At 39.5% G+C, this 66,450-nt stretch overlaps 1 pseudogene; it reads right to left on the minus strand.

Moving 5' to 3' along the window:
- Window positions 1–41,175: 41,175 nt before the first annotated feature.
- Window positions 41,176–42,274, minus strand: LOC110195600 (E3 ubiquitin-protein ligase KCMF1 pseudogene; annotated as a pseudogene).
- Between the last annotated feature and the right edge of the window lie 24,176 nt (window positions 42,275–66,450).

The following is a 66,450-nucleotide window of genomic DNA, read 5'->3' on the forward strand; positions in this document are numbered from 1 at the left end:
TCTCATCAGAATTGTAAAAGCCAGCTTTTGGAATGCTTGGCATTGCATACATTCTAATCTAAATGACTACTTATCTTCTGTAGTGTGGGAGCATTTTGCTCTGAATTCATTCATGCATTCTGTTGGGGAGCAGGCTGACCTTCCTGAGTAGTTCTCTGGATCACAAAGAAAATGAAAATCTTCCTGGGGATACATTTGACAGATACCCATTCACCCCCCTTCCTAACTAATTGTTAATGGTGACCATCAAGTTGCCATCAGTCAATCAAGAAGAATTTATTATTAAGGATTACTCAAACCTAATCAATCAATAAGCATTATTAAGCACCTACTGTATGGCAGGAATTATTCTAGGTGCTTGGAATGCAAAGACAAAAGTCAAACAGTTTCTGCTTTCCGAGAGTTTACATTCTAGTAGGGAAGACAATATATTCGTATATAAGTATGTACAGAATCCATACAAAATGAGTACAAGGTCATGGGGGAGGGAAGGCACCAGCAGCTCGGTGGATCAGTAAAGGTGCTTGAGTTTTGTCTTTAGGGAAGCTCAAGATTCTGAAAGAGGAGGCAGTTCAGGCATGAGAAGACAGCCAGCCAGGACAAAAGCTTGGAGCCCCGAGGTGAAGTCTAATGTGTGGGGAACAGCAAGGAGCCCGGTGTGGCTGGGCCCAAGCATGTGTGGAGGAGAGTAATGGATAAGACTGTCGCTTAGATTTGTTTCACTGCATTACCCGCTGAGATCGTTGACAACTCATGTGTACTGTGTAGGAGATATCAAAAACACTGTCCTCTGTGGAATCTGGTCCTGTTGATGTATGTATGCCAGGGGCACTGTAATGTGACATTACTGAGATTTTATTCCCTTTGAGTTCTTGTGTTCTGTCCCTTTCTTATTACCATACTTTCATAAAAAGATGTTTTCTAGGGTAAGCCTTTTGCTTAGTCATTTCATGGGACTCAAGTTCAGGCATGTTGAAGGTCATTGGTCATTTACTGATACACAACACCCATTCTGGCTGGGAGGATAGCTAATAATAATGATAGTTAATATCTATAAAACACATTCTATGTGCCAGGCACTGTGCTAAGTGCTTTATAATTATGATCTCACTTGAGCCTCACAACAACCCTTAGCGGGCAGGTGCTATTATTATTCCCATATTACAGATGAGGAAACTGAGGCAAACAGAGGTTAAGTGCCTTGCCCAGTGTCACAAAGCTACTACGTGTCTGAAATCCTGTAATTGAGGTGTTGAATGCTCCACGAAGCAATGGAATATTGACCTGCCTTGGAACCAGGGCAGACTTTGTATTTAAAATGACTGCTTTGGGACAGAACTGGTAGCGATAAGTAAAATTGACAAAGAGGAAAATTTAGGCTTAATGCAAGGAAAATTTTTCTAATCACCAGGCTGGAGCTGTTCAAAAAAGAAACAGCGTGTGTTGAGACGGTGTGGTTTCCTTTTAATTGGCGATCTGGAGCAGGGAATCAGGATGGTCACTTTTTGGTTATGTTGTAGTGGGCATTCTTCATGTGGTGTGGGTTGAACTGTGACCTCTCATGTCCCTTCCATCTCTGAAATTCTGCTATTCTGTGACATATTGAATAATTTAACATGACAAACATTTATTAAGCACCTATTGCATGCGGAGAGCTATACTGTGGAAGACAATGCTTAAATAAGTTGTGGGTCCCAGCTGCCATGGAGCTTATAATTTAGTTAGGGATCAAAGGGAAAAACCACACCAGCATACATAATATTACATCCATGTATTTAAAAAGTTACAAAACAAAGCCCTATGGGAAGTCTGAGGGATCCCTACCAAAGGGTGTAATCAGAGGGGTATTCATGCAGGAGGCGTCATTAGGGTTGAGCAAGAATTCAAAGAGAAGGACAGGGAGCATTTTGGGCAAAAGTCCGGTGAAAGAGAATGCTGGGAGTGTCTAGACAGTGAAGGATTGTTCAGGTTTGTTGGTATTTACAGCCCATGATTGAATGACCGCAGGCTGTGGCGGGCCTTGAATGCAAGGTGGAAAACTTTGAAGTTTATCAGGACACCATAAAGCTTTTTGAACAGCACAGTAATATGACCATATCTAGGTGCATAGGCTGGCAGAGGGATGAAGGGTGGATTGCATGGGACTGATTGGAAGCAGAGAGACCTATAAGGAGGCTTTTGTAACAGTCTGGGCAGCTGGTAATGAGAGCCCCTGAGGGTTCTGGCAAAAGAAGGGAAGAGAGAAGTATAACATCAGTGGGCCAGCTGCTTAGGTTTGCTGCAGAGAACAGCTCTGCATTTCTCTGAAAACAATGCAATGTTGTGTGCTAGCAGTACCTTTGAGGCGGAGGGGCTCACTTGTCTGCAGTCACACTACCTCACCTAGAGCTCAGCCAATGCAGGGCCATTGAAAGCCCACTTCTCACCAGCGCCACCCGTCCTTGTGTAGAGATTTCCATTTTATGCTTAAAACACCCAAGCTGTTTCTTATATTGCATGAGAAAACAAGTAGACTCTGGAATTTTGTTTTGTTTTGTTTTTTCTCCAAAAAAAGGAGCCACTCCACCACCCCCCAGCCAGTGAGGAAACAGTTGCTATTTCCATAGGTCCTCCACCAAGCATTACTGGTTTCTTGAAACGAGGATTAGAGAATTCTAAATGACAGCTGGAAGACACCCTAAGGGTCACCTAGTCCAAGCACCCTCTCTTGTAGATATGGAAGCAGATGCCCAGGGAGGCCAGGTGATTTGCTTTAAGGTAACACAGGTAGTTAGAAGGAGAGCCAGGATCTGAACTCATGCTCTGATGTTTAGCACTCTTATTATTACACTATCCTGCCCGATTATTCTCACAAAAAGAAATATAAGGATTTTCTCAAGCCCACAACCCCCGTAGCTAGGTGGTGTAGATCCTTGAGCCTGGAGTCAGGAAGACCTGAGTTCAATTGCAGCCTCAGACACTTAACAGCTGTGTGACCCTGGGCAAGTCACTTAACCCTATTTGCCTCAGTTTCCTCATCTGTAAAATGAGCTGAGAAGGAAATGGCAAATCACTCCAGTATCTGCCAAGAAAACCCCATTTGGGATCACGAAGAATTGGATACCACCAAACAGCAAGAGCGAACAAACCCCGCTTCTGCCATGTTGGGAGAGCAGGGTAGAGGTTTTGTCAATCTCAGCAGTTAGGCAGGGTTAGACTGACAAGCAATTCAATGGCTTTGAGTTCCATCCATGCCACCCTGGGCTGTTGGACATTATTTTCTTTTTAATTCACTTTTTGGATTCCTTAGAAAAGCTTTACTCACACAGAACTTTACTGAATTTTTTTTAAAAAAGGAACATTTACTAGGATCTTCTATGCAGCTGTTAAAATGATTTTCCTAAATTGTTGATTCAATTATTTTATTTGTTTTTGCTGTTCAGTCGTTTCAGTCATGTCCAACTCTTTGTCTTGGCAAAGATACCGGAGTGGTTTGCCATTTCCTTCTCCAGCTCATTTTACAGATGAGGAAACTGAGGCAAACAGGGTTAAGTGACTTGCCCAGGGTCACATAGCTTGGGAGTATCTGAGGCATGATGATGTCGCCTCACTAATAAGTAAACTACAGTGGCTTTCTTTTACTTCTGGGATCAAATATAGAGTCCTTCATTTGGCATTTAGAATATTTCACAACCTGTGTCCTTCCCTTTCCTGTCTTCTTACACTTTACTCCCCCCCCCCTTCTACTATACTACGCAACTATATTGGCCTCCTCATTGCTCCTTTCCAAAGACTACATCTTTCATCTCTGTACTTTTACATTGTCCTCTTTATTCCTGAAGTCCAGACCTTGTCACCTCCATGTCTTAGAATCTCTGCTTTCCTACAGCACAGCTCAAAGGCTACCTTCTGCAAGAGGTCTTTTCCCATCCTCCCAGCTGTTGGCACCTTCCCCCTAAGGTTTCCTTCCATTTAGTCTAGCTGTATCTTGTACAGACCTATTATGTTTGCTGTCTCCCTGATTAGAATGTAAGCTTCTTGAGGGCAGGAATTTTTTTTTCTTTTTCTTTGAATACTCAGTGCTTAGCATAGTGCCTGGCATATAGTAAGTACTTAATACATGTTTCTCAATCAATTGATTGATTGATTCTTTGGGATTTAGGTTTAGGTTTAGCCAGGGAGAGAGGGAAAGAAGAAGGAAAAAACTCTCTGGGACAACAGGTCTGGGTATGGAAGTATTCCAGGCCTTCCAGTGGGATTTCTTTATAGACCTGCACCATCTGTCCCAATATTGCAGTTTGGAGGACTTTTTTAGATGAGAGATTGGGGGATTGCTTCCCAAAGGCACCCATTGACTGAATAAAAATTGACCAACTTACTGCAGCAATTTCCAATATAATTTCTTTTTATCTAATATTAATAACAATAGCTAGTATTTATATAGAACTTTAAGGTTTGGAAAGCACTTTACATATATTATTTCATTTAATTCTTACAACAGCTCTGTAAGGCAGGGGCTATTATTACAGATAAACTGAAGCTCAGAAAAGGTTAAATGACTTGTCTAGGGTCACACAGCTAGTAAGTGAGGCAGGATGTGAACTCAGGTTTTCCTGATTTTGAGTCCAGAGTTCTATCCACTGTACCACCTAGCCACCTTTTAGAAATTATTAAGGTAATCTGAATAGATAACTAACAGAAACTTCATTCAAAAAAGTTGTAATAGTCACCAGAACTCAAAACAACTTTTAAGTATTTGTGGCAATATTAAATTCCAACCACACTAAGAATTAAAAACAAAAGAGTTCTTACTAAGTGGAACGCTCTCCAAATAATCTGGTCACATCGTGTGCCTGGTTAAGCATTTTTTAATTGTTGTTTTAAAAATACAAGGATTGAGGACAGCTAGGTGGCACAGTGGATAGAGCACCAGCCCTGAAGTCAGGAGGACCTGAGTCCAAATCCGGCCTCAGACCACACACTTGACACTTACTAGCTGTGTGACCCTGGGCAAGTCACTTAACCCCAAATGCCTAAAAAAAAAAAAGAGCAAAAGAGAATCATTTGGGGTAACTAGGTGGTGCAGTGCATAGAGCTCCAACCTTGGTGTCAGATGGACCGTAGTTCAAATCTGGCCTCTGACACTTGACACTTAACTAGCTGTTTGACCCTGGGCAAGTCACTTAACCCCGAATATCTCACCAAAAAGAAAAAGAAAAAAAGAACCTTCTTGGCAGCTAGGTGGCACAGTGAATAGAGCTCTGGCCTTGGAGTCAGGAGGACCTTAGTTCAAATCCAGCCTCAGACACTTAATACTTACTAGCTGTGTGGCCCTGGGCAAGTCACTCAACCCTGATTGCCTAAGCAAAAAACAAAACAAAACAATAACAATAAAAAAAATACAAGGATTGAGAAAATAAGCAAAACCACTCATGATACTGTTCTATATTCACTCATTTTTACAAGAAGAGTTGGTCTTCTTTAGGACATATGGCACTAGACCAGAATGTTTCAGCCATAATAGTTGAGGTCCTTGTGCTGCTGTCATATGTGATCCAGCATCCAGATGAGTCTCTGTTAGGTTGTAAAGTTAATCCATTGAAAAGAGTTCCTCTCAGGGGGTCTCAGAAGCCGCAGAGCTATTAGAAGCATCACCTCTAGACATGCCTGCGGGTGATCTATCTGCCAGTGGCCCTGGCTCAAGACTCACCCAAAGCACAAAGTCATGAATGATAGCAGTGATTCTTCTCCAGTGACCGCAGCTGCTGAAGCACAGTCACCGCTACTTCTATGCCTATTTGTATGTGGAAACAGCTTCACAAAGAGACGGTCCTTTGCTAGTTAAAGGGATGATGATATTGTGTATGTGTGTCAGGGGGTGCTTTGGGAAAGTGTTAACTTTTGTTTTCTTTGAGTTCCTCAAGTGTTTTTCTCCTTTGACACTCTCCTGCTTGTAGCTGGAATGGCTCCTAGGCTGGAGGGTTTGCCCGCGGTAATCTTGCCGCAATAAAGTTCAGGCATGTTGAAGGCCTGCATGTTCTTTTCCTAGTTACTGATACCCAACACAACAGCTCCCAGGGATTGGGAGCATACCAGGCTGAGAGCCACTCTGCCAGATGCCTTCACATTGCCCTCCCTTATCTCTGCCAGGAGCAGCAATCCTCTGGATCCTGAATTCCCATGATTCTGGTTCTAAACGTCTGTGATTGTTTGTTATTTTGACTGATTGTGTTCTAGTATTTTGTAGTCAGAGAGGCAGCAAGAGGATAAATGCTAGAGAACTAGTCTTGGAATCTAGAAGACCCAAGTTCAAGCCTTCTCTTTGATATATACTAGCTATAGGACCCAAGGATAAGTCACTTAACCTCTCAGTGCTCTAGACAGTGGTCTAACTTGCCAAGCCAGTGTTGACCTGCATTAATAGAGGAAGTTTCTTCACAATGAAGCTTCATAGGCCAATAGAACCAAAAGTTCTATTAAAAATTATATTATTGGGCTGTTAGATGCTTCTTGGAGAATGTGAGGTACTCTCACACTTATGCAGGGGGCACTGATCCGTCCTAGGAGTGAGCCATCCTGACTGGTGGGTGAGTGGAAATTCACCTCAGTATGCTCTATCTCACTGGCCTTGGACCATATCCTAGCCAGCTAGCCAGTAGGAAACCAGGGCCTGTCCAGTGCTGGCATCTTGTTGTCTACCCTACCACTATGAATCAAACACGTAGTAAGTACGTACTATGTTCCAGCCACCACGCGTGTACTAGTGTCTCCCTTGTATTTTTGTCCCCATAGTGCTTGGTGCACAGTAAGAGCTTGACAAATTCTTGTTCATTCATTCATTCATTCATTCATTCATTCATTCATTTATTGGAAGCATAGCCAAAAAGAGGAGTGGGAGTAATGGGAGTAAAGAGGGACTGAGGTTAGGGCATGTCCAATGACAGAGTCACTAAAGCCCATGTTAGTTCCATTTCCAAACAACAAGGCTGATCCTCTGAGTCTGAACCACCAGGGATGAATGAAGATAGGTAGTAAGGAGGAACTTTGCCCTACCTGTAGATTAATCCTTTCTGTGGACTTTTTTTTTGGGGGGGGCTAGGCAATGGGGCTAAGTGACTTGCCCAGGGTCACACAACTAGTAAGTGTTAAGTGTCTGAGGTCAGATTTGGACTCAGGTGCTCCTGACTCCAGGGCTGGTGCTCTGTCCACTGAGCCACCTGGCTGCCCCTGTGGACTTTCTGAATCTTCCCTTCAATCCAAGGAAATGGGCCATGGTGGCCTATAATGATCAAACACATGCAATTAACAATTGGATTATCGAATACATGCTATTAGCTTATAAAAAGTAAATGTATGTCTCTGCGAATTTGCTTGCTTCACAACCTTAGGGGAGCAAAAACAGAGTAACCATATAGCCCACAAATTTTCTATTTCCTATAATTCAACTTAATTAGTAATTAATAAAATTAGTACCCCAGTATCCAGATAAATCAGATCTTTTAGTAGAATTCTTGCCCTTTCCATGTGTGAGTTGACATAGTGTCCTTGCCCTATGACCTCACCTCTGCAATTTGAAGTTGAAGGACAGGTTCATTACTTGACTAATTCAGGCAAAAATCCACTTAGAGCCACAAAATGTCAAATGAACCTGCCTATCCTTCCCCAGAATAAGTCAGACCATGTGGCACAGAGAATTTAATGAAAAGAACTTCAAGCATCATGCCAATTGCTGCTTCCCTTCCTCTGGTTCCACCACTGGAAAGGGACAAGTAGCTGTTCACTAATGTTCACCGGGAAATTCTGAAGGAAATGCAGCAGAGCATTTTGAATTGAGAAGCGTGTGTCCTGCTTCAATATGTCACAATTGAGTATCAGGGGTATAAGTGGGAGCTAGAGCAATCACATGATTGAAAGCTAGAAGGACTATTAGGGATCATCCAGTCGATCCCTCTCATTTTAGATCTGAGTAGAAGACAAATGACTTGCCAAGGTCACACATGTGCGCACGCACACATGTAGCAGAGCAAGGTTTTGAAAACCAATTAGGGAGGTGAGATGGTATGTTGGAAAGAACGTGGCGGGCAGGCAAAGCAGCTTCATCGGAGCATCAGGGCACCCTGAGGAAGAGAGAGGAAGCCATACATGCCAGGCAAGTCAAACCACTGTCACTATCTTGACCACCATCTCCGCTCCCATCTTGATGGAGCCAGCCTAGCACCTTTAACCCAAGAGCCTCTGGGATAGCCAGGCTTCCAACCCAGTGCCCTCAACTGTCATCCTGGGAAGTGACCACTGCCCCTCCAGCCACAGCTACAGAAGACCCAGAAAAAGAAGGTCTTGCTGCTCAAGTCCTGGGCAAGATGAAATAATTCAACATCAAAAGCTGATGTGATTTTATGGTGGAAATGCCCTAAAAAAAGAGGTGTTACCATCTGCTTTGCATCATGGGACCTTTCTGTCTGACTTGCAGCTGAAACTTTCCATATGCGTTATTCCCCTCATCGGAGTGTGAGCCCCTTGAGAGCAGGCATTGATTGTCTCACTATTTGTAACCCCGTTCTCAGCACATAGAAGGAACTTAACAAATTGCTTTTCCCGTTCATTCATTCAACACTGGCTTTCGAATCAGGCAACTTGAATTCAAACTCCATTGTTTATACTTAATGCACAAGTAACTTAACTTCTCTGGGCCTCAGTTTCCTCATCTGTAATTTAAGGGAGTTTGACAGGATGGTCTTTAAGATCCTTCCCAACTCTGTATCTATGATCTCATGACCACCTGGTTCTAAGTCCAGTAATTTTCTGCTGTACTTGGGTGAACTATCCTCGGTGGACCCCAAGAAGAGAAACACGGGGACTAGGTTAGAGGTGCAGTAGGAAGCACCAAAGCTCTCTGCTCCATTCCACTGATTGGCCAGTGATAGAATCCAGAGGTAGGCTCAGATCTGTTCATATTCCAGCTAAGCTGGACTATGAATTTCCTTCGCCCTGGGCCTGGCATAGACCAAAAACTCCCTGAACTGCTGCTCAAAGCTTACCCTGGATTAAAATGCCCACTGCTGAATGGAGGATGTCTAGTATTGCTGTGGAGCTACCTAAAACCCAGAGACTTCTTTAGGCAAAATGCTTATGGCAAATATATATGTCTTCTGAGCAAATTAGGTTGATAATTATCTTAATCTTTCATTTTGCTTTGGTTCTAAGACAGGGATTCTTAACCTTTTTTTGTGTTGTGGATCTGTGCCTTTGACCATCTCTTCTCAGAATAATGTTTTTAAATGCATAAAATAAAATACACAAGATTATAAATTATATTGAAACACAGCTTCAAAATATTTTTTTAAAAAGTTAATAGACCCCAGATTAAGAATCTTTGGGCTAGAACAGAGGTACCCAAAGTGGGTGATACCATCCCCTGGAGGATGCTGGAATTATCCAGACGGGCCAGGCAGTAGCCTCAGGTGCAATTGGTGGACATTGAGTAAAAATAAGGGGGCAGTAGAAGCATAAGGAAAGAAGAGAAGATAAGAACATTTTAAAAAACCATTCGTACATGTTTCATCTGTTGTGAAACAAAGTTAAAGTTGTAGTGATTACATTATTTTCCAAACAAACATAGAAAATACAGTGGTCAAGTCTGCTGACAGGTCTTAACAAGCAAGTGTTGGCAGGCACGCATGTCATGCATTATTGGGAAGTCCAGCATATATTGGGATGTTGACTTGTTGACACTATACGGTTACATCACACAAAAAAATTTCAATGCCAGAAAGAAACCACAAATTTACAATAAATTATTAAATTTAAGATGCATCATTTTTTTAAAAAATTCAAAATTTTTAAAAATGATGCCAATTTTTAAAAAAACTGTTAAAGGGTTAAAGAAAGTAGATTTCCAGGGGACCACTGAACAATTTTTTTTAAAGGGGTGATAGGCCAAATAAGTTTGGGAACCTCTAGACTAGAAGATCTTCCCCATTATCCAAATAAAGGATCTCTATGATAAGGCTGGAACTCATTAAGTAGATTAGGGAGAATAAGAAGAAACCATATTAGCCAGAGGAAAGACAGCCCTGTCAGCCTGTCAGTGACAGACAGGATTTAGAGCTGGAAAGGAACTTAATCTGAGTCCAAACCCCTCACTTTACACAAGAGAAAACTGAGGCCATGAGAGGCAAAGTGATTCACCCGAGGTTCAAACTCACTATTATCCCTGACTCCAAATCTTACACATTTTCTACTTAAGCACACTGCAGCTCTGTCCCTGGGTCACAAGCATTTTTCTTCCTTTTACCTAACTACAGTGGAACAAGAGGAAGGGTTCACCAAGATTAACAAGTACAAAAGGATCAATTTCATAAACCTTGGATACCTTCAACTAAGGGTATTATTTTTAATGGCAACTGATTTTATGGAACCAATAAAATAATTGGAATTCAAAGGACTGATCACATCTTCCCTTCTTGCCAGTTCTAGGCTCCAGTTAATGTAATACAAGTAAACATGAAAGTGCCCCTAAGTCCAGCAATACCTTGACAAAAGTTCAAGATTACAGAACCGTGGAGGCTTTTAATTAACTGGATTCCTTTACTGGGAAAGTCTCATGACCTAATTGTCTCCTGTGACTGGTCTGAAGAATTTCTCCTTTTTGGCTAAACAGCAAAAACACAGATTATTTTTCTATCTCCTTTTGACGTTACCTCTCCCTTATCGGAAACTGGGGTGTTTGAGAATGAGTGCTAGGCTAGCTTGGGTTTTTAAAGAAGCAGCCCAGAGACTTTTGGTCACCAGCTGGACTAGAAGGAGGAAAATATTTATGACCCTAACCACCAAATGATGTATTAAATGGGCCTTATGGTGATAGATCAGCAGAGGCTAAGGACATCCGTAATACTTAATTCTCCTCATTCTCTCTGAAGGCAGCAAGGGTTGGTTGGGAGGTTATATCTTTTGTCTATATAATTCTTAAAAACCTGTATTGTTCCTGCACCACTTTTCAAAAGTGGCAGGGGGAAGGAGAGGAGAGAGAAGGGTCCATGGGTTTGGAACATTGCATATAATGTTGGATTTTGTTCAGTGTATTGATTTTGCTCATCTTTTTCCCCTATCTCTTCCTTTTTTGCTAAAAAAAAAAAAGAAATGGGGTTAGCCAGGTAGTGCAGTAGATAGAGCTTTGGCCTTGGAGTCAGGAGGACCTGAGTTCAAATTCGGCCTCAGACACAACACACACTAGTTGTGTGAACCGGGGCAAGTCACTTAACCCCGATTGCCTCACCAAAAAAAAAAAAAGCAAAAAAAATTAAGAGATAACTTTTTGAGAGGGAGAAAGGGAAAAATAGAAAAATACAGGGGAAATTTAGGTTATAAAATAACAAAAATATCAAATATATATATATGTATACACACGTATGTATGTATACATTGTCTCTAACTTGAAGAGAAAAGCATTTGTGTTACAAATCCTGATCTATCCCCTTATTTCATGTCCTAAACTATGGCCAGACCAAGGTTATGTGCATGTGTGCTTGTTTTTTGCTTTGAATGCTTTGATCTACAAGTTCTGGGTATATGTTTGTATGTTGATTTTTAATGATGGTTTTAGTATTTGCCCATAATTCTTGACTTGCATTATCCTACATCTCAAATCTTCTTAAATCAGTGTAGGACTGAGGGGGGCTATCTGGCATCTGCTAATGTTTCAGGCCATCTACTTGGTCTACTTTAGTCTGGGTATAGTTTAGGACATGAAATAAAGGGCATTTGTGCTACAATTACCCAATTCTGGTCCATAGTTCTCTTCAAAATGGGTGGAACATTCCCAGACAGATACTTCAGACTCTCCAAGAAGCTAAGAGCTAAATAATGTAATTTTAATAGAACTTTTAATTCTATTGGCACAGGAAGCTTCATTGTGAGGAAACTTCCTCTATTAATGCAAGTCAACACTGGCTTGGCAAATTAGACCATTGTCTAGGGCACTGAGAGGTTAAGTGACTTACCATTGGGTCCTATAGCTAGTATATATCAAAGAGAAGCTTGAACTGGTCTTCTTAATTCCAAGACTAGTTTTCTAGCATTTACCCTATTGCTGCCTCTCTGGCTAAAAATATTAGAACATGATCAGTCAAAATTACAAACAATCATAGACATTTAGAACCAGAAGTCATCTCAGATACTGGTAGGTCATCTGGTCCAATGACCTAATTTTGTAGCTAAGTATTCACAGTCTAAGAGAGGCAATAAGACACTTAAAATGGCACAGCAAGTTAATAGCAGCTGGCCTGTGAGTAGGACTCTGGTCATCTGACTTCTGGTCCAGTACTTTTTCCATTATGCCATGAGGGCTCTTTTTGTGCTCATGTTGTCATGATCACCATGGCCAGCTATTTTGGCCAAGTAAGCATGCTTGACTCCAATAGTCAAAAGCCTTCCCTAAGGCCAAGTGCTTATTTAAAGTGGATTCTAAATATGGTGAGATTCTAAGTCAGAGCTACTCAATGAATTTATCTGCTAGAAATTAAGCACTATTGATGAAATTTCAGTGAAATGGGAAAAGACTTATTAACATGTTCTTCTCTACCTCTAAGTCCATAATGAACATATGATGCTATGGTCTTGCCCAGGGGTGAGGAACTTGCAGCCTTGAGGCTACATAAGTGTGGCCCTTTTACTGAATCCAAACCTCACAGATTCAGTCACTGCTACTGTTCATCCTTCCTTTTTCAAAGAGAACCATGAGATCAGGGAGGTGATGCCATTATATGCTAGTGAATTGCATTTAGGTGAGGCAGGGCTGTGCAGTCACCAGCCTCACTTTCTCTGGAGGCATCTGGGTCCAGGGGCCAGATATGGATCAGGGCAACTAGCCATGGCTCAAGATGCAGTGGAGGACCTTGGCCTTTTCAAGCTGAGGTCTTTAACAGGTATCAGTTTTAGTGAGGCAACGCCCATTCAGTGATTAAGGCTTAATAAAAAATGAGGCAAAGAATGTCCTCTTTTAAAAAAAAATAGGTCTGGGAGGGGAAGACCCTCAGGGTTTCTGGAGAAAACAGAAGCAATTGTTATTTACATTCATTCTGAGCCAATCAGGGCTCAAACAGTGACCAAGTAGGACTTTGGGACCAGAGTGATTTGGGGTTAAAGCTGGTCTTTAAGAGAAAACAAAGCAAAAAATTTCAGAGATTACAGTTTTCATTCTCTTTGGGCAGAGCACCAAGATAAGGGTGTGAATCAGTCAAAGGGCCTCACTTAAGTGCCTAAAGGGCCACTTGTGGCCTTGAGGCCACGGGTTCCCCACCCCTGGACTCTTGCCTCTTTCTTTATGTGCTTTTAAAATATTTTTTCTTCAATCATTATTAAATGACTAAATGCTCTTTTACATTAATCAACCATAATGAATACCTCTCCACAGGGTTGGCTTTCTGGTGAAGCCAACATGATGTATAGACTAAAACAGTCTCCTCTATCTGGGTGCCAAATCAGCTGAAATTCTACCATTTATTCCTTTGAGATTCTCTCTCTGTAGTTCTCTTTTAATATTCAAATGATTCACTTCCAGCTAAGATAGCTACCTGGATGCAGGCAGGCAGCCTTACTCTCATGCTGTAGTAAAAATCTAAAAATTAAAAAAGAAATCTAAAAATTCAACCTATCAGAATAGTGAATAAGAAATCCAACGAGAAACCACAGTGACTTCATTCACTTCATTACTTCACAAAAAATCAGGCAGAGACCATGAGCCCACAAGAAAATCCAGGGTTAGCACAGGCAAACAACATGGATGCTTCCCAGCATGACCAGAAATTGTATAGACATCTGCAGCCTCCCAAGGCTTTATATACAGAGGCTGTAAGTGTATAGAGCCATAGCAGAAAACCTCAGGGTGGTTGGAAACCCATAGCAGAGTGGTCAGAAGCCAAGGATGATAATGACTAGTCTTGGTGTAGCAGCACTCAGAGCAGGACACTCCAGACTCAGGGGCTGTGATAGGCCAGAGAGGACTCTAAAGTTTCTATGCTTTGAACCTCAAAGATCCCAAGAGGGCTTAAAACCTACCAGAACTCTTAGCATAGACACATCCAAGAAGTGGAGATTAATCCGGGAGCCCAAGTGACTCCAATGGAGACCCAGTAGGAATGATTACCCTACCCAATAGCTCAGCACCGGGAGGAGTCTGGTCCTGGTACAAAGCTCAAGTTTAAAAACTAAGGAGGTAAAAGAGAAAAATACTGACCATCTATTAATAATTATTATAGATCCAAAGATAACCGAAAATACAACCTAGAAGAATAAAGTGACTTCACAACTGTAAACAGAGACTCGGAGGAAAAAACTAGTTTTTTCCAGAACTATATGAATACTTGGAAGATATGAAACAAGAAATTTTTTAAAAATCAAGTAAAGGCTCTGCTAGAAGGAGTTAGAAAAATAAATAGATTATATTAGAAATGGAATAAATAAGAAAGTAGTAAACTTTACTCAAATAACAGACTTTTCCAAGGTTAGAATGGAACAGATAGTAATCAATGACTCCATGAGTCAACAAGAAATATTAGAACAAGATCAAAATATTGAAAAGTTAGAAGGAAATGTAAAGTAGTTGTTATTAAAAACAACTGACTTGGAAAATCAGTAAAGGAGAGATAATTTAAGAATCATTATACCTGCATATGGAAGTGAATGTTGAAAACTAAAAATAAATTGATTAATTTTTAAAAAAATCACTAGACCCTTAGAGCCATAAAAAAAGAGGCCTTGAATCTGTATTTCATGAAATTTTTTTTTAGAAATACTCCCCAGATCTATTAGAGCAAGAGGGAAAAAGAAAATAGAAAGAATTTATCAGTCACTTCTTGAAAGAAATCCTAAAAATTTGAGGAATATAATACCCAAAATGTAAAACTTTAGGTAAAGAGGAAAAAATACTTCAAGCAGTCAGAAAAAAAAGAGCTAAATGCCAAGGAATCACAGTCAGCATCACATAAGACCTAGAAGCTTTTACTTTTAACAAGAGGAAATCTTGGAATACAAGATTGTAAAATGCAAAAGATTTAGGCTTATAGTCAAGAATAACTTATCCCACAAAGCTGCTTATTATTCTACAGTGGGGGGAAATGGATCTTTAATGAAATAGAGCACTTTCATGAATTATAAGACCAGGACTGAACAGAAGCTTGAAAATGCAAAAACAAGATTAATAAGAAATTTAGAAAGGTAAATTTATCTGAGCAAATGGAAGGAGCTATACAAAAATGAAATATTAACATTCTAATAGGGAAAGAGGGGCAGCCAGTTGGTACAATAGATAGAGCACTGGGCCTGGAGTCAGGAAGATCTGAGTTCAAATTCAGTCTAGACACTTAATAACTATGTGACTGTGGGCAAGTCACTTAACCCCCTATTTGCTTCAGCTCCTCATCTGTAAAATGCAGATATATTGCAGAAAGAAATGGCAATTCACTCCAATATCTTTGTCAAGAAAACCCCATGGAGAGTATTATCCACAGGGTCATGAAGAGTTGGACATGACTAAACAACAGCAACAATAGGAAAAGAAGAATTAAGTCCCTTTAGAACCTTGATGTCTTCAAAGTGCATTTACAGAGTTAAACAAAACAAACAGAGAAGCTCAGGGGTAGTTTGGTTCAGTTCTGTTCTGAAGCTTTCAAGGGGTGAAAGAAAAGGAATATGCTAGTATGGGAAGGAAGGAAAATGCAGTAGAACAACTATTTCTCATAAATGAAATGTGCAAGAATAGTATAAAAACATGGAGGAAGGAGAAGGGAGAGTAAGCATCAGATAAACCTCACTCTTAGCTGAATCAGAAAAAAGATTGAACACAAATACACACAGAGAGAGACAGAAGGAGAGGGAGAGAGTTTGGTATAGAAATATATTAAATTCAACAGGAAACTGGTGAAGACAGGTAGAGGTTTAAGAGGTTAAGAGGGAAGATAATATAAGAAAAGGAATGATCAACAAGTAAAACACACTTAAGCTTCAGAGGGTGAATCTTGAAGGATGATTAAAAGGGGAAAAAAAAGTTAAGAACCAATGAATGAGTCTGGGAGAAAGGAAGAAAGAAGGCACGATAGAACAGGAGTAGATTTCCAGTTATAAACCACTGGTTTGATCACATTCCTTCTCTTCACTACTTTCTTCTTTGTAATATGTGTAGTTAGTGCTAAGAGAAGAAACAATTTCAAGGAAGGAGAAAAAAAAACCTTTGCAGCAAATTTCTCTGATATTCAAGAGTATAAGGAATTAATTTGAATAAGAACTATTCTCTAGGAGATAAATGGTCAAAGAATATGAACAGGCAGTTCTTAAAGGATGAAATCCAAGTTATTAACAGTTATATAAAAACCCAGTAATCATAAGTAACTGATTTTTAAAATCACTAATAACAAGAAAATGAAAATAAAACAGCTGTGTTCTATCTCACACCAATCATATTTGCAAAGATGACCAAAAAAAATGAAAATGGCAGTTGTTGGAGATGTGGGACATTAAAGCACTGTTGTTTGAACTGTGAATTGACCCAGACATTTTGGAAAGCAATTTGAACTAAAACTATAAAAACCACTAAGCTATGTATGTAGCAATACTATTATTAGGCAAAAAAATTAAAAGAGATTCAAGAAAAAAGAAAGGCATCAATAGGCACAAAAATATTTATTGCAGCACTTTTCTTTTTTGGAAGCAAAGAACTGGAAATTTGGATGCCTGTGAATTGGGAGAATGGTTGAACAACTTATTGTATTATGAATGTAATGAAATACTATTGTGCTTTAAGAAATTATGGAAGATAGGATTTCAGAGAATTGTGGAAAGACTTGTATGAACTGACAGAGTGAAGTGAACAGACCCAGAACAATTTGTATAACAACAACAAAAATACTAAGAAAAATAACTTTGAAAGACTTAATTCTTACTAAAGCATTGACCCACCATGACTCCAAAAGACCAGTGATGAAGCATGTTTCCCATCTCTTGACAGTGAAGTGATGTATACAAGATGCAAAAAGATATTTTTTTTACAATGCCACTTTATGAATTCATTTTACTTGACTATATATTTTCTTGTGACAAACATCTTATTTTTATAAATGGAGAGGGGAGTTGGTAAGTAGGGAGAATTGGTAATAGGAATACCAAAAGAAAAAAAGAAGGCTATTGAAGCTTTTTTTTTTTACATGGAGAAGAGATGAAAAAAATTCAGAAAGAAGTACTGACAAGCAGGATAGTTTTGAAAGTATCATGTTGAATTTATTATATGCTTTTGAAAAAGGAAGTTTTATGGAATAGAATTTCACAATTTCACATACAGTCCTCTTTTAGGTTCTCTATTGGTGTTCAAGTTTAAAAGTTTAGATTTAAGTTTAAAGTAAAAAAAAACAAGATTAAGAAATATGCAAATGATTCTGAAAGGATTAAATCATTAACATACTTCACACTGAGGATTAGCTTCTTCTAGCAGGAGGAACCCTACCCTGGGGCAGCTTGAGATCGTTGTAGAGAGCATAAGTCAATGAAGGGTGGAATGAAGAAATGAAGAGCAATAATGGTAATTTTGCTTTAAAATTTTGTCTTCTGTCTTAGGTCATAAACTCAAAGAGAGCAAGGGCTATATGTTTGATGGAAGGGGGAAAAAAATCTCATAAATTTTGAAATAAATTACATCTTAATTCTTTTGCAAATAAAACAAAATAGGGTAGATTCTGAACTTTACCTTGTCTTAGATTCATTTTGTGTAAACACACTTAGCAAGTTAGCTTAATGTTTGCAATAACAATCTGAGGACTGATTCTGTAGCCATAAAAGATCCTTTTAGTTTTCACAGGTTGAGAATCTGACACAGGGATTTAAAGGTTGGAAGGGATTTAGAAAGAGTGATATCAAAAGACTTAGAGATGACAGAAAATTGGATGTGAACTTGAGAGTACGTATGGTGGCAAAGAACACCAATGATATTTTGGGCAGCAGGGAATGTGTCAGCTCAGAGTACAAGGAATTGATAGTCCCTTTGAATACGCAACTTTGCTAAGGCACATCTGGTTGCTCAATTCTGTTTGAGATATTTTAGGATATGTGTGTGTGTGTGTGTATGTTGTATGTACAAGTGTGCAATTTCATGTTTACACAGAGGTGTCAGGGGTTTTATGGAAAGCAGCCATCACCAAGTGCTCTATGAGAAAACCTTCTAGACTATGCCAACAGATCTCTTGGGTTCCAAGGAAAATTATTGGGGCTCCACAGGTATGTTTCATAATTGAATATATATATGTATATATACATGTATATATAATATGTGACTGTATTTTAAAGTATTTAATTTAATTTGATATTTTAAATATTTAATTTAATGTTTTGTTTCTTTGAAGATATTATTTTTGAACTTGGTTTCTTTCTCATCTATCTCTGAATCAAACTCATTTTCATCATTAGTACTATATTTATTTTCAGCCATAATCAGGGACTAAGTCAGTGAAAATCCAGAGGTGGGAGGGCTAGTATCTTGTTTGAGGAACAGATGGGAGGCCAATGTCACTCTATCGTAGAATATGTGGAGAAGAATAAAGTGTAGTAAGACTGGAAAGGTGGGAAGAGGCCAGGGTTATGAAGGGCTTTACAAGCAGAACAGAAGATTTCATATTTGACCCTGCAAGCAGTAGGGAGCTACTGCTGTTAATTGAACAGGGGAGTGATATGATCAGACCTATATTTTAGGATAATCACTTTGATAAGTGAATAGAGGATGGATGGATGGATTGAAGCAGGGAGGCCCCTCCAAAGCTTACTGCAGTAGTCCAGGCAAGAGAGAATGACAGCCTGTGACAGGGTAGTGACAGTGTCAGAGGAGAGAAGGGGGCATAGATGAGAGATGTCATGAAGGTAAAATTGAGAGATGTTGTGAAGGTAGAATTGGCAACAGATTGGAAATGGGAAGGAGGATGAGAGAGCAAAAAGTCGAGGATTACCCTTAGGTTGTGAGTGTGGGTGACGGGAAGATGGTGGTACTCTTTTTTTTTTTTGATCCATTGACTTTTATTACAAATGAACTTGATCACTTGGCTTCAAAAAGTTTAAATCGATACCCTATTTTCTGTATGCTAGTACAAAGCAGACTGTTTTACAAATGAAATACCTAAAAATTTGACAAAAATATTAAAATTTAATGAAAAACAATTATAAAAATCGTTAATTTCTCTTTTTAAGAAAGGAGGCAATCTTCTCTAGACCAGTTACTCAATATATTAACGTTGACAATTTTTAGACTAGGTAGCTAAGTTATATTTTGTTGTTAGCATACATAGTTCTTAGACTAATAGTTTTTATTGGTACATAATTCAGTTAGTTTCCTGAATGCCACCTGATTGAAATGTAATCCACTACCTTTAATTTAATCCTAATTTATACTTACTTTGCATAGTTTGCAAGGGATAAAGATTACACTATAACTAATAATGTTGTTATAGAGCTATTTTAAAAGGCAACAATGTACTTGTTCCCAAATAAAAGTAATTGTCTACTTTGGATAAGGGAAGGGTTAAAATTACTAGCAACCTTCTGCATACTGAAAAAACAAATCAAGATTGTAATCCATTTTTACTATAGCAACTCTGTTCTTTAAAGAGTTTTTGTAAAATCTTGAAAACAAAACAAAACAAAATAGTGCTAAATTTTATACTTTAGTTAAACTTCAGTCCCTTTCAGGGAAAACTAAAAAGTGACACTGTCAAGGGTTTTGGTTTAGAGACTCCATGGCTTTTGAAAAGCTAGAAAACAATATTCTTTTTCTCTTATTGTTTCTTTCTATTTGGCAAATATTCACCTATCCTCCAATCTGTATTTTATAGAGTAAAAGCCAACATGGCTTTTCTCAGGAACTTCCAGATGGTGGTACTCTTGACCGTAACAGGGAAGTTAGGAAGATGGGAGGGCCATGGGGGAAAGGGTGATGAGTTCAATTCTAGCCGTACTAAGTTAAAGATATCCATGGGACATCCAGTTCAAGATGTCCAACAGGCAGTTGATGAGATCTACATCCTCTAACCTGAGTCCAAATCATGACTCTGCTACTGACTACCGTCACGACCTCAGACAAGTCATTTAACATCTCTAGCCCTTATTTTGTCATCTATGAAAGAAAAGGGAAGGGCAGACCAGATGAACTCCAAGGAGTCTTTCAGACTGAAATTGTACGGTTGCATGGTTATGAATTATGGAATGCTAGAATTTCAGAGAAGTGATGCAGGAAACCAAAAGGACAGTGGAAAGACAATTATTGAAAAAAATAACTGATACCTATCTCACTTTAAGTTCAGCAAAGTGCTTATGGTACATTATCTCCCTTGATCCTCACAGCAACCCCGTGAGGTAAGTGCTCCAATTATTATTATCTTCATTTGACAGCTGATGAAACAGAGACTGAGAAATGTTAAGTGCCTACTAGCCCCACACAGGCTCACACAGCTAGTTAGTATTGGAGGTAAGGGGCTTGCTCAAGTATATTACCAATAAGAACTCACAGAGATGGGCCAGGTTTGTAGCAAGGATAAAGAATGCAAATGGCTAAGCTGAGTACTACTGTGGTATCCAAGAACACAAAAAAGAAACTGAGGAAGGGCAGCAACCAGCCCGGAATTAAAATCTGACCTCAGACACTTACTAGCTGTGTGGCCCTGGTTAACCCTGATTGCCTCAAAAAAAAAATTCAGGTAAGGTCTTCCTCATCTTAGATGGATCCTATGTTGAGGGTTCATGAAAAAGATATCCATAAGAATATCACAGGATGTGGAAGTATTGGGATTTGTCCTAGTTGAGGAAGGTTTCACAAATGTAAGATCATGTATCCACCAAAGCATTAATTTCTTCTTGTTGACTTTGGCCCCATATTATGGGGCCATGTAGAATTTACCTTTAATTGTCATACTCCCTAACCTTCTTATCTTCGTGTCCTCTGAAAAAAAGAAAAAACTTAAGCACAGTATAATTTAAAATAAGCATAGGATGATAGGATTTACTGTTGGAAAGAACTTTAGAAATTGTCTAATCCAACCCCTCCATTTTACAAATAATGAAATTGAGGGCCATCAGGAATAACTGACTTTTCTAACATCCAAATCCAGGACTCCTTTGAAGATACCATATTCATTTACTAGATGTGTGACCCTGGGCAAGTCACTGAACCCCAATTGCCTCACTGAAAAGCAAAAAAAAAAAAAGATACCAAATTCATTTTCATCCAAATCATTGCTAAAATGTTGATCTGTTCTGGAGAAGAACTGGGAAAATTCATCTCCCTTCCTTGCAAAGGTTGGGGTCTATGTGTATAGAATGTTATACATACTGTCAGATTTGGTCTATTTGTTGCTTGCTTGCTTTTTCCCCCTCTCTCTCTCTTTTAAAAGATTGTTTCAAGGGACATCTCAATGGGCAAGGGAAGAGGTATGTATTCAGAACTGAAGGTGACATTAAAAAAATAGTAAAAAATTCCCCCAAAAAATGTTGGGGGACCAAGTATGTAAAATGTATGGCACTCCAATATAGAGATACCTTTAGATTGAAACTAACCAATTCACTGACTTTTTTTGTGTATGTTTATTCAACAAGCTGTAAGTCTACTGAACTATACTAGTATGCTGCTTGCTCTGGACCTTCTTATCCACACCGATATCATGAGAGGCTTTGTCAAGCAATTTCTTTAAATCAAAGTAAGTTATGTCTATAGCCTTCATAGAACCAGAGAAATGTAGAAATCAACTCTGATCTAACCCAGAAAGTCTATCAAAAAAGGAAATGAAGTTGACTTGGCACATCTTGTTTTTTAATGGATCCAAAATAGCACCGAGTAATTATTTCATTCTTTACTAAATGTGCACAAGCATCATCTTACTAACCATTTTAGAATTTTGCCAATAATTCATACCAGGTTTACCCGTGTGTTGTTTCCAGAATCTGTCTTCTTCATTTTCAAAACCAAGATGACATTTGTCCATCTAGTGGTTCTGACCCTTTGGCACCTCTCTCTTCCACTCTGAATGATTTCCCAAAGATTGTAGAGTGATGAGATCACACCTATCAGATCTTTCAGCACCCTGGGATATAAATTGTCTGGACTTAGGTGCTTGAATGAATTTTATTTGCCGGATACTCTCTTGTGAGGATTATTATAGTCTTTGTAGTTAGAAGATGCAAAGATAACATACACACAAAGATATAAAAAAAGACATACGTATGCAGATAGAAAAATGGGCCCAGGCAAAGAGATCCATGCACATGCAAATTGTATGCATGCATATGCAAACTGAAATCTCTGGATATCCATAAGCTGAGATGGACTCAGCACTCTATCCTTTTCCCCCACATTCCTAGCTATAGTTTTCTTCTCCACTGTTCAAGCATTACAGATCCTGACCACCACTCTTCCCTCTCATTCCTTCCCCCATTTCCACTTCTTAGGACAGCGTAAGAGGACACAGGCTCCCAATAGAGCAGAAAGGAGTATCGTTAGATTTCCCCTCAAGGATAAAGGACTGTCTTTCTTCTCCACCTCCCTAATCCCCCATTTCCCCAAGTTTGGCAGAACTCTTTCTTCTTATAGTCTGTTTATAGCCTCTGTTAGAGAGGTGCTTGAAAATTTCACCCTAGAATCTGAGTGGTCACTACTGATACCATCCTGACTGGAGTCAGGAAGAGGGATTATACCCCTGCGTCCAGTGCCTGGAAATCTTACAATGTTCAAAATGAAACCATGTTAACTTTAGTGAACACAGCTATATTTGCCACAGCTATATTTCTTACATCCTTATTGCTTTTTGTTCATTGTGAAAAATGCAAACATACCAGTTCCAGTTCAGTTGTGATGGTAGATAGTTTCATTCTCAGGTTCTCTTCTGCTAACTAGGGAGGTTGCATGGTGTTGAATAAAGAACACTGAACTTAGAATGAGAGGTCTGGTCTGGCTTTGCTCCCTAGAATGTAAGCTTCTTGAGAGCAGAGACTGTTTTCTATTTCGGAGCTTAGCAGAGGGTTTTGGTGCATTTAACAAATGGTTGTTGGACCGTCTGTATGACTAGACCTAAGCCATTACAAGTCTCAGTTACTCATTTCTAAAATAGAGGAGTTGGACCACATGACATCTCAGGTCCTTTCTACCTTTTAAGCCTGTGATTAGCCAACCCAGTTCTTTTCCAGTTGTTTCGTACACAGGGGAGATTCAATCACAGTAGAAAGTTTCTTTGTGCCATATTTTCAAAAGCAAATTTCATATAAAGTCTTAACATTAACACTGAGAGCTTATAACTCTTTGGAAAAGACAGACAGCACAAAGCAGTGGACGGAGAACTGGCATCAGAGTTAGGAAGACCCAGATTCAAGTCCTTCCTCTGACATTATTGGCTCTGTGGCTCTGGGTGGGCCGATTAATGTCCCTGTACCATCGACCAACACTGAAAATGGAGGTACGGAAATACCAGTGTATGTGGGGAATTCCTTAACCAGGAGTTTGTTACATTGATGATATCACAGGTCTGGTAAAAACAACAACAATAAAACCAACTTTCTAGTAGCATCCCTGAGATGCAGGAATGAATTGAATCATTGCAAAATTAGATTGACAAAGTAGGGCACACAATTTTATTGAATCATTCAGTCTTCCCTTGTTTATCGGTTCTGAGGAACAACTCATAACAACTTGAATTTCAATAGTGCTTTAGGACTGACAAAGACTTTCCTTATGATGGTATTGTAAGGTGGATAGCATAGTATTAATATTCCCATTTCACAGATAGGAAATTGAGCCTAAAAGACTCACTCCTGTACACTACCACTGCTAATATGTGCTAAAGCCAGGATTTAAACTAAAGTCCCCCGACTCCTAGTCTGGGATTGGCTTCCCTAAGCAGTGAAGTTAATGTAAAACAGTGAATAATAAAAGAAATATATTGGATTCTGCTTACATTATAAGCTTCCCCCCCCACCTCTGGCAGAGTTACCTTACTAATTATGTTTTCTTTTAGACCAATCACAAAATGAATTGACATTCCTGAACCCACACCAGCTAGTGCTAAGGGATGGGGAGGTGACCTAGCAGTTGCTCGGGAGTATGCCCAGAAAGACAATCTGTGATTCAATATTTGCTGCAGATAATTGAGAGTTGACGTAATTAGAGTTGGCTCAGATTGAGAAAGCTTTCCAACCTGTTCTCACTTCCTGATCCTTTGTATCTTTGAAGGCTGTTAAAAAAAAAGTTATTTATGTCATATCACTAACCTTTGCTTTTTTAACCACTAGATTTCTCTATGGACAGTTTTGTTTTGTTTTTGTTTGGGGGGTTCTCTGTGGACATTTGTGGATCAATTATAAAGCACATACATGGCCCTGGAGCTTGGGGAACATGGCCATTGTTGAGAGGCTAGGTCATTCTATTTTTACCCACTTTCACTTTAATTGCAAATTGTTAGTGTGGGAATTTCCACAAAGGGGTTATACAAGCATACCGGGAGTTGTTTGAAATAGTTTCCAATTTCCTGGGCTCCCATGTAAGAAGCTACCCTGTTAGATTTCACAGCCTCTCAGTTGACCCAGACAACCTACTTTATGTTTAGGTGCTGGCAGAAAACACCAACAACAGTCCTATGATACCAACTCCAACACTTGTGTGAAGATTTCCTCGACAACATATAACTCCAACTGGTAACTTGGAGAAGCCCAAATTCCATTTGGTTGTTCACCATCAATACATGTTTTTGTACTGGAAAGACATTATTCTCGGGAACCATAGGACACCATCTGTCCCATAAGACTGTTCAATCTTTCCACCTTGAAGGAGTTAATTTTCCTCCCATGTGTGAACAATTTGCTTTCCTGAAGCTTTAACTGGTCACTGCCCCATGGAAGCCTGACAGTCATCTTCCTCTGACAGAAGCCTTTAATGGCAAAAACAGTCCCTGCTACTAATCATGTGCATTAGTGAAAAAAACAATTAGTTAGGACTTAGATGGAAGTGGGGGTTGGTCAAAGGACATATTTCAGTTGATCCAAGAGAAGATAGCATTGTGGTGCTTCTTTTTATATTAGTCTATGACCCAGCATATCCTGACTGTCTAAAAAGGCAGGTTTTGTTTGTCCTAGTTTTCCTTTTCTACCATATGTCTTACATGATTTGAAAACCAGACCAGGACAGCTCCTTGCAACAATGGGGTGGCAAGAGATTCTGCTGAGTGAAGACCATCTGTGAATGCTGAAATGTTACAGAGCTGGGGACTGTACTATGTAATCAGGTTGCCCTCAGCAATCTAAAAGGCGCTCTTCTCTTTTTCAACATCACCATGCAAATGGATCCACGAACTACCTGCCTGATGCTTTACATGGGAGACTAGGTTAAGAGAAATATTGTCCATTTCTCTTCATCTCGATCAATCAATCACGTATTTAATAATCAGCCGTTAGATACCAAAGAATGAAACAATCTCTACTAGTGAAGAGCCTACATTCTACAGGGGCCAGTAATGTGTAAGTGAAACTGTATGCAGTGTTAGGGCAGCTAGGTGGCTCAGTGAATAAAATGCCAGACCTGGAGTCAGGAAGACCTGAATTCAAATTTGGCTTAAGACACTAACTGTGTGACCCTGGGCAAGTCACTTAACCTTGTTTGTCTCAGTTCCTCATCTGTAAAATGAACTGAAGAAAGAAATGGCAAACCAGTCCAGTATCCTTTCCAAGAAAGCCCCACATGGGTCATGAGAGTTTGACATAACTGAAATGACTGAACAACAACATATGTAGCATAAATACAGAGTTAATAAAGAAATTAAACTCAGGTAGTTTGGGAAAGAGGGCACTCAGCAGTTGGTGGGGAGAGGGATGAGGAGAGATTTCATACAAAAGATAGTGCCTGAGCTGCATCTTAATGAAAGGGAGAGTCTCTTTGAAGGTTAAGAAGGGAGGGGGAGAATTCTGGGCATGGGAAATGGCCAGTCCATGGGTAAAGAGACAGAAGATGAAATGTCATGAGTGACAGAGAGAAGGTCAGTTTGGGTGGATGCATCATGGTGTGCTAGAAGAAGAGTAATGTCCAATGAGGATGGAAAGATACTTTGGAGATAGATTGTATAGGACTTCACAAGCTAAACAGAAGAGTTTATATTTTATTCTAGAGTAGGGGCAAGAAGAAGCCAATGGAGCTGATCGAGTAGAGGAGTCACTTAAGGAAAATTATTTTGATAGCAATACCTAGAATGGACTGGACTGGTAAAAGGAATTTAAGGCAGAGAGACCAGTTAGGAAGCTGTTGCAATAATCTAGGTAAAAGGTGATGAGGGCTTGACCTAAGGCAATCCTGTGAGTGCAGGGGTCACATGCAAGAGATGTTATGAAGGTAGAAACAGCGAGGTGGATATGTGTTGTGAAGGGAGAATGATGAGATTACAGACCTGAGACAATAGTGGAGTCTTCCACAGAAATAGAGATTTTTGGAAGAGAGGAGGGTTAAAAAGAAGGATAATTAGGTCAGTGTGGGATGTGTTGAGTTTGAGATGTCTCTGGGACATCCAGTTTGAAATGTCTAACAGGTGGTTGGTGATATGGGACTGAAGCTTAGGGGAGAGACTGAGGCTGAGTAGATGGATTTGGGAGTCATCTGCATAGATACAATAGTTAAATCTAAATGAGTTGATGAGGTTTCCAAGAGAAAGAATATAAAGAGAGAAGTAAACCTAGAACAGAATCTTGAGGAACAACCACATTTAGAAAGTATGATTATAAGGGTTCAAAAGTGCTGCTGACTCATCTCCACAGGACTTTGGAAACCTCTTCACCTTGGAAGTTTACTCTACCCTAGGATTCTTTCTTTCTTTTTTTTCTTTTTTTGTGAGGCAATTGGAGTTAAGTGACTTGCCTAGGGTCACACAGCTAGTAAATGTCAAATATCTGAGGGCAAATTTGAACTCAAGTCCTCCTGACTCCAGGGCCAGTGCTCTATCTACTGCACCACCTATCTGCCCCTAGGGACTATTTCTTACATTCAAAGTGACCTCCTTGCCCCTGCTGACTCTTCCAGTTTGGCTGACTACTAGAACCGCCAATTTAAGGAGGCCCAGACCAAAGATGTCTTCATCCCTCTCCAAGCATCTCTGCTGATTCATCTGCATGGTGGGCCCTTTTCTGATTCCCTTTTATATGTTATCTTCACCCATTAGAATGTAAGCTTTTGAGGAATGGGACTGTGTTTCTTTTTGCTCATATTTCTGTTCCCAGCATTTAGTATAGAGCCTGGCATATAATAAGCCCTTAATAAAAATGCTGGTTGACTGATGGTTGACTACTGCTTAGTACCTACATGACCTTAAAGAAGTTAATCTCTGCCAGGTCTTACATTCCATAACTGTAAGATGAAGGTTTTGGACTAGATGGCCTACTATAGGCCTTCCTTCCCAGCTCAAATTCATGTTCCTAAGTTCAATAGAAGCAATATGGTGTAAGAATCAGTATATTGGACTAGGAGTCAGGATGTGGGTTCTAGCCCCAGTTCTGCCAGTAATTAGTTTTATGACCTCAGATAGGACACAGTGAAGGCATCAATTTCCTCCTCCACAAATTGAGGGAGAGATTGTTTTAAGAAAAAACCATACTCTTTCACCCAGTGTATATCGATCATTGGGAATATACCCTAATACATTATCTATCTATCTATCTATCTATCTATCTATCTATCTATCTATCTATCTATCTATCTATCATATAGAGATATAGAATATACCCTATGAAAAGAATTATGTTCCCAAACATCACAGCTTGTAAAAAACTGAACACAACCTAAATCTTCAACAATTGAGAAATGATTGCATGAACTATGGTGCATCAGTATTATGGCAGGTCATAACAAAATCAAGAATTACAAAGAAGAGAAAAAGAATTAAATGAGAAAAACTTAGAACAGTATATATGATAACCATAGCTATATAAGTGGAAACAATATGTGGAAATATGTGTATATGTATTTATATATAGACACACACACATACAGTAGTAACAAATGAACAAAGATAATGTAAATATGCCCAGAGGAGGGAATAATAATAAGTTATCATAACCCAACATATCCAAAACAGAACTCATTACCTTTTCCTGCCCCAAGCCTACCTCTTTTCCTGATTTACCTATTTTTCTCAAGGCCACCACGATTTCTTCAGTTACCAAGCTTTTTTTCTGGAGCTCTCTTCTTTGCCTGCACAGGGCCATCTCCAGTCATCCTGATCTATATCTTGCCACTGGACCCAGATGGCTCCAAAGGAGAAAGTGAGGCTGGTGACTTTGCACTTAAATCCAATTCACTTGCAAGTCATGGCATCATCTTCCTGATTTCATGGTGCTCTTCAAGAACAAAGGACAAACAACACCACCTTTCCTTTTCTACAGTATCTCTCTTGGTGATCTTATATGCTCTTCATTCCTGACTCATCTACCATGCCATAGAAACTTCTTCACCCTGAAAGCTCACTCTACCCCTAGATTACTTCATATATTGGAAGTACTTTCGGTTCCTCCCAGAACCTAATTCAAGGAGACCCAGGCCAAAGTTGTCTTCATCCCTTTTTAGGCTACATTGAGGACTCACCTCCAAAGGACTTTCTCTACCATGGCCCTGCTCCTGGTGCCTTCTTTCCTTCCCCTGCCCCATCTTTTCACCTCTTTTTTGTGTGTTGTCTTCCTTCATTAGAATGTAACCTCCTTGAAGGCAAGAACTGTCTTTCTACTTATCACAGTGCCTTCTAAGTACTAAGTGCTTAATAAATGCTTCTTGACTGACTGGCTGACCATGTGTTCAATTATCCTCTCTAGGCAAACTACTATAAAACCTATATCTAGCTCTGGTGGCTTTCCTAAACTGTAGTCCCACATCACCAATTTCCCATTGGACATCACCACTTGGATGTCCTGTTGGCATTTCAAACTCAAGATGTCCAAAACAGAATTCATTCTCTTTTCTGCCTAAACCGTCCTGTCCTCCTAAGTTCCCTGTTTCTGCTGGAGGCACCTTCATCCTTTACAGAGCCCAGGTTTGCAACCTTTCTCCTTCCGGCCCTTGTGTCCAATCAGTTGCCAACTCTTGCTAGTCCCACCTATCTATCACATCCATTCTTCTCTGTCCACTCACATGGCTACCACCATACTTCAGGTCTTCATCTCCTCTCACCTGATCTATTGCCATAGTATCTTACTGGTCTCTTCCCTCTTCAATCCATCCTCAACATAATAGTCAAGTTGATATTCCTAAGCACAGGAATGATCATGACCTTCTTCTATTCAAGAAGCTCCTTCTTGCCACTGGGATTAAAACACAAATTACTCTAACCTTTAAAGCCCTGAACCATCTGGCTCCAACTTATGCTTCCTTTATACAGTCTACATTCCAATCAAGGCTGCCTACATTACATCTCAGGTCTCTGCCATCTTTGAGTAGTCTATCCCCTGGACCTGGAGTGTGCCCTCTCCTTGCCTCTGCCTAACACACTTTGTAGCATCCTTCTCAGTTTAGCTCAAGCACCATGTCTTACAGGAGGCCTGTTCTGATCTGCCCAGTTGACTTCACTGCTCCTGAAGAAATTACTTTTCATCTACTTCTTCCATGTTTCTTCTTTGTTTTCCTGTGTACATCTTGTTTCCATCAAGGAGAATGTAAGTTCCTTGAGGTCAGAGGTTGTGTTGTTTTTGCCTTTGCATTATTAGTGCCTAGCATTGTGCTTTGCACACAGTGGGTTGATGAATAAATATTCATTGAATGAATGGACTTCGAAGTCATCTTTTCTTGTCCATTTTGGAATCACTACCTCATTTCTAGTCTCAGATCAAGTGCCACTCCTTAAAGCCTTTCCTGATCTCTCTATTGTTAATGCACCAAAATTACTTTATATTTACTTGTTTGTGTTATTTTTCTCAAGCACGACGTAAGCTTTTTGAGGGTAGGGTAGAGTAGGGTAAGGGTAGGGATGCCTTCCATTTTTGTCTTTATCTCCCCAGTCCCTAGTGCATAGAAATGCTTGGCACATAGATGTCTTTTTTAAAAAATTGAATAATTCATAAATAAATTGGTTTTTTATTAATATTTAAAATTAAGCTTACAATACATTATTCTTTTAAAAATACAAAAAATACAATTATTCTTTTAAAAATACAATGAACCAGATGTTCTTTAATGATTCTTTTAACTTTTAACATTCTATGAATTTGTAAGATTTGGTTCCATCCACAATCCTGATGCCTTATTCCATTATTCCTTATTATTAACTCCAGTTTGTTATCAGTGACAGACAAGACTGGTGTGTTGCCCTTTGCTAATGAATTCAAAATGATTCAAGTTTGACTCATTGAGTACCCAGCAGACAATAGGAGAGTTCTACATTCCTCAGAAAGGAAATTTATTTTCATATTGTGTGACTTGGCAACAGGTGTTTCTTGTATGTGCTCATGTATTCAGGATTTTGCACCCTGAGAATTGAGTTGCTTTGAGTCTCTGCTTATTCTTAACACCAGTCAGAAATGTGGAAGTTACATTAGACCAGAAGGTTTTTTTTGAAATCCCCTCCTACCCACCTTTTCATTCTAATTTCCTTAGGGGCTTTCTTTCTTCATGTCTGAATTTGTATTTCAGTTCTTCACATTAAGAAATTTCTCTAGGGCAAGAACAATGTATTTCTTCAGCCACAGAAGAACCCACACTTTGCCTCAGTATTTAGGGTTGGCACTGGAGTATCCTGTCGATACTGATTTGGATTGAATAAGCAGAAAACAAGACCAGGGTGGGGATGGGAGGGCAGGAAGCAGGGTGTTGTATGCTCTTTTCAACAATCGGCTTTGCCGTCGTGGGTTGTGGCAAATAGGAAAGGATTGCCGAGTCCAACTGTTCTTAAAGTGTGGAAAAATGGGCAGGTGCTTTTTGAGTAGTTAGCTGCTGGAGGAGTAGTATATTCCAGATTACCATTCCAGGTAACTTTATTGGATAATTTCACCCTAGGTAATTTTCTAACTCTCTCCAGAAGACTCTGATGGAAAGAGCAGATATGCTGGGCTTGTTTCCTTTTGAGGTTTCCCAGCCTCTACTGTAGTTCTGTGTCTGAGATAGTATATGCATCTGAGTATTCAAGAAGAAGAAGAAGTCTATGAAACTTGAAATAAGACACAGCAGGCAAATGGTTTCTTTGAGGGATGAAAAAGGGAACATGCTCTACATTTCAGATGAATTTCAAGGCAGTGTCATTCCAGAATGAAGAGTTTCCAAGTATCTGTTTCAAAGGATGATATTTCAATCTCCCTTGCAAGTCTGAAAAATCCCTCTGGTGTAAATTGTCAGGGTATGTTGGGAGAGAACTGAAAAACTTGTTGAGGTTTCAAATCCTCTAACCCTTTGACCCTTCACTTTGTATTCCACTGGTTTTTCGTTTTGTTTTATTTTGTTTTGTTTTTTTGGGCAACCTGCCATTTTAAAAGCACAGAGAGTATTCATGTCCAAGGAATCCACCTAAGTAAAATAATAATAATAATAATAACAAATAATGTTAGCTCACATTTTTATGGCACTCTATTGTTTACAAAATATGTTCTCTTCAACAACCTTGTGTTCTGGGGTCTCCTAAGCTCCAACATCCTCAGTAATATCAGGCAAGTTAACAAGTATATTGTAGAAAGAGCACTGGGTTTGAAGTTAGAGATCTGAGCTTCAGATACTATTTAGCTGCTTGTTAAGTGCCATTTAAATCTTTCTGGCCTCAGTGTCCTCATCTATTAAAAAAAATCCCCTTCTGGCAATAAATCCAGTGATCTTCTGTCGATAAGTCTCTTGGTGATTGTTTTTTTTTTAGCAAATCCACAGCATTTCCTGAGTGCCCACTGTGTGTAATTTACTACTTACTACGCAATGTTGCTCTCTTCTTCCCAAAAAGGATGAATGATAGTAACTTACAACTTTGTGACTCTGTTTGCCTCATAAGACATTGTTTTCAGTTGTGTTCTGGAGCCTACTTGTGTTCCTTTGGGAGAGCTGATTGTTAAAATTTCAGTATGAGCATTTACACCTCAGGCTGGGCAAATGCTACAAATCTGGGCTTCACATATTGTTTTGTTGATTGTCTTGGCTTAAAGTGATGGAGAAAATGTTAACAATGCAGATTCAACTTAAAAGTGTGTCCTGGGGGGAAAAAGTGTGTCCTACATACTTTTTTCCCCCTCCCTGGAGAGTTCCTCGTTAAACATTTATAAGCACACCACACTGTGCTATGCAATAGGAAAGAGGCTGGTTATAGAAGTTAGAAAAGAGAAGAACTATGTTGTCAGACTGGTGAACTCTCATCTCTACTAAAAAAAGAAAAGAAAAGAAAAGAAAAAGACAATTCATGCCCCGACCTTACTTTTGACTCATAAGGAGTGACACAGAAGATCACAGTGTTTCATTTATGCAGTACCAGCTTTACATTGCCTAAATGGTCCCTTTGTAACTTTACCTAAATAAACAAAAAGTAATTGCATGTAAATGTATCCTGGCATATTATCTTGGCCTCAGATCCAGTGAGTTTCCTATTCTGTACTGTGCTTTGTTTGGGGGAAAGTCCTTAAGACATCTGTCAACTTTCATGAGCATATCTGGCTTTAAATCCTACCATTGGTATATGAAGAACATTCCCTGGCAAATTATCTTTGTGAGTGATAGAACTGAATTTACAATGATTTCCCTCCTCTTGCCTTTGTAATCATTAGCACTAACCTTTGTTTCCTCTCTGTAACACATCTTTCTTCAAACTAGTTTTAGTCCCATTAGGGAGTCTTGTTAAGCTGAATGAAATGGTTATGTTCTTTAATGTAACTTAATTACCGAGGATCAAGACTTTTCATATTGCGAAAAGGAAACTTTTTAAAATTTGTGTTGGATCATTGACACAATGTAAATTTCAGTCTCACAATGAGTCCAGTTTCCCCACAATCAAACCCTTAATGGTGTGAGCCCCTACACCAAGACGTGTGCTGCCCCAGTCTGTTTTCACAATTCTAGCTCAGCGGAGGCCCCCATTATTAGAAGATCAATCTGCCCCCAGCTGGCACAGATTATAGCACATTGACATCCTATACAATTAGTGTGTGTGTGTGTGTGTGTGTGTGTATTTTTAAAATAAATCTTCAACAGTGGATCCACCCAACATGGGGAAGGCCTTCCTCTGGTTTGCCACTGCCCCTATTGTCAGGACAATGGGGAAGGAATGGGGGGAAGAGTCATAGGAGGAGAGATGTGAAGGGGGCTTTCCTTAACTCTTTAATGTGATGGGAAGTAAGGGGGAAATCAAAAAAGTATCACAGAAATACATAGAGGAGTGTCTATGAGGGAAGAGGGAGTCAATAATGTCAAATGCAGGAGATAGAGTGAGGTGGGATGAAGATTGAGAAAAGACCATCAGATTTCAACCCAGCTCCCAAATTAATTCAAGCCTTTCTCCTACCTTCCAGCATTAACTTTGAGCAAAGCTTCTCTAGCTGAATTTTTCCAAGCAATCTAATAACCTGGGGTCATGGAGAATTGCTTCTCCAACTTTATTTCATTTTTTTCCCCTTGACAGGGCCTGGCCCAATTATTCTGTTCCTAATTCTCTGAACACACCACTCTCTTACTGAGAATACATTTCGTGAGCTTCTCTGCTTATCTGAGTCTTATTTTTTCTTCAGGTTCCAACTCAACTTTCATGTTTTCCATAAAGTAGAAGAGGGTTAAGAACTGGGAACAGAGTTGCAGAAAAGGGAAAAAAAAATAGGGCTGGTATAGGAAAAATCTTCTTAGCAACCATAGAACTGTTGAAACGTGAAAAGGGCTGCCTCAGTAGATAGTGGGATTCCCTCAATTTCCTTTAAGCACAGACTAGATGACAGCTTGTCAGCCATATTAGAGAGGGAATCCTTTTTTGGGGTAGATGGCTACTGAGGTTGCTTCCTACTCTGTCATTCTCTGATTCTGTAGGATTCTGACTCTCAGAAGCCCTCCTGCATAGTGGCAGTCCTCTTCTGAACTCAGTATTATAGAAAGAGCTTAGAACTTAGACAAGAGACTGAAGTTTGAAGCCTGGCTCTGTTTCTTCCTGGGGCTGGTGCCATGTCTTGTATAAATATGAATCTTTTATCCCTAGCACCTAGCACAATTCTCTGAACCTATAATAGGTGCTCAAGAAATGCTTGTTATTGGGGAGGATGATTATATAACCCCTCTGGTAGACCCCACCCTTGGAGTTTGGTTGTAGTGACTGGTGAGTGATGATAGGGCCCTGGGGCACTAAAGAATATGTATACTCCTACCATAGGCTACACTTTCTGTACCTAGGACAATGTTAGCCAGCAGGGGTATAGTCTGATAGGATTAGACCACTGAGGCTGTACCTGACTGTCATGTAGGTCTCTTCATGAACAGGGTCTGGCTAGCAGTATGCCATGCAGAGTGCTCCAGAACAAGAGAGAAGCTGGGCACTAGGGCACCAGGAGGTCCCAGACCCTCAAGGGAATACTGCAACACAAACAGGTGCCAAATGGCAGCCTTATTGCCTGCTACCCACTTCTGGTTAACAGATCCAGGGCAGACTGAGGAAGGTCCCTGCACCCAGGAATGGTGTTCAGGGGTACGGAGTGATAGCAGGCCATAGGTGGTATACCAAGAAGTGAACAGTTCCAGAAACAAGTCGCAGCTGTATGGCTCAGATTCCAGGAGCAGGGTAGGATCTCAGTTCCAACTGCAAGCCCAGCCTGAGGCTTTTAAAGGAATAACCAGGGCAGAAATCCCAGACTGGCACATTGAACCAGAAGAGCTTCCCAGGTGGCTGACAGTGGCTGAGTCCAGCAGCAAATCTGCTGTTGCTCAGATCCAAACCAGGTCAGGAATTTGCAGAGCTCAGACAAGGCGGGGGGGGGGTGCAGCAATCAAACTTTATATCCTAGATCAGACCACTCTGGGAACACTAAAAGCTTGCAAATCCCCAATCTGAGCTATCCCCAGCATCCTAGAATAACACAATGTTCAACACTCCCAAGAAAGCAGCATAGGAGTAGCCCAGACTTTCCCCTCCCCGCCCCCACCGCCAGAAGTGTACGGAGCACAGCCCTAACATTGTCTGAAATCAGGAAGTAGGCAGGGAGAGTGAGCAAATAGAAAAATAATCCCACCATAAAAAGCTATATGGTGACAGGGACAATCCAGACGCAAACCCAGAAGAAGAGAATGACTCCAAAACATCTGCAAGCAAAGCTTCAAAAGGAAAACATAGGTTGTGCACAAATTCAACTAGAATTCCTGGAAAAGATGAAGCAAGAAGTTTTTTTTTTTGAGTTTAAAGTGTTTTTGATAAATGAAATAAGAGAAGTAAAGGGGAAAATTTGGAAAATACATGAGAACTATGGGAGTAAGTCTTGGAAAGCTATTAGAATAGCTTGGCACAAGAGTAGAAAACTTCTCCCAAGCAACAAATTCCCTGAAAATAAGAATGGACCAAACAGAAACCAATGACTACATGACAACAAGAAATATTAAAACCAAGTTAAAAGACTGAAAAAAATAGAAGAAAATGTAAGGTATCTCATAGCAAATACTAACTTGGAAAACAGATCAAGGAGAAAAAATTTAAGGATCATTGGACCATCTAAATGTCATAATCAAAAAAGAGCTATCATGTTTCTATCATCTTTCAGCAGATCTTAAAAGAAAACTTTCCAGATCTCTTAGAACCAGAGGACAAAACCTAATAGAAAGAATCTACTGGTTACATGATGAAAGAAACCTCAAAACAAAAACTTCCAGGAACATTATGGTAACAATCCAGAGCTTCTAGGCCTAAGCAAAAACTACTAAGAACAACCAGAAAGAAAAAAATCAAGTACTGAGGAGCCATAGTCAGCATCATACATGACTGAGCAGCCACCATTCTGAAGGAGTAAAAAGCTTGGAATATAATATTCCAGTAGGTAAGAATATAGGCAAGAATAATTTACTGGGCAAAACAGAGTACAGTCCTACAGGGGGGGAAATGAATTTTTAATGAAAGAACTTTGAACATTTGTAATGAAAAGGCTAAAGCTGTGTAAAACTTTAGAAGTTCAAAAGTAGGAATTCAGAGAAATATAAAAAGATAAAAACAAATGAACAACCATAAGGGACTTAAACAATGATAAGTTACTTACATTCTAACATGGGAAGGTATATATGTGTCCCCTCTGAACCCTATCATCATCAGGGTTCAGAGAGGGAGTCTAATTAGACAAAGCCTAGGAGCAGTCTTGATCTTAAGAGAAGAATGGAAAGACAAGGGAAGAGAAATACTGTAGGGGTGAGAAAGAAGGGAAAGAAAGGTTAGGAAAATGCACAATTAGAAGTCTATACAAACAAGGAGAGGGTAGGAAGGAGCAGCAATGTTTGAACAGCATTCTTACCTGAACTAGTCAAAGGAGAGAACACACACATTGTTAGGTACAGAAAAACATTTCATCCAATAGGGAAAGAGGAAGGAAAGGGGAGAAAAGAGAAGGGAAAATTAGAAGGAAATAATTAAAAGATTAGTCTCAAACAAAACAAACTCTTAAGAATGGACAAAAATATTTATAGCTCCTTTTGAGATGCCAAAGAATTGGAATCTGATGGGGTATCCAAAAATTGGAGGATTTCTGAACCAGTTATGGTATGATGATACTATTGTGCTATAAGATATATAAAGGGGGTGGTTTCAGAAATCTGGGAAGACTTGTATCAACTGATGAAGAGTGAAGTGAAGAGAATCAGGAGAACAACACGGTAAAGAAGAACATCTTTAAAAGAATTAGAGGCTCCTATCAGAGCAATGACCAACTATAATTCCAAAGGACTGAGGGTGAAACATGCTACCCATCTTCTGATAGAGAGGTGAAGGACTCAGTTCAGAATGAGACATATACATTCTTTTGGACACAGCCAATGCGGAAATTTGTTTTGCTTGACAATACACATTTTTAACAGAGCTTTTGATTTTCTCATTGGTGGGGGGAGTTTGGAAGTGGAGAGAAAAGGGAAAGAAGGTGAATTTTTGCTGATTTATATGTATATATATGTGTGTGTGTGTGTGTGTGTGTGTGTGTATGTATATATATATGTGTATGTGTGTGTGTATATATATATATATATATATATAAATATATATAAAATCTGTTTCTAAAATGAATAGAAGAAACAAACAACCAAATGCACATGAAATGGCATCAGCACTTCCTAGGAATGTTTCTGATGATCACTGGTTTTTGAAAGCTTAGAGACTTTTGTAGCTCCACCCATTCTGAAACCCATCTCCTGCAGACCCACTAGATACATTCTAGTCTAAGTATAACGATAACAGACAAGATCTACTCTTTAAATGTAAAGGCTATGCTATTCTTCTGTAGGGGGAAGCTAGGTAATGCCCTGGATAGATTGATGAGCCTGAAGTCAGGAAGACTCATCTTACTGAGCTCAAATCTCGCCTCAGACACCTACTAGCTGTGTGACCCTGGGCAAATTACTTTACCCTGTTTGCCTTAGTTTCCTCATCTGTAAAATGAGCTGGAAAAGAAAATGGCAAACCGTTCCAGTATCTTTGCCAGGAAAACCCCAAATGGAGTCACCAAGAGTCGGACACAACTGAAAACAACTGAACATTTTTCTGCAGCCAATATGATACCTAGCATATCCAGCATAGCTGCATATGCCTTGTCGCTACAGTCTATGCTTGCTAATCAAGTCACATTCTCATAAATGAAGCTGTCTTGCTTCCCTAGACAGATTTCCTTTTCTCAAACCAAATGAACACTAAAGCTCTATCTAGGGCTTCATGGAATCATAGGGGCAAGCCAAGGAACTGATGTGTGTCATGAAATTTATTCCAGGTTTTACTTACTCATTACCGTCATTGTCCACAGTTATGTCTGGGTCAATTCATTAGTGGGAAACTCCTCGAAGTTTCTAGAGAGTCAAGCTGGAAGTCAGAGATATGTCAAGGAGCCAGCTTCCCCTTATATGTCTTCAAGAGAAACTTTTTATTTTTCTTCCCATGAGTAGGTTCCAAAGAGCATGTATCTTTCTCAAACAAGGAATGAAGAATGGTTCTCCTAGCCACAGTTCCTGCTCCGACTCTGCCCCTTACACGGGCATACAGCATCGTCTCCATTCTTTCCACCATTTAGGAAAGTCACACAAAACTATCCAGGCTTGAAATCCAGGTTGCATATGTATACACTAAATATTTATGTAATAAATGCAAGGTAATTCTGTGAAACAGGAGGAGTAAGATCATTTCTGTTGCAGCTGCTACTATCCCACCAAAGACCTTTGCCTGGATTATTGCAGTATCCTTCCAACACACCTCCACTCTCCTCAGTTGAAACTTCCATACCACTGCCAGAATAATCTTTCTTTTCACGAAGATCTTGTGTCAATCCTCTACTCCCTAAAGGCAGCAAGGCAGGACACTGGATAGAGGGCTAGATTTGGAGTTAGGAAGACCTGAGTTCCAATCTGGCCTCAGACACTTACTAGCTGTGTGATCCTGGGCAAGTCATTTAATGTCTCAGTTTCTTCAACTGTAAAATGAGGACAATAATAACACCTACATCCCAGGGTTGTTGTGAGGATCAAATGAGATGATACTTGTGAAGTGGTTAGCACAATGTCTGGCACATAGCAGGCACCATATAAATATTAGTTTGTTTATTTGTTTGTTCGTTCATTCGTTTGTTTTTCTATGTGTTATTGAATAAAGCTCACACTCTCCTGTCTGGCATTCAATATCCTCCATAATCTGAAGACCTCCACCCCTTTCTAGTCTTCCTTCGTATCATTCCCCTCCAATTAGTCTATAATTCAGCCAGACTATAAAATGCTCATTCCCCTCCCAGTTCTGCTTCTGTCTTTTTAGATTTTGCCTCCATGCCTCAGCTTCTGTCTCTCCCTAGAACTTCCCTAAGCACTGGGGTCTCCTCACCATGCCGGCCTCTTTCTCTCACTGGTAGGTTCTCTACGAGGCCTCTATTTTGGGGAGAGAAAAAGACCAACCCACCTTTATTATCCCCCTCTCTCTGCTTCTGGCTTTCCTGACTTGAACGCCATGCCCAGACATAGGTACCTTCCTGCTCCATGGCCCCCTCCCCCTTTCACCTCCCTTCTGTGTATTCTCTCCCTCCATTAGAACAAAAGCCTTCCAGTCTTACTTTTTGCTTGTAATTTTCCCCCAGCACTTAGTATAATGCCTGGCACATAGTAAGTGCCTAAGAGATACTTGCTGACTCACCTCCAAACTAAACCTGTGATCTTTTGTCTCTGAGACTTTGTTCATATTATTCTCTATCCCTGGGATGTTCTCACTCCCTCTTTTCACCTGCTAAATTCTGACCCATCCTTTAAGGCCCAGATGAAATGCCACAAATGCTTGTCTGTTCTTATTAGTTGGCAATCATACTTCCCTCCTCCCCCTTCCAACTTTAACCTCAAAGGCTGCTTTTCACACACTGAAGTTTTTGTATTGTATTATAATTATCTATGTATGTATTTAGATAGCTACTGCTAGAATGTGAACTTCATGAAAACAGGGACCATGTCTCATCTACACTTTATATTTCCTTTTACACTGAATATGATGCTTTAGTCACAATAATTGAGTAATAAATGTTTGTTGGATTGAGTCCTTAGAGCATCATAGAATACGTCATGTAACTGAGAATTGGCAAGGATTTTAGAGAACTTCTGGTCCAGAGGTGTCAACACACGGCTGTATTGCCATAGTAACACCCCTGAGTGCAGCTCAACCAGATTAAAATGTAGTTGGGAAATACTTAACAAAATAAATAAAATAGAATATAGATATTAATATGTGGTTTTCCAAGTTAGTATGCTGCCACAGGGATCCTCATGCTTGGTTTAGTGGTCCCATTTCTATCTGAGTTTGACATCATTGATCTAGCCCAATCCCACCTCCCAATTTTTTTTAACAGATGAGGAAAATGAGGCCCAATACATCATGTAACCTGCCCAGGACCACATAGGTAGTAAGCAGCAGAGCCAGGTTTCAAACCCAGGTCCTCTGTCTCAAATCCACACTCTTTCTACTATTCCTTGCTGCCTCTTAATCCATATCCGTGACCCTGAATATGTTCTCTCCCATGGTTCCAGCCTGATGGGTCATAAGGGATCTATCTCTAAGTCTTCCTGTCAGGGATCTGGAATGTGACAAGCTAACTGAAATTGGAGCAGCTAAAGCCTGGCTCTGACCTTGAGTAACTGTAACTTGAGAAGTTTGGACAAGTTGTTAGCCACAACAGTGCCCAGAGTCAGGGAGACCTACTCTCCTTTTTTATGGGCCCTGACAAGTGAGAAAAAGTCCATCTGATTTCTTGCCACATTTGTGCTATTGAGGCAAACCACAAAAGCTCCATCAGTGGCTCCAACACTGTGTCTAATTCTGTTGGCTAAGCTGTTGGCCAGCTAGCATTCTGCATTGTTTTCACTAATTATATATTGTTGTTTTCAAATGGTCTTCCCCTCTAATCGTGTTTATTTTTTAGAGTGGAAAATAGCCAGCCCCATTCTATCCATGTGCAAGTCATTATTCTCAATTTCTGCATTTTCACTATATTAGATTTTTATTGAATTTTATTGCTTATTGCTTCTCTGAAACAAACTGCACAGAGTATAAACAAGATATCATTTCTGTGGAAACCAGTTTACAAATTAAAATCTGTGGAAATGTTACTGGTACATTCTGCTGTGCTTAGAGCTTAACTGAAGATGCTTTGAAGAAATTCAGAGATAAAATTTTATGGCCTTCAGATTTATAGGCCTTTTAGAGTCCTTTCTAGGAGTGAATGGACATCTGGTATCTGTTTTTGTTTCGCTATATGATTATTTTATTTTAAATTTCTGAAGCATAAGAAGATTTATATATGAATGGATGCAAAGTATAGTGAAAGAAGAAGGAAGACAGCACATAAGCTGACTAGAACAATGCAAATGGAAAAGAACCATAAGACAATTCACATAGAATGTTGTGAAATGATAATGACCAAGCATGGCCTCAAGGAAGAGATTTAGGAGGTACTATTTCCACCTCTTTGTAGACAGCTGTCTTCCACTTTCATTGGCAAATTCAGCACAGAGGATATTGTCTTCAAGTTGGGATGTCATCAAAGAGGAGGTGGTAGAGGCTCATTTCCTTTATTATTCTTTCAAATTTAGGTTTCCTAAAGCAACATCTAATCTCCCCAGCCACAGAACTAAAATCTGCGATTCCCCCTACCCTCTTCCCTTCATCCTCACCGGGGAAGGAACTTTCTTCATGCATCAAAGTGGACAGTAGTAGAAGGTCTTGGACAAACAGGCTCTGGTCTGCCTGTTCACTCTCCATTGGCTGATGTTATTTCTGACATCTTAGGATCACTTAATCTTGTAAGAAGAAATGGAGAGTTCTAAGTAGTTTGCTATTTTCCGTATTTGTTGTGGTGGTTGCTATTGATTACACAATGTATCGGTGATGCTGCTTGTAACAGTGTGCCTGGCTGCGTTACATGCCGTCTCCAGCTGTTTCAGTGCTGCCTGTGAATGTCGTTGTTCTAGCTGCAGCTGTTGTGACTGGGAAGCTGAGGGGCCAGAGGAATTGGGCTGTCATCCTGCAGAAAGTCCCACTCCTGATAACTGAGATATCCGCGATAACTGAGGATCCATGGTTTCCCTATTGCTTGGAGTATATGAACTCTGTGAAGAAGGCCCACCAGTAAAACTGCCAGTATAATGCATGTTTGATCTACTGCCTAAGGATCTCCTAATTCCCGGCCAGGGTGAAACAATCTATGTAGAACACTCCTCAATTCATCCAAATCTCTAGGGGCTCTGTGTTCAAATGTGAGATGAGCTACAAAGTCATTGTGACATGATTAGGATCTCTGTGCAGATTGGACAAATCACTTTTCTTGATGTTTCTGCATGTTCAGAAGTAACGTGTTCTTGAAGAGAAGTTTCTGTGTAACCCATTTTCCCACAATAGGGACAAGAAAAAGACTGCAGCTGCTGCACTGAGAGAACTTTTCCACCATGATGCAAATCAAAATCTACCCGTGTTAGTACATACTGCACTGGATGGTCAGTTATAAGCCTTATCATTGTCACACTGCCTTCATAATAAGATGCATGAAGATCGTGATCATTGCAAATCAAACACTTGTATCTTTGACCTTGAAAATCTCCTTTTAAACATGCATCACAGCTGACACCTTCATGTTGGGACATCCTAGTACAGATGGTGGCAGAGTGGCCCCTCTTGAGCTCCAGCTACACAGACTCCCAGAGGGGCCCCCAGTGCTGCCCACACTAACTGATTGGCTTGGCCACAGAGTCAATGGGAAAACAGAGATAGGGAATACTTTGCAGGATGCTTGGGCAATGGGAAGAACAGCCACTCTTGGGGGTGTCCTCTACCTCTGTCCTGTCCCTGGGCCATCCCAGAACCACCACTAGTGGTTTCCTCTTATTTTTACCTGTTTTCTTTGAGCCATTTGCTTGACTCGAATTCCTTCTGATGAGGTTGATCATCACCAGGCCTGACCATCTTCCCTCTCAGTGTCTTCAAAAATCCTCCTAGTCTTACCAAATGTCCTGCTTTTAACCCTGAATTCCCCTGGTATTATTTTGATTACTTCTGTAACCTAAGGACTTTGGGGCCTTTCTATCTGCCCAACAGCACCACTTTTAAGGTTTCTGGACCTTTCTTTCTGCCTGCTACTCTGTTTTCTTTTACATTTTGTCTCCCATGATTAGAGTGTGATTAACTTGAGAGTGGAGACTGTCTTGATTTTTAAGTTTGTGTGGATTTAAGCATTTGGCACAGATTTGGCACAAAGTAAATGCCTAATAAATGCTCTATCATTCATTCATTCATCCATTCATTCTATAATGTCAGATTTATTAAAAAAAATTGTTAAGTTTTGCTGAACTGAATTTCCCCCCTCCCCCTTTTCATTCTTTGTCATAAGCTATGGCTTTCTAGGAAAGAGAATGGGGAAGTATATATTAGGGGCTGTAGATAATAAAAAACCAAAATTTATCAATTTTTAAAAAAATTATAAGCAAGACAGGAAGGGCATAGGTTCCTCTGAGGCCTAATTTTCTAGGTTCTCAATTGGTTGGTACAGTCAATATGGATACCACTTCTTTTCTGGTTTGATATAAGGAAAGGCTTCCTTCAAATCCTCAATGGTCATCTGTTCATATGGAATTATGCTCCAACTCTTCTCTAGCTATTCATCAGATTCCAAAATCTGAACCTTAGAAACACACACAAAAGTAGCATCCAGCACTTTTGAATCTTCCCATTCATCAACATCCACTAGAGCAGTAAACCAGCCCCTTGAGACATCTTCCCAGCCTCATCTACCAAGATGGCCTTAGTCATATTAGCATCGTAGAAAGACTCAGTTGGTGGTTCGTGGCCCATTAATGTAGTCGATCTATTGGAAATTTATTATAGTATTTCAGGGCACAAATCCTAAAAACAAATAGTTTTGGGTTGGGGGGTTGGTTTTTAGGTATTATTGTCATCACTAGCATTTATGTAGTGCTTTAAGTTTTGCAAAACAATTCACAAATATGATCTCATTTTATTCACACAATAACTCTCAAAGGCAAGTGCTATTATTATCTCCATTTCACAGATGAGGAATGTGTGGCAGACAGAGATTGACTTCCCCAGGGTCACACACAGCTGGTAAGTGTCTGAGACCAATTCAAGCTCAAATCTTTCTGACTCCAGGTACAGCACTCCATCATTGTCTTAACTAGCTATCTCCATAAATACTGCTCAAACGTAGGACCATAGATACAGAACTGGGAGGGACCTCAGAATCTAGTGAAGATCTTTCTTTCAACAGATGAAGAAATTGAGACCGTGGGAGATCACATGACTTACTCAAGGTCACATAGGTAGTAAATGTCAAGGATTCAAACTCATGTCCTATGACTTCAAAGCTTCCGTTGTACCACTCTGATCCCTTTTCAGTGGTTTCCAAAGCAATGGTTTCAGTGGTTTTCATCGGAGCTTTCCACCAACCCCAACAATGTGTAGGCCCCAGCAAAATAGAATCAGAATCTCAGTATTGCTATTTTTCAGTAAGTGTGTAAGCATTACTGTGTGCTCAGTGCTCTGGCTTGTGAGTCCTGACTGAGCAGACATAAGTGGAGGCAATCCTGCAGCACCAGTAACAGCACTAAAAGAGAAATTTGTAGAATCCAGTGTCAGCTCTTCTTGAGTCATCATGGTTATAGACAGTCAAGATAGCCCAGGTCACGATAGCAGAGAAAGGCTAGGGCTGGATCCCATAACAGGCAAATCAACATCAGCAAAGTTTCAGACCATCAGGTAGTCAAGATAGTTTCAGAACCAAGAAGAGCTCCCAATGAGGTCTTGGGCCAGTGGGTTTTTCCTGATTGAGGTCTTTAATTTTGGGCAATTCTTGAGGCTTCTCATTTGGCCTTGTTCATTCATTCAACATTCAATTCATTAAACTTAAAGCACTACATAAATGCTAGTGATGACAATAATACCTAAAAACCAACCCCCCAACCCAAAGTCTGTGAACATAAACTCTTTACACACACACACACACACACACACACACACACACACACACACACCCAACAACAAATGTTTTAAAGCCTAGAGTTTCCCACTGGGTCAAATTCCTTTGGCAGGAAAGGCCTTTAAAGTGCTTACAGCATGCTCCATTTTCCTGGTAGTAGAGAATCCTTCTCCTCCACCCATGTCTAAAAGTTGATCAACATTATCCAGATGGATTAGGGGTTCAGCTGTGGGAAAAGGCTTGATGGGTTTTGGAAGATGAGACCTTGGGATGGGCAGTTCCCATCTATCAGAGAAAACTTAAGCTACCTCATCATCAGACTCTTATCCGTGGTGGCCCAGTCAACCTTCTGGCCCAGGGGTGAGTAATCCTGTTGGTAAGGATCCTGATAAGTTCGCCTCACTTCTGCAATGGATTATTGTTGGAAAGCTCATCTATTTTTGGTGAGGATAGACCTGTGATCTTAGTGTAAGAAACTCCTTTTGTGAAATTTCCTCTACAGATGTAAATAGGTAAATCTGCCGTAATTATACTTTTAGGAGGCTACCTAGAGTGCACTGATTAAGTAACTTGCCACAGTAAGGAACCAGTCACATAACTGATATGTGTCAGGCCTTGAAACTGTGTCTTCCTGACTCTAGAACCAGCCTTTTATCTATTATTCTGTGCTGTCTCTCTTTAAAAAAAACAAAAATAAACAAACAAATGAAAAACATAACTAATTTACGAGTCAAAATGTACCTACCACAGAAGATGAAGATTTTCCAGCTCTTTCATGGCTGTATTCCTCCTTAGGGTTGAGGTAACTGTCCCTGAACCTAGTGTCTTTCTCCTTCCAATGCCTCAGCCTTCTAATATGAATTGGGGAAAGATTAAGGGAATTTCCAAAAGACTGTATATATGTGATTCATTTCCCTTAGCTTAGTGGCAGTGAAGGTGGCACTGAATTGTGCATTCAATTTCTGAGCTGTAATATTCGCCAATGATATAACCCAGCCTCTCTGGATCTTACTCAATGGGAAACTTCAGCCATTAACTAAGATTAAATGACTCACTGAGATCCCACCAAAAGTCCGGGATAGAAAAAGAATTAGAATGCAGAGCCCCTAAGAACTAGGATTTTTTTTTAAGGTTGATGAGGCAAACAGAAGATATAACTTCCAAAACTTAGTTGCTCTTTTTTAGAACTACAAAACCCTGTCATTCAGTTGGTTTTGGAGTCAGAAATTAAGAATTAATTTGGAGCCTCTACAATGTATTAAGGTGTTAATCCATATAGCATTCTGCTAAGTAGTTCAGAGGACTTAAAAAAGAAGTAGGTGAGACCTTACTTGGGTTTGGGCAAGGCCACTAAACTGGCTAATACTAGAGTCAGGAGCCTTTTATAAAATGGCCTTAAAGACTGTACTCTTTTTGATTTCTTGCTTGCAATAAATTATGCAATTAAAAAAAACACATTACAAATTGGACAGCAAAAAAGTAGCATAACAACACAGTGTTCCTATTCATACAGTCAGTTGTTTTGCATTCCTGATGAACTGGCAACTGCCAGCCCATATTCATTGACATCAGAGTGCTACCCATTAGTTGTAGGCTAGGAAAGCATGTTTGAAATCCTGCAGTGAAATGTTTTTGGCAGACAGTCTCAGTCAGTTATTATTAACAACACAACTAAAACAATCCCCACATCAATTCTGATTCTCAAGGGGGTCCCTGAAGAAATGTTGCAGGCTAGAGTTCAAGTACTTTTGCAGAAACAAACTTGTCTTCACATCACTCACAACCTCTTAAATAGCCTTTGTATTTTAAGTAAATAAAGTAGTACTTGATGATGCCTTTTCTGGCCTCCTCTTCTATCTTTCATTAATGTGAAATTTTTGGAGGCTATGGCTGAGCCATGACTTCACCTCCCAGGGACTCTCTCAATTGCAAAGGTCTCTTTTAAAGAATCCCACAAGAATACAGCCAACTTCCAATTATCTCTGCTAATGGGCAATTGTAATCACATAGATGAATTTAGTTTTCAAAGATCATTTCCAAGCCTCATTTAGCGAATATTTTCCACTTCCTACTCCATCAGCCTTTGTAATACACTGCAAAACTCACTGATTTGGGTTTCAAACTTCTTTCATACCCTCTGATAGGTGTATTGATGAAAAGAGAAGTAGTCAACATCTAACCACAAGAGAGACAAAGAGAAGAACAAGGTGCTGCAGAAACCCACAAAATAATCCATCCCTGAATAATTGCTTGCTGAAGTAAAAACACTTGGAGGTTCACATTCCAAAATGAACAGGTCAGAAAGCTTTCCCTAGCTGTTGGATTGATGGGGGGAAAAAAGACATGATTTTTGGTTTCACTGATGTGTGAAGATTTAGATTTGGGGCTATCTTATGGGAATAATAATCATCGCTGATGCTTCCACTAAATGGGTACAAAGTTCAATCTTTGACCTCTCCAGACCATTTCTACAGTTTTCTCTGATCCACTTCACTTATGCGTTTAATGAGGATAAACTCACTTTTACCTTCTCTCCTCAGGAAGGAAATGTTTGTCATCACCAGAAAAGAAACTTGAGAGAGCTAACAATATTGCCATAAGTACAACTGGATGAATTCTTGAAAGAACTTGGTTACAAGTTCTTTTTGCACAATCAAGCCTTGTCTTCATGGTTGTTAAAATACTTAGAATAGTGCTTGTGTTTGAAGTAAATAGCTGATTTAATCTGAGAAATGCAGATTTATCTACAATATGCTTCTCAACTGTGGACACTATACATTTGGCTCACTGTACTGACTTGTATACACCTGAATCAAGTAACTTATTTTTTGGTGCTTTAATTATCACACAAGTAACAGAGATGAACTATTTATTTCTTTGAGAAGAAAAAATTTTCCTTACTTTGAGGCCATTGGAAAGGAAAAATGGATAAGATGTGGATTTGTGATCTCCTCGGCACGGGCATTGTCCCAAGTGATGCAGATTGCAGCTTCATAATATACAGCTCCTGTCTGCATCTTTCCATAAATCCTCCACAGGACTTTCACCAGTATCCTGGAGGCCTTAGTCTAGATCTTTTCATGTCTGTAAGTTACCCTCTGCTCTCACTACATGACTAACCCACATCCTTTAATGGTCGTACCCTTCAATGATGGCATTTTTACCCTGATTCTCTTGTGCAGCTCTTCATTGGTAAGATGCTGCAGCCTGACCATCCTCATCAGGTGTCTCTCAATCGCCTCTTGGGTGACCTACAACTACAATTTGTTGGAGATTGTGGTTTTCTGTCCTTTGCAGCCACTTAGCATCATTGGAAGAATATTGACTTTAAAGATACGGGCTTTTGTTTCAGGGTAAAGGTAGGGGCTCATTAAAAGTACCTCACAATCTTCCAGCTGCAATCTATGCTGCTTTCTGCCTTCTTTTCAATTCTGGGTCCAGTTTGCTATCCATTTGCAATGTCTTACCAAGATATATATACTAATGAACCAAACAATTAGGGCTATCTATCTAACTATACAATAGGCATTCCTTGATTGATTAGATTTTTCCTGGTTTGTTTTTTGTTCTTGATGTTCAGTCATGTCAGTTGTGTCTGACTCTTTGCAACCCCATTTGGGATTTTCTTGGCAAAGACACTAGAGTGGTTTGTCATTTTCTTCTCCAGCTCATCTTACAGATGAGGAAATTGAAGCAAACTTGCCCAGTGACTTGCCCAGGATCACACAGCTAGTATCTGAGGCTAGATTTGAACTCAGGAGAGGAGTCTTCCTGATTCCAGACCTTGCACTCTATCCACTATACCACCTAGCTGCCCACCTAGCCATCCCAATTCAGTAATTTTGGGGGCATAGTTCCAAATTGCTTTCCAGAATAGCTAGACCAATTCACACTCCACCAGCAGTGCATTAATGTGTCTTTTTCTGCGGTTGTATTCTTTGTATTTTAGACACAAGTCTGCCAAAAACGCTTTTTATGTATTTAACATTATTCTAATCCAAGCATTTCTAGCTTGGTGAGAAAAATATCTGAATTGGCATAATTCCTCTGTGTCCTCAGATATATCTCTCTACTCCAAGATAATTTGAGATATCATTTATTCAAATCTTGAAAAAGAAAAAGGTTATAATATGTTAAAATAAAGACAGTGTTAGGTTAATATACCAGAATAACCAGTACTCAATTCCTTTTTTTAACCACTCCCCTCAAGGACTACAGGATCCTTCTCCCAGCAATTAATATCTCTATCCTCTCTGAATGGAGAAGTGTGGGTCATAACCTTCAGGGGATGAAGAAGACAAGTATCTTCATAGGACAAAAGATATTCTATGTTCAAAGTTTAGTTTCCAACTTTAATATATTTCAACACATCTAGAAAAGGTTTTTAGACTAGAGAAATATTTATTAATATTTCTCATTAAATTAAAAAGTAGGCTTTTAAATATGATTCTACAGTGCTATATTCTTTGCATAGTACATTTGGGGCAATGATATTAGTGTTTGAATGGGTATTGAATCAATTTCTCCCATTGCAGTCTCACTGGTCACTGGAGGAGCATCTTACATATAGAGTACCAACAGTTATGTTAGTGTTTATCAATGGCTTAAAAACTATGTGATCCTTATTCGTCCCTCCCTAAGGCAAATGTGTAATTCTCTGGAGGATTTCATTTTTCTAAGGACACAGTTTATCAGCTTGCAGTCAACTTTCTGATAACTCATTAGAATTCAATCTCTAAAGAAAATATTGCCATAATGTTTTTAAATACTTTCTCTTTGACCGTAGACAAAAGGAGTGGACAGTAGAAGGAAGATCGGGGAAAACAAAAGGTCATAGATATTGATTTGGTCCTCCAGGCAGGAAATAATTAACTGCACCTGCAGCAGCAGTAGCATGTCCTACCAAGAAAGCTATTATTCAGTTTGAGATTTTCTCAAGCTTCCCCATTTACCTTGTCATCAGAATCTGATCTTCCTTTTCAAAAGCATTTCTCTTTGGCTTTTGTAAGCACCATGCAGCACTGCTCCTTTATGTGAAGTACAGTATTTATAAACTTTAGTCTCTCATGCTCATGACCTTACCTGCTATTCAGGGCCAGGGAGCCAGATAGCAAGGGAGTATTCTGCTCCTGCACTCTGTAGTGTATCCATCTATGTGCCGTTGTCTGTCTCTGCCTACCAGGATGGGCCAGAATGTTCCCCACTACTTTGAGAGGGAATACAGATCTAGAGGAACAGTTTGCTCCATTCATACAAGTGAAGGGAGACTGACAATTGTCCTTCAAAATAGTCTTTTCACCAAAAAGACAAAATAGCATTTTTCTGGTGGGCCCTTTGTTGGTTTTCTATTATTTATTTTTTTGGTGAGGCAATTGGGGTTAAGTGACTTGCCCACAGTCACACAGCTAGAGAGTGTTATGTGTCTGTGGCAGGATTTGAACTCAGGTTCTTCTGACTCCAGGGCTAGTGCTCTATCCGCTGTACCACTTAGCTGCCTTGGTTTTCTATTATTTAAAGCAGCGGTCTTTGCGTGAATGTGTGGGGAAATGGGTCATATCCCACCCATCCCACCATAGATAATCATGTGGCTTTTCTCCAACTCGAGTTCACCAACCTTTCACCCGTTAAGTCCTAATACTCCTCTATTCTGCCCTTGGGCAAACTCCTAACAGAAGATGGGAAGTCTTCTGATCTGAGTGGAGATCCCTCTAGGCAAGTTTAAACCAACCTAGACCTGAATATCCACAGCAGCAGCTCTGCAGGAACCACTGAGAAAATCACTCTTCCTTTCCATACCACCTAGAACACCCATCTTCTACCCCTAGATCATAACCTTGTTGGCTTTGGCAGATAGCCCTTAAAGTGAGGATTCTGTGAGCATGGGCCTGACTGGTATGGGCTTGGCTGTCCCATCTTTTCATTTGGGGTAGGACAGAAGGAGTCAGACTGTATGAGTAGGCAAGGAAGGATAGGTTGTAGTCTAAATTGCAGGTCTCTTTATGTTATCTTTTCCCCAAAACTCACCCTTCTTTCCAACTTCCCTTTTTCTATCAAGGGTACCGCCATCTTTCGAGTCTTCCAGGTTTGTAATCTTAGTGTCCTCAGCTTGTCACTTTCATTCATGCTGCAGAACTAAGGAGCTGCCAAATCTTGTTTGTTTTTTTTCCTATGTCTACAATGTTTCCCATTCCCAACCCCTTCTCTGTATCCATACAGACACCACTTTAATTCAGGCCTTCATTACCCCTTACCTGCCCTCCTACAACAGAGTCCTAATAGGTCTTCTGACTCAAATTTCTCCCCTCTCCAATCTTTCTTCCACATAACTACCAAAGGGATTTTCTTTTCTTTAAAAATAGATTTTATTGATACATCCTGCTCTTACATTGACTAGCTTCCCTTCTCCCTCCCCATGCTTTTCTCCCTTCCTTCATTTCACCAAGAGAGCCATCTTTTGTAACAAAGAATTTTTTCAAAAAAGAAAATTTTAAAAAGAAATCCTAAAGTGCTATACTAATGCCATCTTTTATCATTATCTATGAACATAATATCCTTGTTCCTAAAGCCTGGCTCAGAGTATAGAAGACCTGGGTTTAAGTCCTCTCTCTGGGTAGGCTATATGACCTTGGGCAAGTCACTTAACTATATAGTGCCCCAGGTAATTCTCCAACACAATAAGTTACAGAATTGCCAAACTATGTGGGTCTCAGGGAGTTTCCTCACTGGAAATTCTTCATACCAATGAAATCATAAATGTAATTTCCACCATCATGTATGTGTATGTATGTATGCATGCGTGTGTATGTGTGTGTGTGTGTGTGTGTGTGTGTGTGTGTGTGTGTGTTCCTATATTTGAGGCAGCTAGGTAACAAAGTGGATGGAATGCCAGGCCTGGAGTCAAGAAGACTCATCTTCTTGAGTTCAAATCTGGCCTCAGACACTTGCTAGCTGTGTGACCCTGGATAAGTCACCTTATTTGCCAATTTCCTCATCTGTAAAATGAGCTGGAGAAGGAAATAGCAAACCACTCTAGTATCTTTGCCAAGAAGACCCCAAATCGGGTCACAAAAAGCCAGACATGACTGAAAACAACTGAACAATATATTTATATCTATTCCTAGAACTCTTACTTCTCCCTTCCTCCTTACTTTGAAATTTGACCATAATTATTTACAAAACAACATATTCGAACAGACCTAGGGGGTGGTCAAATGATACAGTTGAAAGAACTTTGGGAATCATGGAAACTAAGTTTGGATAATGACTCTGCTGTGTAATATCTGCGTGAACTTGGATCTGGACCTCGGTACCCTTATGTGTAAAATGAGAAGTTTGGACCAGATGGGTTGTGTTTTCCCTTTTTTCTCTAGAGTTACAATAATAATAATAATAATAATAATAATAATAATAATAATAATAATAATAATAATAAACTCAATTAGCCCTTCTGGGTCAGGGCATGTGAGCAACCTGAGTTCAGAAAACACAGAGAAGATTGACTGAGAATTTCTATCCTGTGGCTGGCAGTCTACATGTCCATTGCCTCCAACGGGAGTCTACTATGCCTCTGTCCGTTGTTGTTGTTGAGTTGTTCAGTTGTGTCTGACTCTTCATGATCCCATGGCCCATCGCACCTTCTATCTTCCACTGTCTCTCAGTCTGTCTGAGTTCATGTTGATTGTTTCCATGACACTATCTATCCATCTCATCCTCTACCATCCCCTTCTCCTTTTGCCTTCGATCTTTCCCAATATCAGGGTCTTTTCAATGAGTTCCATTTTCTCATTATGTGGTCAAAATATTTAAGCTTCAGCTTCAGTGTTTGACCTTTCAGTGACCAGCCTGAATTAATTTCTTTAAGTATTGACTGATTTGCTTTCCTTGCTGTCCAAGGGACTCTCAAAAGTCTTCAGCATCACAATTTGAAAGCATCATCTGCTGCACTCAGCTTTCCTTATAGTCCCAACTCTCACAGCCATACATTGCTACTGCAAAAACCATAGCTTCAGCTATATAAACCTTTGTCAGCAAGGTGATGTGTCTGCTCTTCTTAGCATGCTGTCCAGATTTGCCATAGCTTTCCTTCCAAGAAGCAGGTCTTTTAATTTCATGACTGCAGTCACTGTCTGCAGTGAACTTTGAGTCCAAGAATATAAAATCTGATACTCCTTCCATTTCTTCTCCCTTTATTTGCCAGGAAGTGATGGGGCCAGTTGCCAAGATCTTAGGGTTTCTTTTTAATGTTAAAACTTCAAGCCAGATTTTATATTCTCCTCCATCACCACCAGGAGACTTCTTAATTCCTCTTCATTTTCTGCCATCAGAGTGGCATTGTCTTCATATCTCAGATTGTTGATATTTCTCCCAACAATCTTAATTCCAGCTTTTGATTCATCCAGCCTGGCTTTTCACGTAACGTACTCTGCATTTAAGCTAAATAAATAAGGTGGCAATATACATCCTTGTTGTACTCCATTTCCAATATTAAACCAATCAGCTGTTCTATTTTAGTTTGAACTATTGCTTCTTGGCCCACGTGAAGGTTCCTCCGGAGACAAGCAAGATGATCTGGTACTTCTGTCTCTGAGGACTTGCCACATTTTGTTGTGATCCACATATTCAAAGGCTTTAGTGAAATCGGTGAAGCAGAAGTTGATGTTTTTCTGCCTGTGTCTACATAGCACCGAATGTCCAGATGGAAAGTGAAAAATTAAATCAATCATCCAGATGTTCCTTGAGATGCAACAATGCATAGACAACACATATGAATAGCTGACACCTTCATTTTTCTCTTTTTACCCTTTACATAGATACAACTTAAGTGTATCTTAGAGATGATTTGAGAGGGAGAACAGTGACACCACAGGACCATGACTCCCTCCCAGAAAAGCAGGTCTAGGGTTATCCTTTGTGCAACAAGTAGCATGTAGGAGAAAAGTCAGCTTTTGGAACTTCTCTGTTCTTGCAAAACAGGGAAAGTAATTTTTCCTTGTGCTCCCTGATCCCAGAAACTTCTGAAGGGCTTGCAGCCACTCTTCATATCACTTACTCTGATATCCGCGAAGTCTGGAGAATAAAGCAGAAAAAAATATTTTTATTTCTTCAGCTTCTCCTTGAAGCAACTGAATTCAAAAGAGGATGAGGCATATTGCATGTGTATTATAGGAACATTATAAGAGTGCCAATCAGGAAAAGAGGGCAGAGTATTTCATGTATGTGCTCTCCTTAATATTATTAAACACAAGCCCCATGAAAGCCAAAATTATCCTTCAAATGAAAAAAAAAGCTTTAGAGGAATATGATTCCAAGCTATTTTAAAGACTCAGAAGGGATTTTGAAAAAAGAAAATTCACCACATCTTGTTCACTTGAAGAAGGAAATGCAGTTAATAACTGATCCAATCAGTATCTATCAATCTATCAATCTATCTATGTATCTATCTAGGCAATGTAGCATCATAGATAGAGGTCTATCCTCATGTCAGCAAGACTCTGGTTATCCTGCCACTGTCATATTCTGGCTGTATGACCCTGTATTAGTGGAGAGGGTTTCCTGGGAAGGGTCTCTGCACTCAAGAAATCATAGATATGGATCAAAGCAAAGGAAAATGACAACATTCTGGCAGTCAAGATAAAATACTTTAATGTAGCTTCTTATATAATGTAGCCCACAGGGCTTCTCACACTGGGCACCCCAGTTAGCTACCTTAGGATCTAGGTGTTTTAAGGGTCGATATCCTCTCCAAACATTATAGCTCATGAACACCAGTGATAGGTCTCACTTTCAGCAGTCAGCCATAGAACACAGTTCATATGAAAGGCATTTTCACTGAACTCCCTTCCCCTAAACCTTGAACTTGTTCTCCTATAAATCCGTACACATTCTGTAGATTTTTACAAAGATTATGTGTGAGATATCCATATCTATGTATGTGGTCATATATATGGAACCCATGTGGTCAGGGTCCTCATGTGAATGGATGTATATGCAGGGAACATGCATGACCAGGACATAAACATGTGGGGGCAGCTTATACGTCTGATGATATACTGATATTCTGATGCCATTGTGCTACTTTTTTTTTTTTTGCTTAGCAGCCAAACACATTTATTAGTCTTTTTTTCTTTTTTTCCAAGAACCCAAAAATATTTTGTAGTTATAATATAAGCAACTGAGTTGCATATAATACAATAATATCTTTCAAAAAAATAAAATAAAAAACAAAAAATAAGCTGTTTAAAAGCCAAAAAAAAAACCCTTCAGAAAACTCATATATGTATTACATCATCTTTCAGTTTCCATGAAATGACAATGACTTAATTCTTTATTGATTTTAATCTGTCACAATCCAATAAAACACCACCCTCCATTGTGCTACTTTTTGCTGGACTTGGTACCCAACAGATTATTATACCTCATTTCTTCTTCATTTCAAAAAACCAGTCATGGCTTTCTAGTCCAACTAGCTATAAATTCCTGAAAGCACACTCACTAAGTGTGCTGTGGTCACAGCTTTTTATTCACTCTTCTAGCCATCCCCACTAACTACTTAGGGATGTGAGGGGTGCTATGGTTAATAATCCACTCTTCTGTAGCTCAGATGAAGTGCTCACTTCAGAGCCATCTACAATTCAGTCCTCCAGCCTGTCCCCTGAGAAGAGAGGACCATTGTGCCCCTCAGCCAATAGCTATTAAGCTTACTTCAGGCTTTTTAATAGCTTCTCTCACCCAATGGCTATGATGATCTCTTCTGCTCATCCAAGCTATACCAGGGATCGATTAATCAATAATTAAATAAAATTTAAAATAATATTAATTTTTAATATTTTGTACTTTATATCCAATATTTTCAATTATATTCAATGTTCAATATAATATTTTCTTGAAAAATTAGATTGGTTGAATGGAGAAAACTTTAAAAACTTCCTAATAATTAGAGTTACCTGAAAGTGAAATGAATGGACTGCCTCCAGAAATCCTGGGTTTCTCCTTATTGGAGTTCTTCAAGCAAAGGCAGCAGTAGCATTGATTGGGCATGTTGCAGTGAAGACTGTTCTTATAAATTGTGAATTGGATAAGATGGCCAGTAGGGTCTGTTCCAAATCATAACTTATCTGAATCTGTAGACCTCTCTGAAATACAGTGGCTTTTTCTCTAAAATCAGGGTAATAATGTTTTCATTAAGTACTTTATCTACGTCTGGCAAGAAAAGTCCTTTATAAACTAAAGCTACATATAGACATGAATAAATGTTATTGGTGCTGTGTATATTTTTCTAAGTGCTCCCAAACTACTGGATTTTATTTCAAGACCAAATTATAAAGATGTTACATATTAAAAGAAACCTGAAACATACAAACACAATAGTAAAAGTTTAGAAATTCTCTCCCTTCCTATTTAACGAAATGTAGTTACTGTAAGTAGGTGAAGAACTACTATACATATGCCATCATTTAGCTCCTTGCCTCTATTCTCTGGCCTTCTCAATTTGTCTTCCACATGGCTGCCAAAGCAGCCTCCCTGAAGCAGTGTTGCAAACTGGATAAAGGATCAATTCAGAAGTCAGAAAGACCTGGGTTCAAGTCCTTCCTCTGACACATAGTACCTGGGTGACTGTATGCAAGTCATTTTACTCAATGTCCCAGGTGACTCTCTAAGAACATAAATTTTAACTGCTAATCTTATTTACTGGAGGGAGTTACCACACTGGGATGCCCCTATACTGATGAAATCACAGCTCAACACCAATATAATACTCTCTTTCAGGACTCTATGTTCTAGCTGACCTGATCTTTGAACTTCATGCTCTTTTTTCTCCTTCTTTGAATTTCATAGACCATAGTCATCATGCCTGGATAGTGATCCTTCCACATCTGACACATATAATCTGAATCTTCTTTCAAGGCTCAGTTCAGGTCCTAACTCCATGAAGTCTTTCCTGATTTCCTTAAGTTATTAGTGCTTTATTCCTCTTTAATATTCCTTGTACTAATTTGTATCCATGGGGTATCCCTCTAATCCTACCAAGTTCCTCAAAAATAAACAATACAAATGTTATTAAATTATTATGGAATAATCATTTTCTTGAAAAATTAGATTGGTTGAATGGAGAATTATATTAAAATATAGTACATTTATAAACATATAATGCAAAATATTATCGTCAATAATAAATGCCTGTTGTGTGCCAGGCATTGTGCTAAGCATTGGGGATACAAAAAGAGGCAAAAGACAGTCCCTGCCCTCAAAGTGTTTACAATCTAATGGGAAGAAGTACAGGAAAAACCTATGCTAAGATCAGCTCTGCCCTTTGATCTCTTCTTAGAATTCTTTTGACAGCTTTTCTTCTCCAGAAGTCCTCTCTGCCCTATTTATCTCTTCTCTGCTGTGTCCCTCTCTTCTTGACTTGATGATCACTGCAATGCTCTCCCCTCGGTCTCTCAGGTCAATTGTTACCACATTTATTATTTATTATTATTTATCAGAATTCCCTTTGACTGTTAATCATGCCACTTGAGCCTCCCCCCAGGTAAATCTCATTTTCCCCAATAGAATACAGTGACACTGTAGCTTAAAAAAGAAAAAAAAGCTTTAATCCCACCCTTCTCCCCCACCCCCACCCCCACCCCGCCCCACCTTCCTCCTCCCAGCATCCACTTGTTCTCTACAGACAGAATAGCAACTGCCAAGTTGGGTAGAGAATGTTCAAAGGCTATTCTATGCAAACAGTAACTGCTTGACTGGTTAGAGATTTCTGACAGACACTGACCTTTCTCCCACTTTCCCCAGTACCAAGTCACAGCCTTATTTCTTTCTGTCTTTTGACATAGGTTAACATTGTGCCCAGATGTGATTATTCTTTGTAAATCCTCTATAGCCAAAGAAGAGATCAGGTTAATAAAAATGATGGTGCTGTCACCCAGAAGACTATTTAAAAAATGGTATTACTCTAGTCAGTGTGACAAAATTGGTCTATCCCCATGAGACAGCCCCATTATCATGAATATTTATTGCCATACTAAAAACTTATTAATCACGTGCAGTATATTTGGCTCTGTACCAAACATATGGAAGATGAGACATGCCAAGAAGATGGACATTGTTGACATTTTGATGGCGGATTTTCTTTTATAGAGTGTCATGGGCTGGGATGATTATAGGTTGGGTTACTTTTTCCTTAGAGAAATGGCTTTTTCTCCTTCCTTATTATACCTCAAGCTGTCCTTGAATTGGGCTTTGAACAAAGAGAAGAATATCTGCCTGTTGGATGGGAAATGGGATGTTGTTATTCATAATGACATTGACCCAAATTTCCCCTGGAGATCTAAGGTCTGGTGCCAGCACTGGCAAATCAATAAATTGTGCCAAGAACTTGAGGTATGTGTTAAAGGACAAGCATTTCTGAAGTTATGTGAGGAACCCCCTGAAGTGATGGCTTTCCCTAGGCCTATCCTTTTGTGATGTGGACTCCAAGCCTTATTCCTATATAGTTTGTCTGATATTTAATTTGATCTTGGCATGTGAGTAATAGAAACACTTAAAATATAAGACTGCCAGGGAGTTTAAAGATCATCTAGCTCAGATGTGTATGCTCTATTTATGTTCTCATTGTTTCTAATTCTGATCTGTGCATCATCATGTCTTTTTCCATTCCCACTGTTGTTGTTCAGTTGTTTCAATTGTGTCTGACTCTTCATGACCCCATTTTGGGTTTTCTTAGAAAAGGTACTGGAGTGCTTTGCCACTTCTTTTTCCAGTTCATTTTACAGATGAAGAAGCTGAGGCAAACAATGACTTGCCCAGGGTAACACAGCTAGGAAGTATCTAAGGGCAGATTTGAACTCAGGAAGATAAGTCTTCCTGACCCTAATCCCAGCATTCTATCCACTATGCCACCTAGCTGCCCCCCATTCCCATTAGAGTTTATTTGGGAATGTAAACCCCTAGAGAATTAAGATGAGGTTGATCCAAATTGCTTTTTAGCAACTAGTTCAAGAAGGTGATTACAAATATGATTAGCAAGTATCTGATGATGATGATGATGACAATGACAACCAAAATGTGGAGGGCCTATGAGACTGTGCTTATCAGGATCATTTGAAGGAACTAGGGGTGTTTAATTTGGAAAGCAAAAGATTGAAGAAGGGATACAATAGCTATCTTCAAGGCTAGCATAGGGCAGAATGAGGACAATAGCGAGGAGTTCTTAAGAGTCAGATTTAGCCTCTGTCCTAACAATTAGAGCTTCCCAAAATGGAATAGATTACTTCAGGAGATAATGAGTTCCCCTTTACTAGAAGTCTTGGATTAGGGGCTGGTTAATAAGAAGCTGGTTATAGAATTTTGGAGTTTGAAGGGACCCCAGGGGTGATCTAGTCAGTTATGAGTTAGACTAGATCACCCCTGGGGTCCCTTCAAACTCTGAAAGTCTATAATTTGTTGTAATGCCATAACGGCATGAAAATTCATAGAAGGTTAGAAGAGGTGGAGATAGCCTTCTGGACAAGATGGCTGACTTAATAGGAAGCATCCTACCTAACTCCCACAAACTTATTCCAGCAGAAACCCCTCAAGTTCACACCAAACTGAATAATGATCAATAAATCCAATTTAAAGTATAATAAGTGACTTCTTCTACCCAAGAACTACACAAAGAGTCAGTCAGAAGCCCATAGGAAATAGGAAAGGGGCTTTCTCCAGGAAAGCAGGCACCATCACTACCAGACACAGGACAAGTATAGCCTGCAAGTCACTGTGTCCAAAGGCAACAAGAGCTGAGGGCTCCCCTAAAATAGCCACAGAGATAGGGACTTGAAAGCTCAAAGAAACAGCAGTCAGGGACCACTAATCAGTTTGGTGCCAAGCAGCACAGTGTCACAGTTAAGATCTGGGCAGCTGAGGTCCAAGGGCTATGAAGTTCCTAACACTCTATCCTGAGTCATCAAAGAGAACTCTGAAGACCCAGTATAGTGAACTGCAAAGGTCCAGGAATCCAGGGAGGTGGAGGTCATGACAAGAAGTGATGGGACTCAGAGCATAGCTAAACAGGACCAACCAGACCACCCAAAAACCCAGCTGGGGGCAGAGGCCAGCTCTGGCATGAAGCCCCCGATTCAGGAACTAAAGCTAGAGAGAAGAGTAAAGCAAAGAAAATAACAACCAGCATAAAACATTACTGCAAATCTAGAGATCCCATAAAAGAAAGAGGAACTACATAACAATTGCTAATAAAGGTTCAAAGTAAAAAATAAATTTTCCACAAGGACTGTATGAATCCCTATAATAAATGGAGCAAGAGGTTGAAAAATGAAATAAAGGCTCTTGTGGAAAGAATTCAAGGGCAAATGTGTTAGGGGAAAATGGTAAACTTTATCTAAGTAACAGACTCTCTGAAAACTAGAATAAACCAAACAGAAATCAATGATTCCATGAGACAACAGGAAATGTTAGAAAAAAATGAAAAGTTTGAAAAATAAAGAAAAATGTAAGATATCTAATATCAAAAACAACTGACCAGCAAAACAGGTCAGGGAGAGATGATTTAACAATCACTGGACTCCCTGAAAAACATGATAAAAAATGAAGCCTGGTCACTATGCCACTATGTTTCAGGAACTCATAAATGAAAGCTAACCAGATCTATTAGAACTAGAGGAACAAGTAAAGATAGGATCCACAGATAACCTCCTGAAAGAAACCCCTAAAGGGAAAAATTCCAGGAATATCATAGCCAAAGTCCCAAACTCCCATTTCAAAGAAAAAAATGTTGCATCTCTATACAAAGAGAAGCTCAAGTAAATACCAAGAAACTATACATAGGATCGCATAAGACCTTACACTTTCTACTAAAAATAAGAGATTTAGGAAAACAAGATTCCAAAAGTCCTTTTTCTGCAAAAGACAACAGAAGAAGTTTCAGAAGGAGGCACAGACAAGTAGGACAGTTTTGAAAGTGATGTGTTAAATTTATTATGTACTTTTTAAAAATGCAAATGGGATGAAAGGGAGATTCATGATTTCATACTGAATCCTTTTTCGTGTTCTGTGGAAATGTTCCGTGTGTGTGTGTGTGTGTGTGTGTGTGTGTGTGTGTGTTGAAGGTGAACATTTTTTTCAAATTTCTATTTTTTTTTTAAAAACAACACATTAGTTTAATCTACAAGTCAGATAGAAAGACTTAGTGGTCCTGAAGGTACAGCACATCAAGGCAGATGGTAATGCATTTTTTAGTGTCATTTTTCACAAATAAAACCACATCTATTTCTGGAAAAGAAAGAAAAAAAGAACAAGCAGAGACCTTAGAAAGAAGCTAGAACAATCCCCTCATTTTATAGAGAATGATATTGAAGCCTGGAGAGATTTAGCCTGAACTAGCTAACCCCTACAACTTATGATTCCCAGTCCAGCTCTTACTCCATTAGACCACTCCTAACAATAATGATATCATCATGGTTGTGATGACCACAAATCCGTTCACCCCTTTAAGGAGCTTACCTCAGTCTCACATAAACTTTCTTTTTTTCCCAAGTTCTTTTACTCTCTCCTTCTTTCTCTCCTTGATTTTGACTGTTATCCCCAAGAATATCAGCCCCCTCCTAAGTGCCCTCTAGGAAAATGACTTAGCTTCTCTGCCTTACTTTTTTAATCTGTAAAATGGGCATAAGAACAATTGTAGTACTTACCTCACGGGACTGATAGGAGGATGAAATGATGTAATATATGTAAAGTACTTTGTAGAACATCAAGCATTATAGAAATGTTAGTTATTACCATTATCTTCCTACCTCCACACTCCCAAACCTGCTACCCTTTTTGTGGACCTATTAAATAGAATTAGAGTTTCATGAGTGACCAGCTTCATTCTGGGACACTACTAATCTTAGAACCAAACACAGCAAAGTTATAGAATTGCTCACCAGGGATCTGTGACTCACTAGTGATGGTTTGGGGGGTTAAGAGTAAGTTAAGAATAAGGAGGACTAGATCTTTGATTTATTGGTATAGGATACTTTCCTTTATCAAAGCAGATCAGCACTCATTTACTATGAGCTTTATAGTCTTAAAATGCCTGGGGGCATTTGGAAGTCTTCCTAATTCCAAAGTCAGACCTCAATCCACTACACTGTGTTGAGTAACCAACAGGCTTCAAATCTGTTGGTGAGTTGGGGGGCATGTGAAGACTCCCCCAACAGAATGGGCAGATAAGAACAACTTGTTCCAATGACCATGAAGGCAGCTGAAGCAGGCGCCTGCAGCGCTTAGAGCTTGGCAGGCATTGAAGACACCAAGGTCATCCAATGCATCCCTAGCCATCGCCAGTCATCTTGACTTTTGTCTTGTCACTGGACTTGGATGACTCCGGAAGAGAGAGTGAAGCTGATGACTTTGTACAACTCTGCCTCACTTAAATCCAATTCATACACAAGTCAAGACATCACCCTGGGATGTCATTGGTCCTCTTAGAAAACCAAGGACAGACAACATAATGTGTTGAATGATGCTGCTGAGAATGACAGGACAATTCAAAGAAGCCTCATACATGTTGTCTAAATGGGCCTGCTCTCTTTCTCAGCCTAAAAATACATCAATGATAACCTGTATTGTACAATTTTTCACCAGCCTTCATTCAGCCAGCATATTTATTGATGTCCAGTAGAGAATTTACAAAGAAACATCACAGATACTCTGTGTACTCTACAAACTGTGCAATTGAAATTAGGGAGACAGGATATACACGCAGGGATTATTAAACAATAGTATAATGCAATAATACAGGAAATGTTGTAAGGTAGCGTAGGATAAATACCAGTTAAGAAATGCACACAGGATCATACACTTAGAATTGGTAGGGACATTAGTGTTCATCTAATCCAACCTGTTTCTTTTACAAATGAGGAAAATGAAAGGAACAGAAAATGATTTGTCTATGGTTACACAAGTTGTTAGTGGCAAAGTCAGTATTTGAACCCATATCCTCTGATTCCATCCAAGAAGGTAATTTAGTATAGTGGATATGGGACTGACTTGGCTTCAAGAAGACCTGGATGCCTCTGATGCATACTGGCTCTGTGCCCACAGACAGACCACTTAACATTAGTATCTATGGAAGCACTATGTTGGTAAATGTTTAACAACTGGTTATCTTGGGGAAAAATACATACGTCACACTTTTAGGTTTAATCTTCAGTATTAATATTTTATCCATCACTTTCTTAAATCTAGACAACCAGAAAGTACAATAAATCAAGCCCTGATCTGTGACATTATTTGCCTATTTCTGAGGTATAAGTGGTTACACCAAAAATTTAACAACCAGCTTTCACAAGCCAGATTGAGATGGCTACAGCATATCCTGGCCCAGGCAACTCACTAAAATTATAAATTAGATCTGAGTTGCCAATATGCATGAATGGAGAGAGTTTCCACATGGGTAGTTATTATCTTTAATGAAATCACAAATAAAGACCAAAAAAACAAAACAAAACAAAAAAAGGTACAGATAACAAGTGCTATGAATTTGTAAGAAGTAAAAATAAATCATTATGGATTCAGTGGCCAGCATACACTCTGAACATTCATGTTACTTGCACCTAAGTGACAGTAATCTTCTCTACACAATGAATAAAAGAATGAATTTAGAATCAAATAGGAACATTACAATGCCTTTTAGCTTCAGAGGGGAAAAAATGTGCAAAATAAGGCTAAATCTTTTATCAGACTGCTCTTTCTTACCCTGCCCACCCCTACCACCATTTTGTAAATAATTGAATCCAACCTTGAAAAGCAATAGCTTGATTTGAAAAAACTCTAATTTGTGGATGTCGAGAATCTCAATAGAAGGGGATTTGGGGTAATCTCCATTTACCGCAACATTTGTTACATTGGCAGATATGAATTAACATCACATCTTATCTTTAATAACCCTATGGAATTAATGTCCATTCCTTTCCTATCTAGCTTAGGAAAGGCTGAAATGCAGGAGCACATGAAAGTGATCTGTGAAAGAACAAAAAAGAGGAAAAGGAAAATAAAGAAGAGTTGAAGTTTTTCAGGGAAACCTGTTATAATTCTGTTACTTAGCATTATGCTAATATGGCTTAGAGAGTCCTATCCATTCATTAATGAATTCAGTTTTTAAGAAGGTTGAGGATAAGGAAGTTGGGCTGTTGGAGAAGTTGATAGTATAAATACTGAAGTGTTTGAAAATGATACAAGGGAGAAACAGGGTGAAGAGGAAGACATCAAACCAGATACTAAAGTAATTGAGTGACCTGGGCTTGTGTAGATGACAACAACAAGGAAGGGGATGTGGATTGCATGGACCTGAACAATGGAGAAGTCACTGGGGAACAGTGGCACAGGAATGGTTTGGGAGCAAGGACTATTCCCACTCCTGTTCCTGACCCTGGGAGTTGAGGGAAGTGGAAGGACTAGCCCTCAACAGAGAAGGTTTGCAAGGAAGAGCCAGATTTTATTTAGAACAGGGAGGAAGAGGGAGGGTGGATTGAAAAGTTTAAGAATAGAGAGGGGTCTGCTGCCAGGGAAACAGGAGTTCCAAAAGACACAGTGAGATAAGCTAAGGAATAGATGGTTAGGGCGAAGTAATATGGGAAGGCTGTTTCTATCTAAGGTGAAGCAGGAAAAAAAAGGAGAAGGGAAAGAAAAGAAGCATTTATATAGTTACCTACCATGTGCCAGGCACTGGGCTAAGTGCTTTTTACAGATATCATCTCACTTGACTCTCACAACAACCCTCCAAGGAGGGTGCTATTATCTCCATTTTACAATTTAAGAAACTGAGACAAACAGAGGTTAAGTGACTTGCCCAGGGTCACACATCTAATGTGCCTGAGGTCAAATTTGAATTCATGGCTTTCTGATGTCAGGTTCAGCACTCTATCTACTGTGCCACCAGCTGCCACTAAGATAAGACTGGATGATCAAAATTGAGGGGCCGTTATGACAGAAGTAGATGGGTTTGACATGCTTCATTGGGAAAAATTAACCAATAGAGAATTTGAAGAGTTAATTCACTCCAATGTTCAAAACAGAATTTGGAATTGGGTGTATTCCTTCCTGATACTTTTGCTCCAGGCATTCTTTGGCTACTCAATTTCAATAGGACTTCAGTGGTCTGGGTTCTATATTTTTTGAATTCCAGTCCAGGGTGGGATGAAGGAGTGACCAGAAGGTATAATGGAGGAAGGAACATTGGCATGAAGGATGGGTCAAATTTTATTATACATGGATGCAACTGAGGGAGGGCATTCTAGGCATAGAGAAAAGCATGAGCACAGGGATGGAGGACGGAAAGCACAATGTGTTCAGGGAAGACCAAGTAAATATAGATTACTTTGAGTGTGGGTTTGGGGGTGGAGAGAGATGGAGGATAAACCAGGAAAGAAGTTTAGGGTCAAGTTGTTAGAAGCCTTGAATGCCAAGTTAAGGACTTTGGACCTCATTCTCACAAGCAATAAAGAGCTGTTGAAGGTTCACGAGCAGAAAAGTCTCAATAGCAGCTTCACTTTAGAAGATTAATGTGGTCACTGTTTGTAAGATGGATTCAAAGGGGAACATGTATGGATGAATGAAAACATCTAGAAAGCCATAATGAAGACATGAAGTAATAAGAGCCTGAATTAGAATTATAGAAAGGAAGAATTTCAGAGACATCCAGACTAGAAGACTGGCTAATGCAAGCTTTTTTTTGTTGTTAGTAACTGAATAACTATATTTGTTTTCCAACAAAGCTTTGATGATCCCTTATTAGGGACATTGCAAATGATCTAGTTTTTATATGAGAGGAAAAGGTGGATTTTGGAAACAACAGGTTGATAAACTTGATGCCAGACCAATGATCCCCCACCTAGTCTCCAACTCCCTGTAAGTGAAGCTTATGCCATTCACTTATGCCACTTAAAAATTATCATTATTAAAATATCATGATTGTCTCATCCCTGTCTCCTTCTCCTAGTCCCTAAGTCTACCTTCTAGAAGACTTTAGTGCCTTCTTAGCCTTTTATCCTCCATCCCATTCCCTGATGTCATCTTTCAGGACTTTACATCAAACCTCATGATCTACCTGACACCTGACATTATAGTTCCTCACCCTCCTGTATTCCACTGAACAGTATTTCAACTCCATCTCCCCCACACCCATAGAAACTGCTTCCCAACCTTACTCAGTCTGCCTCACCAAGGCACCAAGGCTGTGCTGATGATAACAGTAACTGCCAGGACTGGAAACTCTGTCCCACAAATCACTAAATTGTGTATACCCTTTGACTCAGCACTAATAGACCCACAACCCAAAGAGATTTAAAAACAACAGAAAAGGGAAAATTACTCATATGTGCAAAAATAGTTCTAGCAGCCCTTTTTGTGGTGGCAAAATATTGGAAATTGAAGGGATATCTATCAATTGGGGAATGACTGAACAAGCTGTGGCATATGAATGTAATGGAATACTATTGTGCTATAAGAAATGATGAGCAGGCAGACTTCAGAAAAACCTGGAAAGACTTGTTTGGTCTGATGCTGAGTGAAGTGAGCAGAACCAGGAGAACATGGTACACAGTGTCAGCTACACTGTGTGATAATCAGCCATGAATGACTCAACTCTGATCAGACAAGTACAAAGGACTCCCGAAGGAAAATGCTGTCCACATCCAGACAAAAAACTGATGGACTCTGAATGCAGATCGAAGCATATTTTTTCATTTACTTCATTCTTTTTCATGTTTTTGCCCTTTTAATTTGTTCTTCTTTCACCTCTGTGACTAATATAGAAGTATGGTCTACATGATAATACATGTATAACCTTTATCAAAT

The sequence above is a fragment of the Phascolarctos cinereus genome, unplaced genomic scaffold (genome assembly GCF_003287225.1).
Source record: "Phascolarctos cinereus isolate Bilbo 61053 unplaced genomic scaffold, phaCin_HiC Scaffold_7;HRSCAF=346, whole genome shotgun sequence".
NCBI lineage: Eukaryota > Metazoa > Chordata > Mammalia > Diprotodontia > Phascolarctidae > Phascolarctos > Phascolarctos cinereus.